General features: G+C 42.9%; 2 protein-coding genes across 2 annotated transcripts; one reads left to right on the top strand and one right to left on the bottom strand.

Annotated features, from left to right (window-relative positions):
• Positions 1-10,126: 10,126 nt before the first annotated feature.
• Positions 10,127-24,695, bottom strand: LOC108702914 (transmembrane protein 198-B). Its single transcript, XM_018238695.2, has 5 exons — positions 24,105-24,695; positions 20,430-20,689; positions 17,949-18,524; positions 13,733-13,929; positions 10,127-11,989 (listed from the first exon to the last, which is right to left on the bottom strand). The coding sequence occupies exons 2-5, from the start codon at positions 20,590-20,592 to the stop codon at positions 11,846-11,848; spliced, it is 1,080 nt and encodes a 359-aa protein (XP_018094184.1). The 5' UTR covers positions 20,593-20,689; positions 24,105-24,695; the 3' UTR covers positions 10,127-11,845.
• A 15,571-nt stretch (positions 24,696-40,266) lies between these two features.
• Positions 40,267-70,665, top strand: chpf.S (chondroitin polymerizing factor S homeolog). Its single transcript, XM_018238694.2, has 4 exons — positions 40,267-41,406; positions 57,840-58,404; positions 60,762-60,944; positions 67,316-70,665. Exons 1-4 carry the CDS (start codon positions 41,108-41,110, stop codon positions 68,573-68,575), a joined length of 2,307 nt encoding a protein of 768 aa, XP_018094183.1. The 5' UTR covers positions 40,267-41,107; the 3' UTR covers positions 68,576-70,665.
• Positions 70,666-72,089: the final 1,424 nt, after the last annotated feature.

The raw sequence follows: 72,089 nt of genomic DNA, 5'->3' as shown, positions 1-72,089 counted from the left end.
ACTAGACACCCATACTACCTACTCTGGTTTGCGGATCAACTGGAACAAATCCATTATATTCCCCATTGATGACTTCATGCTTGACAAAATTAGGTACAAGGCCCCCCTCCAATGGTCCTCTTCTTTTAAATACCTGGGCGCTTGGATCCACAAGGACCTGGGAAAATATGTAGAACTTAATTTACAGCCACTGTTGTTAACATTTGAAAATAAAATTAAAGCATGGTGTAGCCTTCCCTTGACACTCCTAGTCCGGATTAACCTGTTCAAAATGATACTATTGCCTAAATTTACGTTTATACTCCGTCAGGCCCCGGTGGCCGTACCCACAAGCTTTTTTCAGAAACTCAGGTCGCTGCTGATCACTTTCTATTGGGCTGCCTCCTCCCCTAGAACAGCCCTGACAACGCTACACCATCCAGCTGACATGGGGGGGGCTGGCTGCCCCCAACTTGTTCCTCTATTACCTTGCTTCTAAGTTAGTCAATGTCTGGTGGTGGTGTGCCCCAAACTCACACAATGCTGCTACTATATTGGAAGCTCAACTGGTGGGTTCTTATGAGGCCCTAAAAAATTTACTGTATCACGGTAAAAGAGGAATTAGCGCCACCACCCCACTTATGCTTAGTACGATACAAGTGTGGAAGATAGCCCTACAATACTTCCCCAGTAAGGTGAATGAATACTCTGGCTGCCTACCCCTATGGTTTAATCCTCATCTCCCCCAGCTGAGAACTATTCCAGATGTCCAACTCTGGGCTAACTGTCATATTAAGTATTTGGGCCAAATCACTGACTTGGGCGAGCTGCTTCCCTTTGACGATCTGAAAGTGAAGTTTCAGTTACCAAATACCATGTTTTTTCGCTATCTTCAACTTCGACACGCCTATAGGGCGCAATTTGGGGCCATGAAAATTGATACAACGCCCAGACGGCTGGAGGTTTTGGCTTTTGATTTGTCCCTTAGTAAACCAGTTTCACGGTTTTACTCCCTACTGAACACACCTCAGAAACCAGTGTTACCGAAATTATTCTCTAGATGGTCTCTTGATGCTCCTCACCTTACCCCTGATATGTGGGAAGATGTTCTAGACAGTCACATGGCTGTGTTGATAAGTGCAAAAGACAAAATGATTCAATTTAGGTATCTGCATAGAACCTACTTAACACCCCATAGACTGCATCTGATGAACCCCTCCATCCCGGATGTGTGCCCCAGGTGCAACTCCTCCCCAGCAGACTTTATTCATATGGTGTGGAGTTGCCCCTGTGTCGCCGTGTTCTGGAGGAGGGTGACAGAGGAAGTTAGCGGGCTCTTGGCTCTTATCATTCCTATGGACCCACTGGTCTTACACCTAAATCAAGTTGAAGAAACAGCCCCCACAGTAGCTGAGAGGGCTTTGTTAAATTTCCTGTTTATTCAAGCGAAACGCTTGATTGCTCTCAAATGGAAGTCCGAGCACCCACCTACAAAAAAGCAGTGGATCGAACTGGTGAATGACTCACTGCCCTTATATCAAATCACCTATATGCGTAGAGGTTGCCCCAAGAAGTTTGGAAAGATCTGGTCCCCGTGGCTATCCGATCATATGCCATCATTGCTGCCCCGCACAGAGGAAGTGTTGGATCTAGGGAACCCCCCGCCAACCCCTTGAGAACACCCCCTAGTTTCTCCTTTCCCCCCCTGATTCAGAAACGACAACATCCAGAACAAGTTGGGTAAATGTTTTGTGTTTAATGTTCCACTGATTTAATTGCAGGAGTGTTATTTGTTATTTTATTGCAATGCAGCCTCTGTACCTTGAATCTCGGCCAGGCTGTCTGGCTAGTGGATGTGACCACTCTTCACAATTCCTCCTACTGTCGGGCGAGTTGTTCCTGTATGTCCTTGATGCCGCATTATATTTTGACCTTGATTTATTGTTTCTCTCCTGCCCTTGTCTTTTTTTGCTTTATTGTATGTGCTGTATGTCTGTTTACAAAACTTTTCAATAAAAACAACTTTTCAAAAAAAAAAAATTAGTGGGGAGCACAACTTTCCCTTGCTTGACCAGGGTAGATCAGGGCTTCTTGGGGGTTTCATGCAGATGGGGTGATGGGGGGTCCACATCATGTCCACATCATCTATATTGATGTTACTTGCTTGTCATGGGGTTAATGAGTGTTTGAATACATTTGGCACCTTTATCTTACTGTCATGTCTGGGGTTAATGTAATGCTGTGAATCCATTTCCTGCAGTGATGTCTTAAGGTGGCCATAGACACGCCGATAATATTGTACAAAATGAATTGCCACACAATATTCTGTGCGTGTACTGTATGGTGGGAAACAAGCCAACCGATATTGGCAGAAGATTTGGATAACGTTCGGCTCATCGATTGGACTAGCAGGAAAATTTTGATCTGGCGCCTTTGAAGACACTTTAAAGGGATCCTGTCATCGGAAAACATGTTTTTTTCAAAACACATAAGTTAATAGTGCTACTCCAGCAGAATTCTGCACTGAAATCCATTTCTCAAAAGAACAAACAGATTTTTTTATATTCAATTTTGAAATCTGACATGGGGCTAGACATATTGTCAATTTCCCAGCTGCCCCCAGTCATGTGACTTGTGCCTGCACTTTAGGAGAGAAATGCTTTCTGGCAGGCTGCTGTTTTTCCTTGTCAATGTAACTGAATGTGTCTCAGTGGGACATGGGTTTTTACTATTGAGTGATGTTCTTAGATCTACCAGGCAGCTGTTATCTTGTGTTAGGGAGCTGCTATCTGGTTACCTTCCCATTGTTCTTTTGTTTGGCTGCTGGGGGGAAAAAGGGAGGGGGGTGATATCACTCTAACTTGCAGTACAGCAGTAAAGAGTGACTGAAGTTAATCAGAGCACAAGTCACATGACCAGGGGCAGCTGGGAAACTGTAGTTATCCAGACCAGTCCCAAATATACTACAGGCTTCTGTTTGCACACACTCGCTCACTATCCACGGGGTCCAGACATCAGACCACGGGAGTTACAGCTGTCAGAGTCTATATGACCGGACCGAATATTGCCTGAATGTTATACGTATGAAGCAATTCAATGCAGATTAAATGTAATTAGTGAAATTGGCAGAAATGTTGGTACAAATTAAGGTGCATCCTCATTTTTGTGCATTCCCTTAAGCCCACAGCCCGCAATACCTCTGTGAAGAATTATGGATTGGTCGGCGAGTGGTTGAAAGGTGGTGTCTGGTTGACCAACAATGATCAGTGCACAGTGCATCAGATCCAGTGGGCGCCAGCACTTTCTGCACCTTTTGGACCTCACCATCCCTGACTCTAGTGTCATTACATTCAGGGCCGCCATCAGAAATCGCAGGGCCCAATACGAAAAAATATCCTGGGCCCCCTGGGCTGCGCCCACCACAAGCCCCACCTACATGTCCGCCCTCCCCACCCCACAGGTCCACCCCCCACCACACACTAAAAAAAAAACATTGGTGGCTATGGTTCCCCCATGTTAATAAAAAAATATTGGTGGTCAGGGCCCCCTATTAAAAAATATTGGTGGCTAGGACCCCACATGGGTAAAAAAAATGGTGGCCAGGCTCCCCCCCCCATGTTATAAGAAAATTGGTGGCCAGGGCCCCCCTTAAACGTCTATGTAAAAAAAACTTGCCCCCCCCAGAAGAAAAAATTGGTGCCCAGGCCCCGCCACACAACAGGGACCACAAAAGGTTAACTTTAGGGGGCCCTGCCATGTTGCACTGACTTCATTAGTGTGGCCCAAATGCTGTCAGTGAGCTGCCAACTACAGAAGGGAGGAGGGGAGCACCGGTGGCTGCATCTTCTTCCAGTGACAGCATTTTCTTCCCTTATTGGTCACAGAATTTCAAGTCCAGGTAAAGCTGCATGGTGATTGGATGAGCTGGAGGAGAAGTTCAAACCTCAGCTATCCAATCCCTGAGCAGCTCACCCGGGACTTAAACTCAGTGACCAATAAGGGGAAGTAATGGTCAGAAGATACCTCCCCTTGTGCTCCCGCCCTGCCTTCCCGAAGTCAGCAGCTCTCAGAAAGCAACTCTCCCTCCTGTCCCCCTCTGATGGCTGCACTGATTACATTTATCACAGACACCCTGCACACCACAGCACAACTAACAGTGACTGAGCACCCACTGACTGTCACACAGCCGCCTCAGGACTTTGTAGTGAATGAAGGGGTGGCAGCAACATTTCAGTGCGAGGTGTCCAGACAAGATGCCACAGTGACCTGGGACAAGGTGGGTCAAATACCCTTTGCGCATTGATGGACAATGCCAGTAAAGACTCTTTACCAGAATCTATTTGCATTATTAGCTAATGGTTAATAAAAATAAAACTGGCTGCAATATTCACCATTATCCAGGCCTACTTCCTGCTTTATCTGCTGCATATACCATGTAATGGGCGAGCATTTGCCCATGGAATAATGGCAGAGTGAATTATTGGCAATGCAAACAGTGTAATTTAGAATTAAAAAGTAAACCATAAAAATCATAACAGAATCCCTTTAAATTTGGGGGTAGTGGTATTCTAGAATAAAGTGCTGGGGGTGTCAGTCATCTAACATTGTTATCATGACAGGATGGTCTTCAACTGGTCACAAGTGCAACGTGTCGCATGTAGGACATCGCAAAAATCTCAGCCAATGTCGGCCTTCGGATGCTGGGATCTACACTTTCCACATGGGAGATATACATGAATGTACAACATTGCATGTTGTTTATGTTAGTCCCTCCTATACTGATGGTGATCTCCTTTCCCTGAGCACCTCTAATATGTCACATATTTCCTTTTGTTGTCTGCAGAGCTGTCCTCAGATGCTGAAGGATCTCCAGGATGTGGATATTGTAGAGAAGGAGAATGCTGTGTTTACCTGTGAGGTGTTCTGTGTTCAGGCTAAAGGCTAATGGTTCAAAAATGGAGAGCCAATCAAAGTCAACAACACCATCAAGATCCGACAGGAAGGTAACCGTTTCCGAGAGAGGGTTTTTTACCTGCCCTTTATATGATACAGTATATTAATTTAAAATTATTATATTCCCCTTACATGCCTCTTCTTTAGCCTAATCGCTAAATCTGCCACTCCCATTATTAATTCAGTTGCTGTTCTCTGAACCCTACTCTGTATTCCCTAGGCCTTTTGTTATGTGCCAAAATCTGTTGCCTCTATGACAATTCAACAAGGTCAAACTTCAAGGATTTTTAAGGAAGATTCTACTACCGTATATACTCGAGTATAAGCCGAGCCGAGTATAAGCCGAGGTAACTAGTTTTACCTACAAAAACTGGGAAACCTGATTGACTCGAGTATAAGCCGACCAGAGAGACCGACCAGCTATCAATAATATACTGTGCCTGGTGCATGTCCCACGGACAGCAGTTTGGCAGTGCAACTCCCTGCACCCACAGTTGACAGCCAAAGATTTGCAGGTTCGTCAATCCAGAATAGTGTATTTAACCCATCCTCAGGCATCCTGCATTGCTAAGGGCACCTGTTACCCTATATCCAGTTCTGCAAAACAGGGAAGGGTGGGGGGTGCTGGGAGTTGCAGGTAACAGCAGAGGTAACTGCTGGTCCTGTTCTTGTCCCAATCCCGTCCCTGAGTATCACAGCTGAACCTGCCATTCCCTCGGCAGAACAATAATAACAACCACTTTTACCCCGTATGTCTCTCAGCGGCCCAGGCACGACTCGCCACACAACAATTTGCGATACTTCGGGTACCTTAACGCGGTCCAGCTGCTTTATTACATGGTCCCCACTTCGCTTCCCGTCCCGCTCGGATTTCGATCTCGGCGCCATCTCCTCACCCGGTGCCTTCACTTCCGGCAACAAACCACACACTCTTTTCCGGCCCAGGCGCGACTCGCCTCACAACAATTTGTGATACTTCGGGTACCTTACCCAGCTGCTTTATTACATGGTCCCGCGGGCCCCACTTCGGTTCTGCCACCCGCTAGGATTTCGAGCTCGGCGCCATCTCCTCAGCCGGTGCCTTCACTTCCGCGCAACAAACCACACGACTCCTCCCACATCACTCTCTGATTCGCCGATACAGCTGGATGTCAAACTGGCCGAAAAGGACAAACTAATAGCCAATAGGAATGCGCAGTATATTACCGTAACTGTGCAACGAACCCCACAAGTGCGTCGGAAGCAGGAACGAGGCAGCTGTGTGGGGCACAGGAGGATTTCTTCAGCGCAATTGATGCAGTTTGGGTGACTGACTCGAGTATAAGCTGAGGTAGACTTTTTCAGCACATTTTCGGTGCTGAAAAACTCGGCTTATACTCGAGTATATACGGTATTTAAAAATACACTCTGCAAATAATAAAATGCATAAATAGAAAATCGTGCAATCAAACATACTGTACCTGTGCTCTCTGCGATTTCAGTTATTTATTAGCACTTTGTTTCCTCACAGGACGCAGGCATTTCCTTTTAATGTGTGTGGGCACAGTGTGAGGACGCGGGCGAAATCACCTTCAAAGCCAGACTCTTACAGTCTACAGCCCGACTCCAAATTAAGGGAGATGCTCTTTTTGCTAATCCAGGGGTCCTATAGGGAACTCTAGAGGCTGTATATCATGTTAGACCTGTGTTCAGTATCCACGGCAGCAAGTGGTCATATATAGAGACTGTGAATTAATATGATGAGACATACCATACAGTGAGACTGACGCATGCCCATTGTTTCCCTATGCTACACCCCAGAGATCCCAGTCCGCATATTGAAAGCTCTAAGGGACAGGTCAGCTCTGGAAGGTCACCTGGTCATTACGGAATGCAAAGTCAACCCAGCCAGAGTTCAAGTCAAGTGGCTAAGGGGAGGGCAGGAAATCTTCCCATCTTCAAAGTACCACATATGCAATGAAGACGGCTTCAATAAGCTCATCATCAATGATGTGGCCCCTGAGGATGAAGATATATATATACAGTGATCACAACTGGGGTCACTGCTCAGCACAGCTGCTTGTGGAGGGTAAGGACAATAGAGGTGATGGGGTGCGGGCAGGGGACAGACATTGGGTTGAACATATCTGTTAACAGCTGTGAAACATGATCCTGAATGCTTTAAAGCATATCTAGCAAACTGGCCACTTCATTTGCAGACAAACAACTGGTCCCAACCCAAGAGGCTTCAGCCAGGGCCATGACAAGTGAATGCCACCTAATACTGGGATACCATTAGGACCAAGTGAGTCTGCACAGAATGGCTGAATAAATGTACAGCATTTACCACCAGAGAGGGCAGCATTGGGTCACGTTCTCCATTGCTCATTTGATTCCTCTTTGCACTCTTTACTTTACAGTTACCCATTCTGTATTTTGCCGCCTCCTCAGGTCTAGCCATCCAGGTATCCCGGGGCTGAGCGACGTGAGGGTAAAGGCTTCACATGCAATATGTCTCTTTCCCTCTCCCGACCCGCTCAGTGGAGTCTAAATGGTGAATCACTGCACAGTGGGGAAGATATCTCCATAGAAACCAGAGGAAATCGGCACAGACTGATCCTGAGGAACACATCCTGGAATGTCAGGGACAGCCAAACTCACCGTGCAAGGTACCAGGGGTCCGTATAACCAGTGAGAACCCTCAGTGCCAGTGCAGGACCAGGTCTGTCAGTTGCCCCAGGCAACCCAGCTGGCCACCGCAGCTATGGGCAATGGCGCGCAACTGAGGACTCGCGTGCATAACCGTGCGCAAAGCACTTCGACTTCACAGAGCGCACCCACTTTTCAATGTGGTAACACTTGCCGGACTAGGGGTAGGCTGCATATGAGGTAAGTGCCTGTCGCCCCCAAGCTTTGCGCCCTAGGCACGTGCCTCCTGTGCCCTACCCCTAACAAGATTTACTCATGTTTCTTTTTTTTTTACATTAATCTTCTACTTTGCCTTTTATTTCCTAGGATAAATGGAAAACCTCCTGATACATCGAAGAAGCACTGAATCCCCACCCACCTACCAGTCCTGGGTACACACAACTCAATGCACCATCTTCCTCGTGTAACCTCATGGTCCTTTAAGAATAAGTCCAGGTAAAGCTGTACAGGGATTTGATAAGGGGACCCAATCCCAAAGCAGATTTATTCTTAAAGGACCAATGAGGTTACAGGAAATCTTAATAGGAGAAAATCTTCCGAGCACAGAGCTGCTGTGCAGCACGCTGAAAGCAGGGGGGCCTGGCTAATCAAGTAAGTGAAGCATGGCTGGGCCCCCCATAGACACAAAATCCTGCGGGCCTGGGACAACTGTCCGCCCTGTGACCCCCTGATGGCGGCCATGAGCCCAAAAACACGATACATGTAAAGCAAATTTGCCAACCTCTGGCAGGAGCATTGTGATACTACCTAGTATCTAAGGATTCAGAAACCACACAGAAGGGTAAGAGCCTGGGGGCCATGGCCTTTAAGAAAATCCAAGGTTCATGCACAGCTGGGATTTTAGCAGGTTTTGAAGTACAACTTCCTATCCTAGTCCACCCTAAGAAGGTGTTGTAGGTCAGAAATGGATGATGGAGGCCCCTTGTAAGTGGCACTGAAAAGCAGGATAGGAAGGAAGAGCAATTGAATGGAATCAATAAAGGCAACAGGAGGTGAATTATGGGAGAGGACAGAGCTGTGTGACAATGCTCACAGGATTATGGGAGAGGGTGGAACTGTATTCTAATACACCAAGGATTATGGGAGAGGGTGGGGCTGTATTCTAATACACCTAGGATTATGGGAGAGGGTGGGGATGTATCCTGATGCACATAGGATTATGGGAGAGGGTGGTGCTGCATTCTAATACACCAAGGATTATGGGAGAGGGTGAGGCTGTATCCTGATGCACAAAGGATTATGGGAGAGGGTGGGGCTGTAACCTGATGCACAGAGGATTATGGGAGAGGGTGGAGCTACATTTGAATGCACAGTGGGTTATTGGATAGTGTGGATAATTATAGGAGAGATTGGAGCTGTGTATTGATGCACAGAGGATTATGTAAGGAAATGGAATAATGTGTTAGATGGATATAAGTCTGGGTGTTTAGTGGTCATATAAAGGCACCTGCTGCTTTAGGGGGTAAAGGGGATACTCATACTGTCCCCAGGTGGGGGTTATGGGCTCACTTTAAAGGAACCACAGGGTGATAAAAAAAAATGCACAACCCATTCATCCTATTATTTATATTGTTTTCCTACTGAATCTTTCCCTCTTGAAAGTTCTTAACCTTCCCTGCTGTGCTCACCTTGTACTTTTGCCATTTGCTTTGCTGTTAAATATCATTTGTATTTTACATCTTTTCAGCCTAAAGTTCAGATAGCCGATTGCTCCTTAGTGGGGCATGCAGGGGGTGTCTAAAGCTGGCCATACCGGCAGATTGTCGTGTTGGCTGCAAGATATAACATATTACCAATGGCTAGCGGTTCCTTTGTTTGCGCAGTGAATGATGTTTAGTGATGAATTATCTGACTGCCCCATCCACTGACACACCAAAAATGTGTAAGTCATGTCATGTTGGGAATATTTTGTAGGAATGATACCCCATATGTAATAAGTAGACACTTTTATCAGATTGTGCTAAATCTGTTGTTTCACATGTTAAAATCTGCCCCCATATGACCACTTTTAGAGTCAGTAGCGTATTGTGGTCAAGAGCTGCTCTAGGCACCAGATCGGTTATCACCCATCGCAATTACATTAGTGGATGTGATGTCATAGCGTGATTTCACCTAAGGAACCCCTACCCGACCTCTGCTGCTGGATTTGAGAGGAAAGTGTCCAGTACAGGGAAAGAGCCTTTTTTCTTTTTTTTTTGCAAAAGTTTTATTTATTATATAGGAATCTGAGGGCTGCTCCCCTAAAGCTGCCGCCCTAGGAACTGGCTCTCGAGTGCCTATATGGTAAATATGCCTCTTTACATTAGAAATGGCAAGTCTGCTCATAGGTTTTACAGATTCCATCTGTATTCTCCTATATTAAGCACAATTCAGCAGGAACAGCCCTGCTCATAGCCTTTACAGAGAGAAATATCATCAAGCTATATACACAGGTTCAGTATATACAATGTAGTGTACTAAGCTCAATTCTTCTTGATCCTGGGTTGGAAAGAAACAGACACAGAGGTGGGACTTGTATTTTATAGAATGGAAATAAATTAACAATCATCAAGGATTAGTGGATATTTACAGGAAATATTCTTGAGTTTTTGGCACAGATAGAAAATATTTTAAAGAAGGTAAAGTTCCCCTCCCACCAGCAAACACATCCTGAGGGGTTGCCCTTTACACTTACAGACTGAAAACTCATGCTGCTCTGCCTGGGACAGCTAAGGGTTAAAACATCTATCAAACAAGACAGGCACTATACACTCATACCAGGAATTTACCCAATTGCCTCCAAATGTCCCAACAGGCAAAAATCAGCTGTGGCAGTCCTGCAACTCCCAAGACTCACTGTGGAGGGTGATGGGAGTTGTAGTCCTGCAGCAGCAGCAAGATGAAAAAAACAATATCCAAAAGGGACACCACCTGCAGAGAATGACCCCCATCCTCCATCTTCTAGGAGAAGAAACTGCCTACAAGGTTCCTGTGGAACAAGACAAATTGAAGGATTACTGGTCACATGGACAAAAAAAGAAATATCTCTCACTAGCTGCAGCTTATGGGTGGATACAAAAGTACAACAACCAAAAAAAGGCTGAAAGCTGAGTGACCCTCTGTTGGAGACAATTTCAAGGACATCATGGAGGGGAATAAAAAGGGCAGTTGCAAGCCGTCATTCTCTCACAGCCTGTATAAATACACACACACCATCTCACACACCGTCTCTTCCCAACAACAAGAATTTAAAAAACATCCATTGAAAAGTCCTCAGAAGTTTTTTTTACCCCCATACCCTACATACGAAATGGGTCTTGTGGCTTTTGTTTCCTAAAAATGTATAGATTCAACCAATGAACCAAAATGTCCTGAAATTCAGAAGTTTCTCCTCCGTATCATAGGTTCCCGATCTCTCCATCCATTTTCATGAAGGACTACTCCTGTAGGTGGCCACTAGATGACACTGGTGCTCAGTGTAAGTTCAGGCACAAAGGGTTACTGCCTGCTTTAGTAACTTGACTTCCCCTTTGACAGATTCAGGATGCAAGGGCAGAGGCAAAGAGATATGGATTGATGGCAGGTGCAATAAAGATGGAGGAATTTAGCAACTTAATTATCACAGAGCTACATTTCCCATCGCCCACTGCAAGCACTATATCCCCCCCCCTTCCATGAGAAGCCAAATAGTCATGGCTTTTTGGGACATTTATAATGGCTCTTAAACAAATATGGCCCACACAATAACTTTACTGATCTCCATCTCCCATGAGCCCCAGTTGGCCTGTAGAATGCAGCCTAATAAAGATCAGTAAAGAACGGTTCCATGGGATCTGTAATTTGACATTATCTAAAGGCAATGTGTCCCAATTCTGTGTTAATCTATGAAGCAACAGACACTAACCAAGGGGGCATTCAATGTAATAGGAATGGATTGATGGTAGTTAACCCTAAGGGGTGCAGCTTATGGAGAGGTAGGTGAGCTACAGGTTGTATAGTGTGTCAGAGTGGTGTTTGTGGGCCTTTGCCAGGGGTAAGGTGCTGATATTCACATTGACACTGTGTCTAGTCCCACAGAGGACTGTGGGTAATTTGTGGGGAAAATGTGGGGAACTGATTTTGAGTGTCCACGGCCTGTGTAACATGTCAGTACCCCAGCGTGCCACAATGATTGCTTAATACAGCGCAATGACATGGTATGGAGTATGCACGTGTTGCCCTCATTCTGTGTGCCTCTCAACCACTGTTATACCCGCACAGCACAGGTGGTCCCTACAGTCAGTGGCACCCGAGAGCCACAGTCATAATCCAGATCCACCACAGTGTGGGCCCCAGTCGTGTGGCCTCTCGATGATCCTGACTGGTGGTCCCGGAAACTCTGAATGTAACTCTGTGAAAAGAAAGTGAGTGAGAAGTCAATAGGAACTGGTACCCGCAATGTTCCTTCATATCTGTAACCTTGTTATGAGCTAAGGGGTCCAGCCTGAAGGCCAGTTAGGGAGAGATTTGGGGTGAGTGCTTATTTGAGCATGGGTACCCCTGGAGCTATAGCAGGGTGACTGATACCCCAATGTTTCTGCACAAGAAGATACACTCTCTGCACTGTCAAATAGATTTGGCTCTTAAGGTTACCAGGAGCTGGTAACTTCTGGGGCACTGCCGCCTGAAGAGAGTTTCTCAACTCACCTCATTGGTGTAGCGCCTCTGACTGTTACCCTAATGTTTCTATACTGTAACCTTGTTATGAGCTAAGGAGGCCCAGTCTGAAGGCCAGTTAGGGTGAGATTTGGGGTGGTATAATGGTATAAGATGGGCACTGGCCAAATGTTAGGTTGCGCCCTCTGGGACCCTGTATAGCTGCTTAGACTTAACAGGGGTACAAGTCGGACAATAGACTCCAGAGCTCTCACTGCCAACAGCCAAATGCATGTAGGAACAGGCATGATTCATGGTGATTACACGTGATAGGAAAAATGTAAAATTAACCTTTACTCTGCTCGGCCAATCATGCAAGACGGAAGAATTTAAACACTGCCTAAGGGGGAAGTTTCATAGTGTCTCCTAACAGCTTTTTGCAGATAACGAGCCACACACTGGGGGTCATTTATAAAGTTCGCGCAGCGCATATTTTTCGCAAATGGTTGTATTGCGCATGTTTTTTTGCTGAGCGCCAATATATTGCACTGCTCTGCCCGTCTTTCCGGTTTTTGCGAATTCGCAGTGTGAATAGATTTTCGCAAATGGCGCGCAAATGAGACAGGAGTTTGCGCGAGCGCACCCAATGTGCGAGGTTGTTGTGCGCGAAAATAGCGTTGACAGTAACTTAAATTCGCAGTTTGCAAAACTGTTTTGCGAATATTTTTTCCGCCACCAAAGTTGTGGCGTAATTGAGTCGCAGAGTGTGCGCATAAAGATTCGCAATTTGCGAATTGTGACATATTTATAAAGCCCCTTTAGACATTCGCATTGTGAACAAAAAATTCGCAATTCTGTATGCACCCTCTTATTCAGCTTTATAAATATAACCATGCGCAGGGCAAATATATTCACTTTGCGAACCAATCTGCCCTGTGCGAACTTTATAAATGACCCCTCTTGTGTCTGCCCATGTGCTGGCTAATTAAGGCCTCATTAAAACTATATTGCAATAGAGCAGGCACTCAAAAAGCAGTCTTACAGGCAGACGTGTAAAAAGATTGTAGATTATTTGGTACACTAAGGCACAGTCTTACATAAGTGTCTGCTCTACTGCAATATGGTTAATATTTTAAGATCTCACTGACCATGTTCAGTGCCACTGAAGCACACAAAAAATGACCAGGGCTGGCATTGCCCCCCTCCACCGTGGCTGCATACATGAGCATACAAACAAGTGCACAGGTGCACAGAGCAGGACTTGTCTGGCCTGTACTGGGGTAGGCAGCAGGGAAGGTTCGTGCCTGGTGCCCCCCAAGTTTTGAAGCCTAGGCATGTGCCTCTTCTGCCTACCCCTAGTTGTGGCCCTGAAAATCTTGCAAAATAAGAAGTTGCTTTAATGGTCATTACTGCTACATTGCTGCTTAACCTCTGTGCTCTATTTGCTTCTGATTCGCAGTCATGTATCTGCTGTTGCACACAGGCTTTGGCTACTTACGGGAGAAATCACGTCCCCATCAAAGCGTCGTATGGGGGTGGGTTTCCGGCGGAAGGCAGGATCTGGAGGGTGCGGGGCTTTGTGCTGCGGGTGAGGATGATGATGGTGTGGCCTTTTCTTCTTCTTTTTTTCTGTCCTGTCCTCCCTCTGTTTTATCTTCATGAGTTGGACACGGCGCTGTTGCCGACTGATGATGACTAAAAGGGGAAGGGTCAGATTAGTAATGGATATTATTTCATGATATCGCTACACTTTTGAATTTTCACAAAGCTAAAGGGGAGGACAATTATTGCTACTCAGTTACTTCTGATCAATGAATATGACTGTGCAGGTAAATAAGGCTGCTACAGGGATGCTAGTAGTTGTATTATAACAACAGCTTGAGAGTCACATTATATATACAGTAAAGGCCTACTTCACCTTTGTATAACGCAGACGGTTATATTAATAAAATTGTAGCTTCATAGATTTATTTGGTTGACAGGGTCAGAGACCACCATTTGAACATTCAAGAGGAGGGCAAACAAATTAAAAGCTTTATAAATGAAAACCAGCTGAATAGTTGCTAAGAACAGGCCATACTATGACATACTAAAAGCTAACTTAAAGGTGAACTTCCCCTTTAAACTTGACAATAAAGTGACCCAAGGAGCAGAAAGCAAACAATGGAGTGGCAGAGAAAGCAGAGTGTGACTCTTGTAGGCCAGTGCAATTGATTTGCTTCTCATTTGAGATGTCATGATAAATATCCAGTAGCTGGGGCACAATGCATTTATCTACCACTCCTGCACAGTGCCAGATATAATATATACAGAGAAATGAAATCCCATTAAAACAGGAATACGGACACATGGCTGAGATGAAAGGATTTAATCTGTGAGATTCAGGGGGAGAGGAAAGCGCTGGGGAAACACAATGGCAACTGCCACATGCATCACAGAATGGAACAGATTTCCCACTAAAAGAAGAATAACAGGCTATGTCGCTGAGGAGCGGAGAGACGCCATGCTGGGTACATACATAGGTCTGAATTAGTAACTCCCCCCCAGCTATTCACAATATGTTATGCATGAGAAATAAAAGACCACTAGAGTCTTACAGCTTCCTGCTTCAGTATATTGAGAAGAAGTAGCTATTCTGGCATAGAGAAATGGGATCTCTCTATATAGGCTATGAGCTTAACGGAGGTGCAGGGGCAATCCTAGCCCCTTTGCCGCCTGAGGTGGCTTGTGGCTGCCGCACAGGGTCAGACTGGGCTGGCGGGGCACAGGGAAAAACCCGATGGGCCCCTAGCTCTTGTGGGCCCTGCCGGCCCAGATCCACTCCCTGCCGAATCTCCCTGCCCAGACCTCCCTTTATCGGGCAGGTTGTGGCATATACAAAGTGTGGGCATGCGCACACACGCGGTGCGGTGGGGCCCAGCTCAGCAGTGGACCCGTAGGGGGGGCCAGTTCGACCCTGCTGCCGCCCCCTCTACCCACACCTTTTTTTTGCTCCGGAGGGGATCCATGAAGGTCCGGCCTGACCAGGGTGCTAGCAATTGCGCTTCTCTGCCCTAGTAGAGTGAATTTCCTGTTTGAAATTCACAAATTCAGCCAGTGGGAAGCTGCCTCCTCTGGAAAGTTTCCCAACTTGCCTCATTGGTGCACCATCCCTGCTGAGGGGGCTGTTCCTGTTTAATTGTACTTAGCACAGGGGAAAACATATGCTGCCATAGTTTTATGGTATCTCTCTGTACAAGCTAGAGGTCTGTTCCTGCAAGCGTCAGACTGGGGTGTCCGGGGCCCGCCGGGGTTGCCAGCCCAGGGACCCCCACCCCAGTCATAAGGTCCTCCTAAATATCTGAAACAACAACATACCTCTCCCTCCACCCCTACACTAACCTTCATTTCCTACTACTGTTTAAGAGGGAGGAAGGAATTGCCCATAGATTGGGTCAGCGAGGCCCACCAAATGTCCCTACTTCCCAGCCTGACCCTGATTTCTGCTGAATTGTGCTTACTACAGGGAAGTACCTATGCTGCATACCTACCAACATTTTGGAAACAGAAAGAGGGACAAAAAGTTTTGGTGAGCGTAGCCCAGCGAAATTCTTTTTGACTACGCCCATTTTGTGGCCACACCCCCTAATTACCATGTCCATTTTTCCAAATTTGGCAGGTTATAAAAGTTTTAATGGTTAAGGGAGGACAAGGTGCTCCAGAATTAAATGTAAAGTAACTCACCAAACAGTGAAAGTGGTCCGGGTGCACCAGCCCCAGACCCCCAGCTTTAGGGAGCGGTACATCAGAGAATAAGGAAGCAGAGCTGACCGGCACCCGAACGGATCCACAGGACCAGAGATATTTAGTTAAAAAATATGGGAGATGCAGCTATATTTTTAACTTTTCTACCAATAAATGTATTTTTTAACTGAATATCTCTGGTCCTGTGGATCCGTTCGAGTGCCGGTCAGCTATGCTTCCTTTTTAACTTTTCTACCAATGAATTAATTTTTTAACTGAATATCTCTGGTCCTGTGGATCCGTTCGAGTGCCGGTCAGCTCTGATTCCTTATTCTCTATGAAAGTTTGAACAAATTTCTATGGTTTTTATGTGTTATTACAGTTTTGCTAATGAAGGTAAATTGCCCTTTAAGCTGTGAGTCAGTTCTTATCTTATCTAAAACTGCTAAAAAAGTATCTTAGGTATGTATTCTGGGCTCTCTGGCAAGCCCAAATAAGTTAGAAACTTTGTATCTTTTTCTGGCTGTTCAGTGCAGCAGTTCAAAGAGAAACTCAAGACATTTCAGTACAAATCAGAGACTGCAGGTTGAGCTGTCAAAAGAGGGACTGTCCCTCTCAAAACGGGACAGTTGGGAGGTATGAGCTGCTATAGTTTTTTGGTAACTTTGTGTACAGGCTATTTACAAACTTAGGGGCTGTTCTTTTCTTTTGCAGCTTTAGACGCAGAGAACAGAAATGGACAGGCAGACAGTTATAGACAATAACAATCACATTTACAAAAAAAAAAAAAACGGGTTTGGAGTGAACTGTCTCAAGTCACTAGCCAGGCAAAATAGAGGAGGTCCAACTGTTTTACATCCCCTTTAATATCTGCAAATAGTTTCTTCCATTCTCAGCCTTTACCATTTATAGAATCTCCAGAAAGGAATGAGCAGACTGCTGTCATATTGTCCCTTTAACAGACAGCCTGGAAGAGATGAATCTTATTGGTCAGAACTTAATCCCTGAAACAAACTCTGACTCATGGGTAAAGATAGCCAATAAGCCTCACATTATGATAATCCAAGGTCACAGATCCTTTTCCATTGCCAGAAACTCAGTGTCTCAGTACAATTGCAGTACGGGGGGCGGGCTGATGGGCTGTACCAGTATTTACTGGCCATGGGGAAGTGCAAGGTTCTAAACAATGATAGGTAAATATACCACCATTTACTGTACATTAGTATATGTCCAATAGGAGTGAGTGTAACATTACTTCATTTTATTTTGGTTTTTCCCAGCCCTTATGAAAGTGTTACTAACTCAATTTGCTTTTCTCAGTGATCCATGAAATTCTATTTTTCTATTCATTATTCTATGGTTTGATTATCAACATCCCCTTCCTTAACTCCTTACTGTATATTGCCCATACAACTGTGCATGTCTGGTGTTAGGGGGGTGTACCATTATTGGACACCTGAAAACTGAATCCCATAGGATGAATCTATTCCATAGGATGAATACATTTAGCATGGCCAAGCCCCTACATATTTTTTAATCTGTAAGGAGATACATAATACCAGGTATTCCCCTGTATTACGCATAATTCAGCAGTATTCTGTTCACAGCTTGTACAGCGGGATATAGCATTGGAGAATGTACTCAGGAAAATAGGAGAAAATCTGTGGACACCGTCACCTCAGACCTGCTTCCTACCCTGCAGGGAAATTACACTGTGGCAGGGAGGCAATAAGCATTCGCAATGAGGCTGGGAGCCTTTGTGACTAGGCTGTTGGGCCCTGATTTGTCACAGACACCCCAGGCTGGCACTGGATATATACCATAAAACCATGCCAGTATAGGGATTTCCCTAAACTAAGCACGGTTCAGCAGGAACAGCCTCCCATGTTTGCACATGACATATGCAGAAAAAGTGTATAGTTGCCATTTAACAGCCAAAGAAGGGAAAATTGTTATAAATGTGCTTCAGCAGGTTGAAGCTGGAGACTCACCTTCTGTGTGAGAGTAGCCCTCTCCTGTGACTTTCCACTGAACGAGAACTCCCAGCAGGCTAAGTACAGGCCAGATACCCAGGATGACCCAGCTGTACCAACAGACAGCTTGAGGCGGTGCCACCTTCAAACGCTGGTATATATACTGCACCAGCAGGAACAGCTCAATGAAGTAATCCACAGTCACTGTCATTATAGCGCTGCCAAAGACCGCTGTGGAAAGTGTGGTGAAGAATCTCTGCCACTGCAAGGTCAGTACAGCAAAGAGCATGCCAATGCCAAGCAAGAGTGCCACAGGAACCCAGACTGTTCGTGGGTGATAAAACTGTTCCATGACTATCAGAGTGGCTATGGCTAGCAGCAGCCCCAACAGTAGTCCCACCATGAAGAGTCCAACGCTCCGGACCAGCATAGTCACCAGCCCACACAGAATCCCGATGCCTAGCCCGATGCCAACGCTGGCTTCCACACTCAGCTGGGTGTCCAATACCCGCTCCTTGTAGCACAGCATGAAGATCACCACCGAACCAAACATGAGACCCGTTAGAAACATCACAGCCTTAAAGCAGCGGTAACCTGACATAGAGAGAGTGGAAATAGGGAAGTATTAAAGGGGAATTGCAACCAAGAAAAAATGTCATTCTTTTCCTCATGATTCCAGCTTCATTGCAGCTACAGTTGTGCCCAGTGCATTACAATGGATGCAACTGCACTTGCATTTGGATGCAAATAGAGTGCTAGTAGCATCTAGTATTTTCAGAAAGGGGGTTGTGTCTTTTTGAGACTGTGGGGGTCATTTATCAACACTGGGCAAATTTGCCCATGGTCAGTACCCTATGGCAACCAATCAGATTGCTGCATTCATTGTTCTACTTGCAGCTGACTTCAAAAAGGTAATCACTGATTGGTTGCTATAGGTAACTGTCCATGGGCAAATTTGCCCAGTGTTGATAAATAAGCCCTGATGTGTTTAAAATTGCATTTGCCTCTGATTCACTAGATGCATGTCTAGTGCTCCTATTGGTGCAACCTGCTGCAGGAACCCTGGAGCTATTGTCTGGTCCACAATGATGGTAACTCCAGGCTTCCCAAGTGTCAGTAGACACAGTTTTACACTATTCATCAGAGGCACAATGAATGCAAGCACCTAAATTAATTGTCCAACTGCAAGCATGCCATTCTTTATTTATATGTACAGATGCTACAAATGTACAGCTCTGTAGGATATGATGGCACGTTATAAAGTGTTACAACTACTAATGATCTTTACATAAACTCAGCTTTCCTTTAATGTGGTGAATACACTTAAAAGCAGAGAGTTGTTATACCAGTAGCCCATAGCCAATCAGCAGATCTCCATCATTTGCACCTTCTATTTTTAGAGAAGTCAGAGATGAAATGGAAAAGATGAAATAGCTGCCACTGCTGGGATCTGATTGGTGCCTGACCTCAAGAGTAAAGCAGAAGGAGTCAGCATGGCTGTGTTTGCTATCACGTGCAAGTGGCATAAAGTTGCAGATAAAGGCATGAAGAGAGAGAAGGAAGCAGGGAAAGAGTTACAACACTGCACTCCAGTAGAACTGTAACTCCCGCCCCCTGCCAGCTCTGCTCATGAAGGCTGCCTGGGCTTTGTGCAAAAACTGCAGCACATATGGTTTCTTATTACTGTGCTACATGCACATTCAGTATACACCATTATGCACCTGTGCTACTACATAGGACCTGTTCTGAAATTAATTCTGCCCGCAACCCAGCTCTCCCCCTAAAATCAGTCATTTGTCTCAAAATGAGATAACGAGCTCTATATAAACAAACCCAAGATGCAGTTTTTATAAGGCTAAGGGCACACTAGGCGATAGCGCAACGATTTGACTCGCGGCGACTTTTCGCCGCGACTTTTAATCCGCAATCGCTGGGGAAACTTTGGCGCTGGCGTCTATGGGGAATCGCGACAAATCGCCAGCGTAAAAACACACGCGGCGATCTTTTTTCTATTGTCGCTCGAAATCGCCTAGTGAGGCGATTTCGAGCGACAATAGAAAAAAGATCGCCGCGTGTGTTTTTACGCTCGCGATTCCCCATAGACGCCAGCGCAAAAGTTTCCACAGCGATTGCGGATTAAAAGTCGCGGCGAAAAGTCGCCGCGAGTCAAATCGCCGCGCTATCGCCTAGTGTGCCCTTAGCCTAAAGCTATAATGAGCTATAAGCTCATTGCAAAGAGGGTATTTCTTTGGACTGGCCATTTGAGTCTGACCTCCTCCTCATTTTGCATGCCCCCTGGCACAAGCGATTAACATGAGTCACATCATAAGTAAGTTATTTGTAGCAGGAAAATAAATTGTTTGTTGAAGGGGCCAATCTAATCATCCATAAATTACCTTACATTATATAATCTTCTCTATAATATAATTTACTCTGGCAAAATGTCTGTTTATAAATCTGCGTCTGTGTTATGTATTTCCATCATTTCTGACTACTCACCAAAAAAGCAATAGATGATCCCAAAGAGGCAGCACATGGCACAGACCACGGAAGGGACCACTTGGTATCTCCTCTCAATTTCCTGCTCACAAGGAGGAGGCCAATCCTGTCCTGGTTCAGGGGGCAGCAGCTTGAAGTGTAGGGTTTGCATAGTGTCTGTCATATTGCCTCACTGGCAACCTTGGACCTTTCTTCTATAAGCACTTGTGTGATTGGACGACTTCCATGCAGAGACACCTCTATAAATGATTTTGCTTCACCTTCAAGGAAGAGAAATTCACTGTTATAAGTGAGGCATTTACTTGTTTATGTGACCCACAAAGGCTCCACTAACATAATCTACCAATTTCCATTAATGGCTTACATCCCACACAATGCTGCATGACCATCACTCCATTAGGGAAGGGCTTAGTATAGCAACAGACTAAATGAACACAGCAAGCTAAACTTAAATTAATCTCTTAATCTATGCCATGTTGAGACTGAGAGTATAGAGCAGTGAACCCCAACCAGTGGCTTGTGAACAATGTTGCTCGACAACCTCTTGGATGTTGCTCCCACTGGCCTCAAAGCAGGTGTTATTTTTGAATTCCTGGCTTGGAGGCAAGTTTTGGTAAATACCAGATATACTGTCAAATAGAGTCTCCTGTAGGTTAACAGTTCACATAGGGGCTACACCAGGGGTGTCCAAACTTTTGTAATAAAGGCCAGATTTGGTGAGGTGAAAATGTGTGGGGACCGACGATTCAGTCTGGCTTTCTTTGAACCATTAACATCATTTAACTCATTTAAACAAGGAAACTCGTAGCCGTAGCAATAATATTTTGGGCACATTGGTCTATACTGCTGCCTGTGTGCTTAAGTTGTTGGCAATAGACATGTACTGGCACGTAGTGATGCGCTGCTCTTGCATACTTCTTTAATTTACTGTACTGGCACGTCAGTACATCTATTGCACCTTCAGCCCTAAAGAAGTATGCGAGAGCGGTGCGTCACTACGTGCCAGTACGTGACTATTGCTAACACCTTCAGCACACAGGCAGCAGTATAGACCAAGTGGCAGATCATTTCACTAATGTGCCCAAATATTACTTCATACGGCTACGTGATTCCTGATTGCACTGTGCTGGAGGGCCACATTATTATAAATTGCATGATGGAGGCTGAGGGCTGGTGTAAATTTGAAGATGGGCCACAATTGGCCCCCAGGCCTGACTTTGGCCTGAGCTACACAATAGTCAATCACAGCACTTATTTTACAACACCCAGGAACGTTTTTCATGCTTGCGTTACTCCCCAACTCTTTTTACATCTGAATGTTGCTTACAGTTGCAAAAGGTTGGGGACCCCTTGCTGCCAATAGAGTGAGTAAAACCAGTGTGCAAACACTCCAACACCAGTATCTGAGCTAGTTTGTTTGTGTATAAAAGCCATAGGTACACATGGTAATCAGGCTAATGCAAGCTAACCGGGTCTATGCAAGCTTCTCAGGCATATGCTAACCTAAGAAGTGTATGGATGCTTATTATGTGTATGCATGCTAATCAGTTGTATGCAAACTAATCAGGTGTATGCAATCTTAATAAGCCTGTGCATTTTAGTCACATGCATGCAAACCAATTAGATGGATGAATGCTCAGATGTATACAAGCATTCAGTCAAGTAATGCAATCATAACTGGCATTCTTGCCAGGTTTATACATGCTATTCAGGTGAATGCATGGATGCTTATAATTTGTATACAAGCATATCAGGTTTATGTATACTAATAAGGTGAATGCCAGTTTATCCCTTGTATGTAACTAATTAGGTGTATGCCTGCCTAGTAATGAGACAGTTAACTTCATGTATTCTAAATTAAATGAATGAACCATAGACAGCAACATACCCAAATAGCCATACAATCTCTAGCAGTCAGGGAACCTACCAAGCCCTATAATAAGATACCATTTAAGCCAAGGATGCACCTGTAGACCTTCACCTGTTTCTGAATAAACAACTGATGCCCAGCAGAGGATTTAGAGAGAGGTTCTTTATAAAGTAAAGCAGGATCAGAAGGAAATAAGATGGACTTTCATGTCATTGATAAGTGTTTCTGTTATTGAGTAGGGAGGCTCAGTATGGACTGATAAAATGGAAATACAACCAGATGAACACAAATAGAATCAGATGAGACTCCATAAGCAACCCCTCCTCTTCTGTAAACCTTGTATCTCAACAGCAGCACCATGGAGAGTCCCACTCTGATGATGGGGGAGGTACAATTAACCCCTTGACTCTCTTACTGAAGGCCCATCTGGCCTGAAACAAAAGAACCTATACTGTTGCTTAAATTATATATCATAATATTAAATATTATTCCCTTCTATACCATGACAGGTATGAGGAAGCATAGATGTAAGAATGGGGTAAGTAGTATGTAGGCATGGGAGAGGCACTAATACAGTGAACAGGAAGATATAATGTAGGCATGAGGGTGGCACTGAAGTCCTAAGGGTAGGTGGAATGTGGGCATGACAGTGTTTTATACAAAAGAGCCAGGTGGTTGTGTGGGTGGTAGATATGTATCGGTGATAGATGGTCATGAGGGTGGCACAGATGTATTAGACACAGGAAACTGTGTACATTAGGGCAGAACAAATACAATACCACCAGGTGGGCGTGATGATGAAAGAGATATGAATAAGATACAGATGCGATGTGGGTAAGAAGGTGGCACATGTGCAGTTGAGGCAGAAGGGTGTAAAAGAGTCAGGTTATTGGACAAAATGGTAGAAAAGGTGTAATAGTGGAAAGCATTAGGTGGGCACGAGAGAATCACAGATCTAGAAGTGACAGATGGAGTAGGTGGAACTTGGCAATTAATGCTGAAGGTAGGTATAAGAGTGCGCAGATTTGGCTGGTGGAAGGTGGGTATTACAGTCATGCACATGTAATAGAGTCAGATGGCACATGGAGATGAGTATGGCAAAGATAGTGTGTAACTATGTGGAACTTGGGCATAAGGGCTAAAGGTGGGAATAAGGTGTGCATGAGAGTGATTCAGAAGTAGTAAATGCAAGTGGACATGAGATTGGCATAGATGAAATGGAGACATATTGCACTGATATTGTAGAGGCAGTCGGAAACTGGGCATGAGTGTGGCAGAGATGTAGCTGATACAGAGGTGGGCATAAGGATAGAAGGTTGGTATGAGAGTGGTGAAGATATAGCAGAGGCAGGTGGGCATGACAGTGGCAATATGTTGTTATAGAGGCATTTGTCAGTGATAGGTACACAGAGGTAGTCAAGGCAGGTTTAAGGTTGGCATAAGAATGGCAGAAATGGAAACAAGTCAGGTGGGATATGGGCATCAGAACTGCACAGATGGCATAGAAGTAGGTAAAACTTGGGCATGAGGGTGGTAGAGGATTATAAGTGTTTCACAAATGTGGAGTGGAAGATTGGAATTAAAGCGGTGCATATATAGAGATAGGTGGAAGGTGTGCATACATTGGCTCATGGCATGTGTTATATGGGAGACTAGTATCAGGTGGGCTGTGGCCATGGAAGTGGTACATGTGTTATGGTGGCAGGTGAATGTGGGAGTGGCAGATATACACAAGGTAGGTATAATATAGCAATCTGGAGGGAACAATGAGAGAGACGTGACTTTAGTAGTGGTAGGGTCTGTACCTTAGGCCCCAGTGTGGGACGAATCATATTGTTTGGAGGTGCTCTGGACATCCAGGCCATGGTAGGCAACAGGGTACATTGAGCATTCAGGCTGCCATCCTGTGTGTCTGTTAATCCCAAGCCGTCCCTGCAGCTGTGCCTCTGCTGTGCAATAGGAATCCGTGATGTCTATCCGCGCTGTCTCTCATCCTACCACGGTGCTTTTGTTTGTAGCTCTTTGCGCCGCTTGAGTACATAGGGACGGACCTGCACCCTGAGTCTGTCACGTGGGCCGGAGAGCAGCTCGGGATTTGCCGGGTTTGTGGCCCTGTCTATAGCCGGCAATGTGCGCGGCCCCCACCCTCCCTGTTTGTCCCCCTCTCCCTGTGCAGCTGAAGGGGCTTTGTGCAAAGAGACGCCCTCACCCCTCCATTCGCCCCCTAATGTTTCATCTTTGGGGGACTTTTTATTCAGTCTCCCTGCCCCCAGAACAAGCGCCTAGTTGCCCCTCACATCAGCTCCTTCCCCGCAGCACCCTTTAACCCTTTCCCCTGTCTCTGGCTCAGTGCTCCCTACCAATCCATTATCTCTCTGTTGTTTTCATATTATCCCCCTACCCCCCCTCCCCTCTGTTCTCCCCTAGAGCAGCCCCCACCCCAGCACTCCCTGCTCCCTCCTGATGCTGCTGGACAGCTCCTAGACTCACAGCAGCAAGCGGGAACAACCAAGCGGCGACAGGCAAGGGGAGAGAGAACAAACATCAGCGGACTGTACCATTCGCAGGCTCATTGTGCGTGAGAGGCGAGGCAGTGATTGGCCGGCGCTGCTCCCTGTTTCACCCCCATCAATAAACTGTATTTCCCCCCACAGCTCCTGCTGGGGGCACAGACACTCCCGGGAATTTACTGAGACTCTTTTGATGGGGGTGGTTCTGCTCACAAGATGGGCCCAATTCACTGACTCTGAGTAATCAGCACAGTACACCCACATATGTGTATTTATATAATCCCCCCCCCCATCTGAATACATTATACACATTCACAGCCTACTCTGATTATTTCTGCATGAAGCCTGGAGATTCTATTGCACATTCAGTGCTGCCTAAATGGGAAATACTCCTAGAGAGGAGCGTATTTTATCCAAAAACATTCCTTCTCTGTTTTAGTGCAGGGCCAAGTCAGCCAGGGGCGGCACCCTAGACAACCTGGCCAGCAAGTGAGCACGTGTGCACGCGTGTGCCAGGTGCGTGTGCCAGGTGCCTGTAAGAATACTGGCCTTCCTATATTTTTCTGTTTTTTTTCCTATTAACAACATTGGCATTAAGCAACTTTTTTTTACAGGCCAGGCCAGTAAAATACCAGCCAGGTGCAACCCTAAATTGCACATGCACAGAAGAGCTTACACATTGTCTATTACTGCCACAGGTGGGGGACACAAGGGTCAGAACTAGGGGAAGGAAGCAGAAGCTTTAAATGCTTGGCACCCCTCTACCATTGTGCCCTAAGCACATATATCTTCTGCCAATCCCTAGCTCCGGTATGCTCTGTATATTTGTATTCTTATATATGGGTGGGAGGTGACAGACATTACAGTATAAAGGCATGACTTATTGTGTGCCCAGAACCTCCCTAATAGCACCAAGAAATGGGAATGGAAATTAAATGGAAATGGGTAATTCACCGTAAAATGTAATATTACTATGACAGACATTGACATTATGAGACCATTTACTGTTGGTATTTTTGTAATTTGTGGTTTTTTTTATTTAGCTTTTTGTGCAGCCATTTCTAGCTTGGAATTTGAGCAGCTATCAGGTTGCTAAGGTCCAGTTTATCCCATCAACCAGGCAGTGGTTTTAATGAGAGACTAGCATATACTGTATATAGAAGAAGGTCTGAGTAGAATAATACGTAATAACTATAAAGCTGTAGCCTCACTGAGCAAATTTTTTTGTGACTGGCAGGGTCAGTGACCCCTATTTAAAAGCTGGATGAAGAAGATGCAGAAAAGGAAGGCAAAAAAATAAAAACTATAATAAATAAATGTTGAAGACCATTGCAATATTGCAATTACATTGTGTTTGGCATTCTTTCTTGGCTCAAAGGTGGCACCCAGGGCAGTAAAGCACTCATCCCAAATCTCACCCTAACTGTCAGGCTTGGCCCCCTTAGCTCATTACAAGGTTACAGATATATAGGAACATTGGGGTAACAGTCATCCTGCTATAGTTCTAGAGGTACCCACGACACAAATAAGTACTCACCCCAAATCTCACACTAACTGGCCTTCAGGCTGGCCCCCTTTAGTTCATAACAAGGCTGCAGATATATATACAGTATATAGAAACATTGGGGTAACAATAACAATCATCCCACCATAGTTCCAGGAATTCCCTCAGCGTACCGCAAATCTCTCCCCAATTATCTTAACTGGCCCCAATTAGTTTAACTGGCCCCCTTAGCTTATAACAAGGTTAAAGATATAACCATTTGAGCACCTAATGTGGCAGCCCCAGTCTGACACTGGCTATAGTTCCAGGGGTACCAAGGACACACACCAACTGGCCTAACTGGGCCCCCTTAGCTAATAAGTTTACAGATACTGTATATAAAAATTAGCTAATAAGTTTACAGATACTGTATATAAAAATATTGGGTTAACAGTCACCCTGCTATAGTTCCAGACATAAGCACTCAACCCAAATCTCATCCTAGGGCCCCCTAGCTCCTAACAAGGTTACAGATATAGAGAAACATCGGGGTATCACCCTGCCATAGTTTCAGGGGTACCCAGGGCACAAATAAGCACATACCCCAAATTTCAACCTAACTGGCCTTCAGGCTTGGACCCGCAGCCACTGCTTCCACGGTGGCCAGCCCCTCAATTTGAGAACCTATGCAATAAAGGCAGGCAGCTGATATAGGTTTAGACCTTAGGCATATGGAAATTATGATTACATTTCCCATTATGCACTTGCCACAATTTATATCACACATACACTGCTGTAGTACCTACCAACCCAAAATATTGCCTGACTCAGAGCACCCACCCGTAGATCACACGGGTGTGCAATACCCATAGGGCTGGCGTTAAAAAGACCATAATGCCCAAGGCCCTAGAACCACCATAGGTGTGGCCTAGGTACCTGCTGACTCCTATACCTGGCCTTGCCAAATTAATCCAGCACTGTATTCCTGGGGCAAGGGTAGCTCTTTGAGCTACATTTGAAGAGACCTGTAGCAGTGGATGGGTGGGAGATTCAAATAGCTGTCAAAATTCCCAATCTCCAGTGCAGATGCACCCAGTGGGTGCCCCCAGATGTTTGCCACCCTGGGCTCTGCAATTTGTGACCTGCCTGGGCCCGGGGTGTATGCCATCTGTTGCCTTGTTTACATTCATTTTTATTAACACTTTATGAACCATATCCTGACTATATTGACTATATACTGAGCCAACAGTGTGGCTATGAAGTGAGCATGGGAACTCCTCTATGACTCCACCCATGACTCCTCTATTGTATACACTGAAGAAAAGAACTGATTTAGCACATTTTGTGAGGAATTGTGCCTGCGTTCTGTCCGGCGCAGGCGCGGGCGCGACAATGAGCGGTTGCTGGCGCAAAGACGCGGGCGAAAACGCCTAAGACGGACGTGCTGGCGTCAGTACTGCGACGCCAGCGGAAAGACGCCAGTTTGGCGCCAAAGTAACAATATTTAAACCTGATTCAGACTGAGATGCATTGCCTGGTTATTAGGTTGTTTAAACTGAAATCCTAGCGTCTCTGCACTTCTTGAATTCCTGTTATCGACCCTTGCCTGTACCCGGACTGTGATTCCTGCTGCCTGTCTCGACTTATCGGCCTGTCTCATCGTTTACGAATCTCACTGCCTGCCTTCTGACCTCGGACCTCCTGACCACGACTCTGCCTAATCCCTTGTACTTCGCTTATCGTCTCACTGGCTACTCTCCACAACCCTGCTCCCTGTTCCACTCCAGGTGGGTAGCGGTTGTGTGAGGCGCTTGTGGGTTCACTATCTACTGCTCCAGCTCCTTCTATGACTGGATTATACTGGTGAGTCTGACAGTATAACCAGGCCAAAAGGATGGATCCAGCTGAAGGGGCGTCTCCATTTGCTGTTTTAACTCAACAGCTGTCTTCACTCACGCAAGCTGTTCGAGAGCTGCAAAGTGGCTATTCGCAGCTACAGGAGCATATTAGAACCCATCCGCCTGCTGTACTCCCTTCCACGGCTGCTGCAACTCCTCCTGCTCCAACAGAGGTCCAGGTGATTACCTCAGAAATCTCTGAACCCAAAGTGGCCTTTCCAGAGAAATTTGCTGGTGACCGAAAGGTGTTCCGGAACTTCAGGAGCAACTGTAAGCTGCTGTTCTCTCTCAAACCCCACACATATCCCACTGAGCAAACCCGGGTTGGGGTTATTATTTCTTTTCTCACGGGAGAACCACAGACTTGGGCCTTCCGTCTCATGGATCGTCACAGTCCTGTATTGGCCACAGTGGATTCTTTCTTTGACGCAATGGCGGTTATTTTTGATGATCCACACAGAGCCACTACTGCCGAGGCCGCCCTGCGTGCTCTGAAGCAAGGGATCCGTCCAGCGGAAGATTACACGCTGGAATTCCGGCAATGGGCGGATGATACCGAATGGAACCCAGCAGCACTAAAGAACCAGTATCGTTTTGGACTTTCACCCGAATTAAAGAATGAGTTGGCTCGTACTGGCATCCCTGATAGTTTGGAGGATCTCGTCCTCCTTTCTATCCAATTGGACCAGAGGCTCAGGGAACGCAGAGAGGAAGAAAAGGCTGAGAAAGCAGGCCTTCCACCTCAGACTTGGATGTTACCATCCGCTCCTCCTCCTATCCGAATGCCTTCTACATTTTCTCCAGCTGTTCCTCCACCCGTCTTCAGTGCAGCTCCAGAGCCTATGCAGATTGGAGCCATTAGGTCTGCATTAACCCCAGAGGAGCGTATTAGACGTCGCAGACTTAACCTCTGCCTCTATTGTGGACAAGCAGGTCATTTGCTTCGGGGTTGTCCGACCCGCCCAACGGGTAAGAGGATGTTTGAAAAAGACTTTACCGGTTGCAATGTTCGTGTCCCTCTCCTGACAGTATCTTTATCTTTGCAGTGGGGAGACAAGCGGGTAGAACTTCAAGCAATTCTTGACTCTGGGGCCAGCTGGTGTTTCCTGGACAATAAAGTGGCACTACAGTTCCAGATACTGCTCCAGTCCAAAAAGAATCCCATAGCTCTTCGTGTGGCAGATGGTTCTCTGATTACTTCAGGCCCTGTGGTGCAAGAGACTATCTCACTTTTTGTTTTGTTAAATAAAGGGCATGCTGAAGTCATGAACTTTGATGTGGTTTCTTCTCCTTTATTCCCTGTCATCCTGGGATTACCCTGGTTGCAGAAACACAACCCGTCCATCAACTGGGCTACTGGTGAAGTAAACTTTCTTTCAAATTTTTGTTTTTCTCAATGTATTTTCTCTTCAAATAGAGTCTGTTCTTTATCCCCTGCCTCTGAAATCCATGACCTTCTTCCTCAAGCTTATTGGGAATTTACGGACGTTTTCAATAAAAGAGGGGCTGACAAGTTACCTCCTCATCGTATTTACGATTGCCCTATTAATCTTCTTCCAGGGGCTCAGATTGCTTTTGGACGAGTTTATCCTTTATCTGAGTCTGAACTTTTGGAGCTTCGTTCTTATTTAGATGAGAATCTGGCTAAAGGATTCATTAGACAGTCTTCTTCTCCAGCAGGAGCTGGGATTTTCTTTGTTGAGAAGAAGGATCGTTCGTTAAGGCCGTGCATTGACTACCGGGATTTGAACAAAATTACAGTTAAAAATCGTTACCCACTTCCTCTCATTCCAGAACTATTTCAACGTTTGGCGGAGGCTAAGATTTTTTCTAAGCTGGATCTTCGAGGCCCATACAATCTAGTCAGAATAAGAGAAGACGATGAATGGGAGACGGCCTTTCATACTCGTTACGGGCATTTTGAATACCTGGTCATGCCTTTTGGTCTCTGCAACGCCCCTGCAACGTTTCAAAATTTTGTTAATGATGTATTCAGAGACTTCCTTGATCTATTCGTCATCATATATTTAGATGATATCCTTGTTTTTTCTAATTCATTGGAAGAACATAGAATTCACTTAAAGAGGGTCCTAGCACATCTGCACACTCATCAGCTGTATGCTAAGATCGAGAAATGTGTGTTTAAACAAACATCATTTAAACAAACATCTGTGGACTTTTTGGGTTTCTTCATTTCTCCCCAGGGAATCCAGATGGACTCCAGGAAGATCTCTGCAATTCTTGACTTGCCAATTCCGTCATCTAAAAAAGCTGTTCAACGTTTTATTGGTTTTGCAAACTTTTACAGAAAATTTATAAAGAATTTTTCTCAAGTCATTCTTCCAATTACTGAGCTGACTCGCAATAATCAAAAGTTTTGTTGGTCACCACAGGCTCAGGGGGCTTTTGAGAAACTGAAGACACTCTTCACTTCGGGTCCAATTCTTCACCATCCAGACGTTTCCCTTCCTTTCAACTTAGAAGTTGACGCTTCGGAACTTGCAGTGGGTGCTGTGTTGTCGCAGAGAACTGGGATTCAAGAGGATCTTCATCCTGTTGCTTTTTTTTCCCGTAAGTTGGCCAAAAGCGAATGTAATTATGATGTAGCTGACCGTGAATTACTTGCTATCAAGCTAGCACTTGAGGAGTGGAGGTATCTCCTTGAAGGGTCTAAACATCCGATTCTCATCTTTACGGATCATAGGAATTTGGAGTATCTACGTTCGGCCAAGAGGCTGAGACCTAGACAAGCAAGGTGGGCTTTATTTTTTATGCGATTTAATTTTCATCTCACATACCAACCTGGGTCAAAGAATGTTAAGGCGGATGCTTTATCACGAATGTTCTCTCCTGAAGACGAGGTTAATCTGGCTCCTGAGACAATTTTAAACTCTAATAATTTCCTCCTGTTACAGTCTACTCTTGTAGATGGAATTAAAGATGCATCCTTAAACATTTGTGAACCATCATTAGTTCCCAAGGAGGGTTTTCTTCTTCATCGAGGCAAGATTTTTGTTCTGGAACAAATGCGTTTAGAGGTCCTTAAGAATATTCATGATTCCAAACTGGCGGGTCATCCAGGTATCAAAAAGACCATTATTTCGGCTAAGAGATTATTTTGGTGGCCTGGGATGGCTAAAGACTGTTTTAGGTTTGTCTCATCATGTGAAGTTTGCACCAGATCCAAGGACTCTCATTCTAGGCCTATTGGTCTTCTTCAACCACTGCCAGTGCCTTCTCGTCCATGGGGATCAGTTTCTTTGGACTTTATTTCTGATTTACCATTGTCCTGTGATTGTTTCACCATTGTTGTTTTTGTTGACCATTTAACTAAGATGGCTCATTTTAAGTCTTTACCAAAACTTCCTTCTGCCTCTGAGACTGCTGATACCTTCATTAAGGAAGTAGTAAGACTTCATGGTCTTCTAGATGAGGTGGTGTCGGATCGGGGACCGCAATTCACGTCACAGTTTTGGAAATCCTTGTGTGGAGCACTTAAGATTTCGGTGTCCCTTTCCTCTGCTTTTCATCCTCAGTCCAATGGCCAGACCGAGCGAACTAACCAGACTCTCGAGCAATATTTGAGATGTTACTCTTCGTACCTCCAAGACGACTGGGTGAATCTTCTTCCTCTTGCAGAGTTTGCTTATAATAATGCTCACCATTCCTCCATCAGTCAGTCCCCTTTCTTCGCAAACTATGGTCTTCATCCAGTAACTTTTCCCTCTGCCATTGTTGCTGATATTTTAGTTCCCGCAGTCAAGGACCGATTAACTTTTCTGTCCAATAACTTTCAGAAACTCCAAGAAAACATGAAGAAGGCTCAACAAAACTTTAAGACTTATGCTGATCGGAGACGGAGAGGTGACCCTGAGTTCAAGGTGGGTGACTGTGTATGGTTGTCAACTGTTAACCTCAAGCTTTCTTGTCCCAGTAGGAAGTTGGGTCAACGTTTCCTGGGTCCTTTTCCCATTGTCCGTCAGATTAATCCTGTGGCTTTCCAGCTTAAACTTCCAGCATCCTGGCACATTCATCCAGTGTTTCATGCTGCACTTTTGAAACCGGCCTCAACGTTTCGATTTCCTGGGCGTACGGCTCCTCCTCCGCTTCCTGTTGTGGTTGATGGTCAAGAAGAATTTGAGGTTGAGGAGATCTTGGATTCTTAGAATTAAAACTACATCTGCTTAATAGAGTCAATACCAACCTGAGGTGCAACTCTAAAGGAGACTTCCGGAAGAGCAGAGTTGTTAGGGCGCCTGCCCTTGGTTGGGAAGATTCAGAAGGTTGTGGGCTTGATTGCCACCTGTGCCAAAGCTGCTCTGGTTGGTTGTGTTTCAACTGATTCTGGAGAGTGCTGGAAAGATAAGATAAGGGGCAGGGAAACAGGCAATTTGCGACATGCTCCAAAGAAAAGCCAACTTCCACCAAAATGTACCCCCTGGGGCCCGCACGCCGGGACCTTTGGGGGAAGAAACCAGGCCATTTGCTGCATGCGCCATATAAAAAGCCACGTGGGTGTGCTGGTTTTGCCGACTCCAAAGTAGCAGTCGCTCTTGATTGCAGCTTTAAGAAAATGCCACCGGCAAGTCTGCATAGAATAGAGGGTTCTGTACAGGCATAAAGATCCCAGAAATGTCTGAAAAATCACCCACACAGGATTTGAACTCAAGACTCCTCGGGTGAAAGCCTGCTGGGTGCTGTTCCGGACGACTGTAACAACCGATAGTCCCCCTGTGCCTCAGCAATGACTGGCAGTGCTTGGCAGCTTGTGACTTCCCTCATGTGTTTAATAGAGCTGTACTGTGGAGGGGAAGGGGGCAACTACTGCCAAAGGGTAGAGAGTTATAACCTCGATTCTTCATGCTACATTTAACTTAATACAGGTTAAGGTAGTTCTATGGTATCTCTCTGTACAGACTATGAGCAAATTTAGGGCTTAGGTCAGTGGCTTAGTGTCTCTGTAGAATATTGTACCCAGTCACCTCTGCTTTATGGTTGTTTGGTATAATTTGCTCTTCCGCCAACATATTCAGGGATAATATTTTCTAAACATTAAGTTCCCAATAGGCCCATAAAAACATTTGGGGCAAATCCACTAAGCGCCGAAGCACCGAACGCTAGCGTTAATTCGCTAGCGTTTGGCATTTTCGTTACTGCGCAAATTCACTAACGAACGCTGGCGTAGTTTCGCTAGTGTTACTTCGCACCCTTACGCCAGGCGAATTTTCGCTAGCGACGTAACTACGCAAATTCACTAACTTGCGCAGTGTACGCTACCTTTTACGCTAGACTTCCTTCGCCACCTCAGACCTGGCGAAGCGCAATAGAGTAGATAGGGATTGTTTCCAAAAAAGTCAAAATTTTTTCTAAGTCCCAAAAAACGCTGGCGTGTTTTCTACATGATAGGTGATAGGCTGAAAAAGATCGAAAAAAATTTTGGGGCTCCCCTCCTTCCCCCCTACATTTCCTGACTCATGGCAACTTACCTAGACAGTGGGCACATGTGTAGGGCAAAATAAAAATTTTATTTGATGATTTGAAGGTTTTCTTGGCATTTGTAGTGCTGATACGTATTCCTCCATTGAAATTTGAATTTAGCGCCGTATGCACATTAGCCTTCGCTAGCGTAACTTCGCTTTACATAGCGAAACAACGCTAGCGCAACTTCGCAACCTTACACTACCCCTGAGCGCAACTTCGGATTTTAGTGAATTTGCGGAGCACTGGTGAAACTACGCCTGGCAAAGTGCGGCGAAGTTGCGCCTGGTGCAACTTCGCATCTTAGTGAATTTGCCCCAGTGTGAGGGAAGGTGCATATAAATACTGTATTGGATACTACTGGTATACAGGAAGCTATAGCTGTGATAATATTATGAGAACAAGAACCATGAATACCCTGTGAATATCATTATAAATGGTATTGATGTTGTGATGTTATAGGTTATAACTAGTGCTTTTAATAATATCTGTCACAACACTTGTGTATTATATAATAATGTATCCCCATGTTGTAAAATATGAAGTTACTAGACATTAAGCCCGTTAAATTAACGGGCGCTAGAACATATGTAGTCAAACATTTATAAAAACAGAATTGTTCTAGTCTAAAAAAAATTCGCCAGAGACGGTCCGTGGGGCACATGCGCAGTAGCGCAATCCCACGGACACAGGGACTGGACGCAGAGACACTTCAACTTTATTATATAGGATTAGAAGTCATCTCTAAGTTCTATGACCTCTAGAAAATCACTCTGTTCTTTATGCCTTTATGTGGTTGTGGAACTCCTTGGTGACTTCTAATATCCTTATATTTTACAATAGGAGGTACATTATTAACTATAAAATAAAATATAATGATCATGAGAAGGAACAATATGGTTGTCAGTATCCTTTTGTAGATGTTATTGAGCTTGAATGGGGGGTGCAGTGGCGTAACTACCGGGGGAGCTGGGGGTGCAATTGGGTCAGGGCCCGCACCCCCTCAGGGTCCCCCGTGGTGCGCCATGAATTCTGGGTGGTTCCGGGCTGATTCCGGGTGTACAGAGGGGGGCGGGGCACGGCTGCGCGTCCCGCGACAGGGCCCGCCATCCTCTAGTTACGTTGCTGGGGGGGTGTATTTCCTAGCACTCGTCTCACTGTCTCTATATCCTTTCTGGCAGAAAACAGCTCTAGCTTGCTTTATAGACAGAATTGTAGATATGTGCACAGGATGAGCAACAGTCTTAAAAGACACATAGCAGGTTCAATAATCCTTTAATTCTGCAAAAACCATTTTAGGTGAAGTTCCCCTATAAACTGATTTTTCTTTTCAGAAGCAGTGATCCACAGTGAATTCCTGCAGGCTATTGCTTAATCCTGGGTATTTCACTGTATATCTGGTTGAAGGATTTCATTGGCAAACATTAACAGGGGGTGCTGTAAGATGTCATAGGAAGTCAGTGTTTATTGGGCCGCTGTGTACCTGAAATGCCAGGGCCAGTTTTGAATCCTTTGGACATTTTTTTTCGTGGGCCATAGAACAAGCAGATGTTTGCTATCTATGTGCTGTGCCATATGTTGCTGAGTTCAGACATACAGCCCCAAACATGTTTCCATAATTATGGTTGTTCCATGAATATGGAGCTCATACATGCTTTAAATGCAATTTAAGGGGAACTATTGCGAAAATTATAACCTTCAGCATACTGAAATAAGAACTTTAAAAATTCTGTACCGTTTCTGAAATAATCAAATTTATCTTCACTATCCCTCGCTCAGCAGCTGTTTCTCTTCATGCAGAAGTTGGGTGTCAGATATTTATTGGCAGTTAGATCCAATGTATCTTATAGGGGGGCTCCTTTTGCCTCACGCTATTAAAATCACCAGACAACATGTCATTCTACATGCAGGATTTATGCAAAAAGGCAGTTACTTTGTTAGATTTTGTTGGTATAGGTATGGGATCTGTTATCTGGAAACCCATTATCCAGAAAGCTCCAAATTATAGAAAGTCCGTCTGCCATAGACTCCGTTATAATCAAATATACCAAATATTAAAAGATGATTTCCTTTTTCTCTGTAATAATAAAACAGTACCTTGTACTTGATCCGAACTAAAATATAATTAGTCCTTATTGGAAGCAGAATCAGTATATCTGGTTTATTAAAAGTTTACATGATTTTCTGGTAGACTTAAGGTATGAAGATTCAAAATACTGAAAGATCTGCTATGCGGAAAACCCCAGGTCCCGAGCATTCTGGATAACAGGTCCCATACCTGTACTGGAATTAGTTATTTGAGTGAGCTCTAATTCATCTGCTAGAACAGATAGCCTCCCCTATAAGATATATTGGATCTAACTGTCAATGACACCCAGCTGCTGCAAGAAGACAGAATGAAGAGAAATAGATGCTGTGAGAGGAATAGTGAATATTAACTGGATTACAGAATGCAGAATATTTAATTGATTGTATTTAGAAATTTTATTTCAGTATGATGAAGCTTATATTACATTTTCATTTTCGCTTAGTTACCCTTTAAGGTGCCTCTTGTTTTTAGTTTCAGATTATCTACATGCATAACACCTTAACTTGCTAGTTACAGGTATCCAGTGGGCTGCTCCCTCCATATGTATAAATACAAATATACAGCATAGGAATGCTTTGGGCACACAGATATATAGAATGACAGGAATAGGTGGAGTTTAGCTGGTTTTGGGCATGTTAAAGGGGAGGTTCACCTACATTAACTTTTAGTATGTTATAAAATGGCCAATTCTAGGCAACTTTTCAATTGGTCTTTTTTATAGTTCTTAAATTATTTGCTTTCTTCTTCTTCTGACTCTTTCCAACTTTCAAACTGACCCCCATCTAAAAAAAATGATCTGTAAAGCTACACATTTATTGTTATTGCTACTTTTTATTCCTCATCTTTCTATTCAGGCCTCTCTTGGCTGAAGGTGACATCATAAATCTCTACCGACAAGTGGAATGCCGGAAACATAGTTTACTCGGTAATGTAAAGTTCTGTGATGTTGTCTTTAATGTTGTAATTCTGAGCAGAGTTCAATACTCATCTGTTATTGAATAAAACTCAGCCCAAGTCCTTAAAGATACACTGCCATGGGTAATAATGTGGGGCATTTGGTAAAAATTTATTTAGGAAATATTTATTTTTGATACTTACTCATTGTTGCCTGACGGTGGCGCTGGCATATACCGCAAATTCCCTTGTTTTTACTAAACCAGACCGTGACGCTAGTGAGGAGGTGACCGTAGCCTTAACCCTAATATAGATTTGCTTATTTATTATAGGAGCTGGTTCCAACGCAACTTTGTTAGGAATAAATCTGTAACAGTAGATGCTTCAGGCATACGGTTAACAAACACAAAACATTACAACGTGGCAAATGCAGGGGTAGAATTAAGGTTCAACATAGAAACACAGATCACAGGCATGTACACATTCATATATCCAAGAAAATCTCCTATATGGAGAGTCAGTGACATATCAGTGAAACCTCATGTTAATAATTAAAAGAAACCAGCATAGCCGACATGAGATTGCTAAGGCTTTTGCACTTTGCACCTTCTATTAGTAGATTATGGCTAATTTACAAATGTGTAGAGTTTCCACCTTTTCCAGTGGCCTAACCCGAAGAAAGGGGTGTGGCAGTGATGATGTTGGGGGTGCATGATGATGTCAGAGGCGGGCACAATGATGTCGGTGGGGTTATGATGCCAGGGTTATTGCATCACTTAAACCAGACAGAAAGCTTTGAAAAAAGTTGATGTCTTTTTTAAAACTGGACAGGTGTTAACCCTAAATACTGCCAGAGCTGTGATTTCTATATAGACACCCATGGCAATTAATTAGGGCAGCAACTTCAGGGGGAGGCCCTCTGGTGCATATACAAAGCAAAAATTTGCATTGCTTGGCAGATTTCCATTACCAACTAAAATTGACTTAAAAGTCCTGATTTCCAAAATGGCCACGCTGATATTACATGTGAAAAACTGGTAGGTTGCAAATAGCTTTTCATTTTGATGAGCCTAATACCAGTATACCTAATATCAATACATTACTTAGTAAAGCAGCCCTAAAGCTAGAAAGATCTGATTGCTCATTGCTGCAATTGTTAAACATACACCTACCTTTCCATTTGTGATTGTATCATAGGGATAGTTTATGTGCTACCAGACCTGTTCCTAATGCATTCATGCAGCAGAACATACTGTACCTGCTGAGCAGCATTCCACAGCTTGTCAGTGACATTTAAAGGGGACCTAAACCCAAGCAGAAAAGGAATGTAAAGGTGCTAAGAATTTTCCACAATTTACATGAAGTTGCTTTTTTAGTGGTTGTAAGATATTAGTAGTTTTTTACTGCTATACTAATTTTGTGACTCATTTTTCATGACCAAAGTGCTAACTAGCTGTTCAGGTACCACTGGTATAGTCAGTGTAAAACTAACCCTCGATTTAGCACCCTACCACCTTGCGCTGTCCTGATTCCTCTTCTTTCCTTAGGTCAATTTGTAAATCAGGACTTTAAGTAATTTCAGTTGGGAATAGAAATCTGCCAAGAAATGCAATTTTCTGCTTTGTATGTGCACCAGAGGTTGCTGAAGTTGTTGCCCTAATCACTTGCCTTAGGTGTCTATATAGAAGTCTATATAGAAATACCAGCTCTGGCAGTATTCAGCTGGCCATACATGCTGAGGTTAATTAGGGTGCAAAACTTCAATTTGGTTAACAATTGGTTAACATTGGTACAAACTGGGCTGATCCCTCCCTGACCCAAGGGGCCAGTGCAGGTCCAGACTGAGATTCGAACTGCCCTTGCATTGAAGTACACAGAGACCGAAACAACTTCAATAGTGACTGCATATGGCCTGGATCTAGGGCCTGGTTGCTGTGTCAATCATAGGGAATCCTGCCCGGTTGGGAAAACCAGCAGGCAGTTTTGACCCTGGCAGCACTTCAAAAAACTGGGCTATCCGTTCAAAACCAGACAGGTGGCAACCCTACCTGGATCAGTGATTGGACCTAGGGTTGCCATCTTTGGCAGAGGCTAAACTCATACCTCCCAACATTTAGGAAACAGAAAGAGGGACAAAAAGATTTGGTGTGTGTAGCCACCACAATTTTTGTGGCCACCCCCCTAATTACCATATTCATTTTACATAATTTGGCAGGTTATGAAAGTTTTTTATATGTTATTACTGTTTTGCAAATGAAGGTGAATTGCCCTTTAAGCTGTGAGTGTTCGTTCTTATCTTATCAAACTGTTACAAAAGTATGTGAAGTATCTACTCTGGGCTGTCTGCCAAGACCCAATTAAGTTAGAAACTTTGTATCTGTTTCTGGTTGTTCAGTGCAGCAGATCCAAGAGAAACTCGTGATTTATCAGTATTAATCCGTGACAGCTCGTTGAGCTGTCAAAAGCGGGACTGTCCCGCTCAAAACGGGACAGTTGGGAGGTATGGCTAAACCCGATCAAAGGGGGCGGGGAAGATAGCATTGGGGGTGGGGCAGTGATATTGAGGTGGGCATGATGACATCAGAGGCAGGCACAATGACGTCGGTGGAGTTATGATGCAGGGGTGAGGTGATTGCACCCCTAAGACTCAACTGGCCAGATTTCTGCCCTGTTTTCGCAATGGTTTGAACTGGACAGAAGGTGTTGAACAGACAGCCCTTTTAAAAACCGAGATGTCCAGTTCAAGCCTATCTCTATCTATAGCCTGCCCGATGAGTAATTAATGTATGAGAAATCAAGACCAGAACAGGCCTTAGAAAACAGAACTGTTGGGGTCAATGTTATTAAAATGGAAAAAATATACATATATAGGAAGGCCGGTTTTTTTTTCCGAAAAGGTGGCAATACCTCCCAACTGCCCCTTTTTCGGAGGGACAGCCCCTCTTTTGACATCTCAACCCGCAGTCCCTCATTTGTACTGGAAAGTCCCTCTTTTCTCTGCACTGACAGCCAGAAAAAGAAACAAAGTTTTCTTACTTAATACTTTGTAACAATTTTGAGACACAAAAACACAGTTTAGATAAGGAGAAATATTTTCAAACTTTCATAACCTGCCAAATTTTGTAAAACAAACATGGTAATTAGGGGGTGTGGCCACAGAAAGGGGTGTGGTGCGTGTGCTGCGCTACGTGCGGAAAAAACATTTTTGTCCCTCTTTTTACTTCCAAAATGTTGGGAGGTATGCAACCCTAACATCTCAGATAGGTATTTGGCCTAGAGAGGCAATGGTGAGGCGGCCACATGCACATACCAAAAAGTTGCCAGTTTGAAGAGAACAGTTTTTATCAGCCAATGTGTGACCAGCTTTACACTCTAAGTCTAAGTGCAATAGTAAAGTCTGAGACCATTCACCTTAAGATTCACCTGTGCGGGAACAGATTTATGTTTAAACTTTACTTTTTTATTTAAAACGCGATATTAATAATTATATTCAGGCGCTTCTTCGACACATTACTACGTATACTATTGGCCAAGCCGCCAATTGGTCTTTTCTGTACCACCATTTAAACCTTCGTGCAGAACGCTCGTTTCCGGTTCTTGCGTTCCACGTCTCGCTCTGGTTTCTCCTCTAGCCTTCAGAGCTCGGCTGAAAATGTATGTGTAGGAGGCGGGGCGGTGAGTTGACACGTCAGACGGTTGCTGGGAGCTACAGTGTGAGGAGGAGGAAGGAGAAGAAGGAGAGTGAATGGAATGGTTCGGAGACCGAGTGTGCGGGAAGAAGAGGTGTAACACACAGACCGTCCCGTGAGGTTGGAAGGAGAGGCGAAAGCCGCTGAGGAGAACTCATGTAGTGCTTGGAGTCGGGGTACCTGAGGAACCTGGGAATTGCAAGGCTGAACCAGAGTGATGTAGAGTATATCCTGGCACATAGAGGACCGAGGGAAGTGCAGCTCAATGGAGAGTGGACTGAGTGGAGACGATTTTTTGTTAGAGAGGAATTTAAAAGTATTCCAATTTACGGGATACCTGGGAAAAGGGCAGTTGTTGGGGGGTGCAGAGTGAAGGTGTGGGGGAAGTAGATGTGATTTGCAGGGAGAACTGAGCAGAGTACAGTTTGTGGGTGAAACTAGTTTGAAGGGGAGGACAGGGACACTGGGCACAGAAAAAGGACAAGGGGAACCTGATATTGGGGGAGAAATTATGAAAAGAGTGTAGATTAAAATAGTAAATTAAAAGGGTGGCTTTAGGGCACAGGGTACTAAGAAGAGGGCAGCTCATAGGGAGACAAAGCCTGGTATTTAAAGCAACCCCCAGCTCCAGTTTAGAATTTAGGAGACCTGGGCACACACTGTGTTGAAATGACTATCCCAAACTGACAACAGAAGACCATTCTTCTACCTGCGACTTGGAGCCTGAGGCGAGTGTCCTCAGACAGTGCATTTGGACTTTGGTTGCAATGAGACTATCTATGTTTCTGTCTCTGTTGCGGCCCGCCGGGCCCGTGGTGGTGGGCATCTCATTAGGCTTCACTCTGAGCCTGCTAAGTGTAACATGGGTGGAAGAGCCATGCGGCGGAAGCCTGAGGTCTGGTGGGTCAGGAGCAATATCAGACGCAGTTAATGACAGGAGTAATGTCAACGCAGCAAGGAAGCCCAATTCAGTCCCTGCTGGCATGGAAAATGCTGAGAACTTTGAACCAAGGATAATTCCCTATACTCCGCCAGACCCCCAGAAAGTTCAGAAGAAACCAGTCCGGTAAGGTTTAGCCATTTATCTTGTACTCACTCAGAGGATGGCATGGTGTGTGCAACTAGGCTGCTCATATTTTGGCAATGTCGACGAGATATTGTTTTTAAAGGGGACATATTGTGTAAAAAAACAAGAATGTACCAGTGCATTTTACTCTTTTAGATATAGAAGGAATGTGCTTTAAAAAGTTGTGTTTCTGGTTACTTTATTGTAAATGTCTGCAAAAACCCTAATAATCCCTCCCTTCCACTTCCTGCTCCCTGAATTCCCAGGCTGTGCAGGGGAGCCGGCGGCTCTCAGCTCACTGCACTGAAGGAAAGGAACCAATCAGCAGCTAGCAGGACCTGATAGGGAACTGAAGCCTGTCTGTACTTGTGTGACTGCAGGGCTGTGATTGGCTGTCCCCCTCCTAATGTGCTTCTGGCAAGGGGCTATTTTTAAAGAAAATATAAATTTTTAGCACCACGTAAAAGCAACACCATATATATTACTTATACTTGCCTACAAAATTTGCGTTTTTTCATTTATCCTATATGTCTCTTTTAATCTCTACTGCTGATTTTACACAGTGCTTTATGTAAAATGTGTGAGACTTCACTGCTTTCCCTGCCTCAGTGAACTTTATAATGTTGGGGAATTCTCATTCACCCTTTCATTGCTAGGACTGGAGGCAATGTGGTGGCACTTCACTAGACCAGTACCCAGAGCTGGTGCATTTTCAGTAAATAGGAGGTCTGAGGTTAGGCTAATGTCACACTAGGCTGTTTCTTGGTCTGCATTAAAGGGGTTGTTCACCTTTAAATTATCTTTTAGTATGATGTAGAGCAGGGGTCCCCAACCTTTTTTACCCATGAGCCATATTCAAATGCAAAAGGAGTTGGGAAGCAACACAGTCGTGAAGAACGTTCCTGAGGTTTCCAAATAAGGACGGTGAATGGCTATTCAGTAGCCCCTATATAGACTGCTAGCCTACAGGAGGCTCGGTTTGGTACTACACCTGGTTTTTATGCAAAGAAAACTTGCCTCCAAGCCTGGAATTCAAGAATAAGCACCTGTTTTAAGGCCACTGGGAGTAACATCCAAGGGGTTGGTGAGCAACATGTTGCTCACAAGCCACTGTTTGGGGATCACTGATGTAGAGAGTGATATTCTGAGACAATTGGTTTTCTTTTTTTATCATTTGTGTTTTTTGTTATTTAGCTTTTTATTCAGCAGCTCTCCAGTTTGCAATTTCAGCAATCTGGTTGCTAGGGTCCAATTTACCCTAGCAACCACGCATCGATTTGAATAAGAGACTGGAATATGAATAGAAGAGGGCCTGAATAGAAAGATGAGTAATACAAAGTAGCAATAACAATACATTTGTAGCCTTACAGAGCATTTATTTTTTAGTTGGGGCCAGTGACCCCCATTTGAATGTTGGAAAGAGTCAGAATAAGAAGGCAAAAAAATTCAAAAACTATAAAAAAAAGAAAAAATGAAGACCAATTGAAAAGTTACTTAGAATTCTAACATACTAAAAGTTAATGTAAAGGTCAACCACCCCTTTAAGCACGGGCCTAGAAAAAGTCCTGTGCTCATTATTCTTACAGGCCAAGAAACAGCCCAATGTGGCGTTAGCTTTAACAATTATAATCACAGGTCTAATAAATTGTGCTCCCAGTTATTAACCTCTTTTATGTCCTGTAAACTCAACGATATAGCAGATACCATTCTGAGCAGAAGAAAAAGGAATTCATTCAGTGAGGTCTAACAAGCAGGGCCCTCTCTTTCTTCAGTAATGTGTGTTTGATTTATATATGCTTCTATTCTACTGCACTGATTTCAGACCACAACTAAAACTTGTAATTAGAGAACAGAGAGCAAATGCTGCTGCTTTCATGTTTTATGCTCTCACAAAGACCACAAAAAGCAATTGTTATCGGATGTTTTACTTTAAGCCTTTTCATTTTAACTTTAAAAAACTTAAAAGGAAGATGTTTGTGGCCAGTTTTCTGGGCATATTTCACTGTCACTCCAGGTCTCCCACTGTATACAGACAGTTAATTTGCTCCTGATAAAACTGTCCCTTGTGTGTGTTTGACTGTGATAGGGGCATACTATTGTAAGCTCCACTGGGGCCAGGACTAATGGAGATAATGTATAATCTCTGTACAGTTAGGCAGAATATTTTGGCTTTATAGAAATAACAGAAAAAAAATCCCTAATCTGAGCCTAAATAGTGATGTGACTCTAGACAACTGAAAAGAACAGAAACAGTAAAAAATGTGTTTTTTTTAAAAGAAATAGATAATATACTTTTACCCTGCACTGGTAAAACTGGGATGTTTGCTTCAGAAACACTACTATAGTTTATATAAACAAACTGCTGTGTAGCCATGGGGGCAGCCATCAAGCACATGAGGCATGGTAGATAACAGATAAGCTATGTAGAATCCCATTGTATACTACAAGGCTTATCTGTTATCTGCTGTGTATCCTGTGCCTTTTCTTCTTTGTTAGCTTTGAATTGCTGCCCACACAGCTACCCAGCAGCTTGTTTATATAAATCATAGTATAGTTTCTGAATCAAACACACCAGCTTTAAAAGACTTCCATTTTTTTGTTGGTGTTACTGTAAGTGACAATGTTCGGTTCAAAATTAATGGAACCAGTCAGTGTGCCAGTCACAGGGGCCCTTCATTCTTACGTTGCAGTGCAATATCCTCACAGATCCAAAAACATGTTGCCTTGCAACCAAATGGCTGACTTATGGTGGAATTTGGTTGTTTCACCAGAAATATCGCTCATGATTTTCTCATGATAAACAACCATATACTTTAATGCTAGTGAAGAAATTTTACTCATGCTCTTAGACATCGACATACAGACAGTCACAATGTGCGCTTTATAAAGACATTTCCCGGATGAGGAGCACAGTAGCAGAATTAAATATCTCCGGACAGTATAAATAAACACTGTATAATGTATCAGAGATTGTTCAGCATTTATATTGATCCCTTCTAAAGGGAATCTTACAATATATGGTCCCTGCCATGCACAGGTATTAAAAAATTGGAGCTCAGTGAATAAAACCATGCAAGTATAAGGAGAACTCACTGAAAATAGCATTAAAGTTGAACCCATCAACTGTTTTAGTACCAAACACTGTATTGACCAGCAGAAAGTGAAGGTGTACCAAGTTTTAGAAGTATACAAGGTTATTTAAGGGGCAAAAATTTCACATTGACACTCTCCTAAGCCATCTTTTTTTAATTTAAAGTCACTTGACATCGAGGTACAGATTTATCTAGTATTGTACTGGGCAATCCAGAATGATTCCCATGAGTTTTAAATTTAATTTTTTTTTCCTGTTTATTATTTTTATTTATCACTCTCGGGAACCAATTGTTCCAGCACAGAAAACAAATTGTTAGATATATAAAATATATTTTTTACAGAGTAGTAACCATCATTGCCACTCAGATAAAAAAAACAGCACTGATATATCAGTCTGGAGGGGTCTGAATTTGGTGTGCCAGGCTCGGCTTTTGGCAAAATGCTCTCTCCATCGAATCCTTAGTGGAATTAAGAGACAGCAGCCAAAGTGAAAGAGAGGCCACATGTATGGGATATGAATAAGCAGATTAAAAGTTAAAGGGTAGAACATGATATTATAACAATAAAGAGAAAAGCAATGTATAAATTGTTTAATGAAAAAGTGGGTGACATGTCAGTGGTTGCTGTTCTGCATCTGCATCATTAGTTAAGAGATGATCTGGTGTGTGGTTTTTCTAGCTGGCACAGAGTCTCAGTCTAACTGAGTTGTAATTCCAGGCAGTTCTGACCCTCATACTGAATGCTTATACAGTTTTGAGTGTACGTGTCCTTTCCCTTACTGTGCCCCTTGCAGATGTATTTATTAGACTTGTAGCCCCCCTCACGCTCGCTCAGTTTCACTTCAGGAAGTCATTTCAGAGTAATTTACTTGTGATGTTCCTTTAAGGGGGTCCAATTGTGTTGACTCCTTCTGTAGATATAAGTGCTTTTTGAAGGAGCTGAGTTACACGTTGCCTTACCAGACCCCCTCGCTGGCAGTTTGTGAGCAGCTGGGATGCGGCAGCATGTTCTCACATTATCAAGGGACTTTCTTGGAATTTAAGAGCTAACCTCTGTACCTCATCAAGCAAGAAGTTAATTATAAGTCAATGAGGAGGATTTATATTGCAGTCTGTGTGATTCAGCTGAAGCTATTGGCCTCTGAGAGCCTCACCCTACATGGCTTTGCAAGTCCTGGCAGAAACTGAATATTGTTCCACTTTATTTCTCATGTTTTTCATTCATTTCACCACACTAAACTCTGAAATTTGTGGATGTTGAATTGAACATCTTGCAGCTTTTGGACCTCTGTCAGCCAACCGACTCTTTTTAAGATATTCTTTAATGTAGATTTTTTTTTTTCAGGTAAACTGAATGAATACCTGCAAACCTTTTAGTCCACCTTACCATGATTGTTTTCTTGGCCTTTATTAGCATTGAACTTTAATAAACAACCTGCCCCAATCCTCTCTGGTGTGTGTTGTCTACTGCAGAGCACAGAAAGTTAAAAATAAATACTGTCTTAAGACAAACATCTGTCTTGTTGCATTTAATAAGTAAATGTATATGTTCCAACCCCGAACTTTCTCCGTGTGTCTTCCCATCCGCTATAATGAAAAGTCGCCTGCGCTAAAGCACACGCGGCACTTCGTTTTCTGAATTTGCCTCACGAGGAAACTTCGGACGACTTCGGAAAACAAAGCACCGCATGTGCTTTAGCGCAGACACGAGGAGGCAGTTTGGGAAGATTATCGCCCAGAAGAAGAGGCGATTAGTCACCAGGTGACAAAATCTCCCTGAATCCTCATGTAAACTATACCTAATAAGGCAAAACAAGTTCTGTGGAGCCATTAGAAAAGTTGCAACTGACAAAATGGGCCAATTCCAATTGATCCTGGTGCACACAGTGAGCCGCTGCTGTCCATGATAATGAGTCAAAACAGCACCATGGGCAACGCCCTCAGTGCTCTGTGTTTCATGGGAACATAGTACAAGGCACACAGTGATAGTAATAACATAATGCTTTGTTGTTTTGGCAGGTACATACCTATCATGCCCATGTACAACCGTTTTAGAATTTGCTGTTACTCTAGAAAATCAGGACAGTTCACTTAATACTTGCACAGACTTTCTGTAGCTGTTAGTTAATACCAGCAATTTCCATGACTGCAAGTTACTTTACTTTTTATCCATTGACCTCTTCTCATTGCAGTATAATTTTTTTCCTGCTAATTAGACCATGCTTTGTATCCTGCTAATACCCTCACATGCAGAGCCCCCGGCACATCATATTAAGATATTGACAAACTAACTCGCTTATGTTACTCTACATCAGGGATCCCCAACCTTTTAAACCTGTGAGCAATATTCAGAAAAAAAAGCAGTTGGGGAGCAACACAAGCATGAGAAAATTTCCTGGGGGTGCCAAATAAGTGCTGTGATTGGCCATTTGGTAGCCCCTATGTGGATTGTCAGCGTACATTGAGGCTCTGTTTGGCAGTGCACCTGATTTTTATACAACTTTTATAAGAGCTTTTATACTTTTATAAACTTGCCTCCAAACCTGGAATTCAAAAATAAGGCCCTGCTTTGAGGCCACTAGAAGCAACATCCAAGGGGTTGGACATGTTGCTCATGAGCTACTGATTGGGGATCACTGCTCTACATAGATACAATGTTGTCCTTGTTCAAGGGCCATCAGAACAGAGGAGGTCCAGAGGAGATCCAGTTAACCGTATGTTTTTTGGATTGTGGGAGGAAACCTGCACAGATATGAAACAAACATAACTTTTCTCTGGGATAAATATAGTTTAAGTGCTTTACTTTGTCTCTTTTGAATGGATGGATTATCTTATAGTACTGAGACTGCTTACTGCCACTTAACCAATGCACCCATTGTGCATATCTTGTCTTTGTGGGAAATACCTCACTATTGCATTCCCAAATTAGTGTCAAAGAGTAGGAGGATTGTATATTACATAGCCATTTGAACTTTATGTTGGTATTTTTAGCACATTTTGGGTGGTGGATGTTTTTCTTATAATATCTGAAATCTGTGATCAATCCGTTGTTTAACCACAAACCACTAATTCACAATGTGAGTCCCTTGGCTGTTAGCACAAGTTTATTGTAACAACTAAAAATTGTTTGGTTGAGAGAACAGGTTACACTGATTTCCGTGGTGAAACAAACTGCAGAACAATCCAACAACAGTTGTTTGCAGCATCATATCATTTTAGGGCAGGTAATTCCTTAATATCCCTATAATAAAATATTTTTTTCCACAAGGTTCAAGTCTTTTTACAGCATATTAATTTTACCCTTTTAAAGTCATTGAAAAAACAAAATCTACCAATCTGCAAGTTCTCCACCAGTCACCAAGTACTCAGTGCACATAGATCCAAGGCATTTTTGGGTTTGTTGTACTTTAAAGCTGTCCTACTGTCCACGTATCTTTCAATAGTCACCACAAAACTATAAATCCCAGGGCAATAATCGCACAGATATGAGTATAATCATTAGCAAGGATATTGAATCATTAGAATTTTTTATGTGCCTTGTGTGTTTATTGACATTCTTTGCTTCATGGGTACAGTTTTACTCATGTGTTTACTCATGTGCTTTGTTTAAAAAAAGTCTTGTACCTACCAAAAACCTATGGCAGTGAAGGGAAACACAATAATTCTATTGTCCTCTGTTAGGCAAGGGGTGGGCTTGTAGGAGGCATTCCTTCCATTGAACATATTTTATCTCTGTTTGTGATCTAGTGTACTTGCTACAAAGTTTTTTTTATAGCAGTCCAGGGCCTGGGAGTGCCATCTTCTCCATTATAACTAACTCCTTTCAACACACAGGAATATGAAGAGGAAAATGCTATATAGTCTATCAGTTTGAGTTGTCCTGAATGATTTGGAACGGCTCCTGCTTTTGACGCCAGTAAGAAAATTTTGCTATTTGACTAAAGGCACACTCATTCTTCTGAAGCACTGCTGTAGGACATACATTTGTATGGGGTGTACTTAGAACTGTGTGTGAGTGTATCTTATCCTTGAAAACACACATAATGTCTTAGCAGAGACAATTATGCCTATTGTCTATTTTGTAGCTGTGAAGTAGCTGCTACTAGTAGCTCCGTGTGTCATTGCCCTTAGGCTGTCCGAGTTCTGTTTATTTTGCCAAGACAGATCAGTGCTATTCAGTTATGCGTGCATGTGCCCGAATCAACCCCCCAATCGCCCACAATTATTTGAGCTACTTCTGGCAACAAACAAAACAATGCCTCTCCAACTTCGGGCGACTTCAGAATATTTTGGTCACCAACGATTTACAGAATAAATAAACTTTTTTTTCTATCTTTTATAGAAAACCTTTTTTACCCGTGAGTCACATTCAAATGTAAAAAAGAGTTGGGGAGCAACACAAGCATGAACAAGTCAATTGGGGTGCCAAATAAGTGCTGCGATTGGCTATTTGGTAGCCTCTATGTTAATTAGCAGCCTTTACTTCGCACTATACTTAGTTTTTATGCAATTAAAACTTGCTGCAAAGTCTGGAATTCAAAAATAAGCACCTGCTTTGAGGACACCGAGAGCAACATCAAAGTGGTTAGAGAGCAACATGGATCACTGCTCTTAATTGTCCCCTAGAATAACCTACCATAGCCCAGCATTCATCCTTCTGTGGTTTCTGCATAATCAGTTGAAATCTCCAACTCATTTCATTTACTTCCTGGTCTAGTGTGAAGCCCCACCTCTTCCCTTCTGAGATGAATCTTTTTTGTACATTTTAAAGAATAACTTAGTAAGCAGTAGCTTGTACAAGACCTATCAACTAATAGATGAATCATCCCAACTACCAACCGCAGTTACCGAGTTCTGACTCTAGTGTACTTGCGTGCATCTGTGCACGGTGGTTAGATTGCAAGCTTTATTGTGGCAGGGAGAAACTAATTGACCTGTTATGCAATGCATTGATAAACAAGAGTATAACACTGCAAATGGCAATGAAACCACCCTGTAAAAAATAAATAAATGAAAATACATAATTAACAGAAGGAACGCTTGCTTTAACCTACTCATTAATCAAAAATTCCATAAATGTAAAATGTCCCAAATATAAATTCCCTTTTAGGATTCCAGTATGATAATATGGCAAGACTTGGGACCAAAGAAATCAAGGCTCAGGACTGGAAACCCTGTTCACTACACAAGTGAGTCTCCTTAACAGAGACAATTCTAAGTCTCTCTATGGCAGGGTAATTTCTGGCTATTAGCAGCATCAACAAGTAGCGGCTACAAGCAGCACCATGTATCATAGCCCTAAGTGATTGGAACAGCAGGAGAAGTTTCAATCCATTAACAGATAATATTTTCCAACATGTCTGATCCCTGACCGATAAACATAGAATTGGTGGAATCGGTGGGCTGCTATGATTGGTATATGTGTGGCCAGTTTCACTGAAAGTAGGGATTTACCAAATCCAGTATTTTGGGATTCATCCAAATCTGGAGTGCTCCATAAAGGATTCAGATGTAACCCTATATTTAATGTGCGATAAAGGGCTAAACAGAACCATGCTCACAGCATGCTGAAAAAATTAGCGATTTTGTTTTTGTTTGTGTGGCAAAAGTCGTGTATTTTTAAAGATTTGGATTCGGTTTAGCCAGGCACTTGTATTTTGCTGAATCCAAAAATGAATCCTGGATTCAATGCATCTCTTATTGAAAGTGAGAGGCCCTTGTCACTCTAGTTCTGCAGATGCTTCCCTATACTCTGTTGTGTTGGTCAACTGAACTGTGACCAGTGCAGTTATAGCACATTGTTCAAAGTTTGCAATTCAGTAGATTCCAATTTGGACAGATGAACAGAAGATCAGACAACACTTCCTAAGGACATGAAGCAGATATGGGACAGTGATTTGTGAGTACTGAAAAAAACAGTACTGAGATGGAAATATCTGGGGTGAGTGCTAGGGATTTGCTTATTAAAACTAATTTGCCTGGTCGCCTCTTGGCAGAAATCTTGTGGTGGTGGTGGTTCATGTAGATGACTGTGTTATTGTTCTATAATTAATTGCTCTTGAACCCCAGAGCTACTGTTCTGAAACATGACTTGCAGGTCTGGCTTGGAAACAGAGCTTTATGTGCAGCTGGACCCCCAGATTGTTTCATTATTGCTATCATTGATAGAGAAAACTTAAAAGGAGGCCTTGAATGCCCCCAAATGTATGTTCAGATCTTTGCTCTCCATTAGCAAGCATAAAACTTTCACAACCATTCAAACCTGACATTAGAGTGTCCGCATATGGGAAGTAACTTGTTCCACATGTTCTCTGAATGTTCTGTCTGTGTGTAGGGGTTTAACCATGCTTATCCCTGGCAGTGAACATATATGTTTTTCACACTAGCGAGGTGCACTACTGATCAGCATTATTGGGGTCAGTCTAACACTAATCACCATGAAAGGCAGGCTCATTCAGTCTTGCATCAAAGAAGAACAACTAATATAAAAACTTAAATATTTGACTTGGCAGAACCACCCTCAACCTTGCCAGGCAGGGTAACATGATTATAACAGTCTTTCTCCCTAAATTCTGGAATTTGTTCCGCAATTCCTCCATTGTACCTTTTCCTGGTTTGGATTCCATTATGGTGGGCTGCACCTGGGCAGCGGAAGACCTAGGTTCAGATTTACTAATGTTTGTGTGATATAAAAGGAGGGGAGAAAGGCTGCCTGCCTCATCCTACAACTAGAAGTAACATCTTCTGAGGGTGGGTGTAAGTTGGAAAAGGAAACCAAGAAGATTATTCTCACGACTAATTTATCTACCGGTTACTCGCCCAAGACCTACATTTTCTGCAAGGTACCCAACCCCTTGAAGAACTCGAGTCTGAGAGTTTTATAGTTTGGTTGCCCTCCCCTTTTCATACTAAGTATAATGTTTACAAGGCTCACCCATACGCTGCAGTATCATGTATCTGTTCAGTATCAGTTCCAAGGTGGTTTGAGGGCAGAACCCAATACTGAGAAACTGAGAAAACTGGGTCAGATAGGAGCCATTTCCTTCTCCCTCAATGTCCACTCTGCCTTAAAATGCTGGGTGTACCTGAGCAAATTTATATCCTTATTGTGGAAGGCACCTGAATATCAGACTACTCCTTCCCCCAATAACCAGTAACCCTCCTGAAGAAATGCTGTGCTATTATCACAATTTAAAAAATAGCACTTGAAATTACTCTGGTTCTGGTGGACACACTATAGTTCTTTTAATTGTTAATATAGTAAAACTGGGCATATATTCCAATATGGCAGCCAGCTGTGTTGCATCTTGTCCAATATCTCTGCATGACCAGGGTACCAAATAGCCTGGGAGTTGCACTGAAATATATTGATCTTTCTTTAGTCTGTCCTCAGTTTAACCCCTTCTCTGATTCTAGAGTTGTCTTGTCCCATCCTTGTGTTGCTCTTCAGATTTACACAGGCCTAAAGCTCCCCATAGACGCAATGATTCTTCTTCGAACGACCGATTTTAGCGACCAATCCTTCAAAATTATTGTGGGATTTGAACGATCCTACATCTTACGATTTTTCGGCCGACATCTGTCAGGAAATTGATTGGCCAGGTTAAAAAAATCTTTGTCGGTCCCAGTGCAATCTATCTATGTGTCCAGGGCCAAGCAGACAGCTCCCCTTTGTTTTCCTGACAAATTGGTCTTTTTAGTTGATGGTCAATTCGTACGATCATATGATCGTTCCGAGAAAATCGTGGTCTCATGATGAGGATCGGATCTTTTAAAAATCTCGACATCTATAGCCAGCTTTATAGATCTTTCTCTGAAGCACTGTATCTTTTTTATTTGCTTTTCAGGAGACGACGTACTTTGGAAATATTGGGGACGCATATCATTAGAATTCCAGCCAAGCATGAACCGAGGCTCTTCTTGTGAGTTTTATACACAAGATGCCTGCAGCTAGAGAGTTGTACTCTGGGGAGCTGAACTATTGATCATGGGCAAGTGTTTAAAGGGGAACTCCGGCTTCCAAACCATGATTTGATAAAGAGGCCCACATAACACAGAAAACCCTAATATACCCACCACAGTTACCTTTTTCTTCAAAAAGTATGAATAAATTTAATTTTCTGTGCTGCATCCGGTTAACAGTTCTCTTTTTGAATCATTTGAAATCCTGGCAGGGAAGGAGGGACTAAACACACTGATGTTAAAAATTGTAATAACTTCTCCACAGCTTACAGACAGCATGCAGGAGCTACATAACCCACAATGCATTGCACTGTGATGTTCCATTCCTTATTGAAATCATGTGTTTAGGAAATAGTGTGGTTTGGAGGATGCAGGCTGAGGACAGCTGGCTGCTGATACAAAGTAACAGTAGTCAGCCAGCTCAGCAAAGTAGTCAGACAGATCAGCAGAAGAGCAGGGGGCTAGGCTAAAGAACTGTCAGAAACCATTAAAAATCATAAAAAGTCTGCATATTTTTTAATTGATGTATATTGCAAAGTTGCTTGAAACCTGTTTACTTTTCAAAAAGCTTATGTTTTTGTGGAGTTCCCCTTTAATTAAACAGGCAGAACCCTCAGGCCTCAGGCTTTATTGCAAAAATTATCCGGTTTTATGATTCTTATCTGGTTTTGGCCATGTGTTTTGAGATTTATCCTTAAAGGAGAACTGAACCCTGAAAATGAATATGGCTAGAAATGCCATATTATATGTACCAACCTAAATGTTCAGCATCTTTATAATCGTAACAATCCAGGCCATTAAAGTTATCGCAAGTTTCTTCTCTTCAATTAGAAGTGTCTGCGACACACACATGCTCAGTGCACTTTGAGCAGCTGTTGGGAAGCTAAGCTTAGGAGTTTTAGCAAATTATTGCAAGTAGAAAATTCAGGTTGTCTGTCCTATAAGCTGATGCTACAGGACTGATTATTAAATTCTGATGCTGATTGAGCTGGTTTCGGAGCTGCTATGTACCTATAATTATTTGCTAGTCTGCCTCAGCCGTATATTGTGACATTTATATGATCTATCTTCAGTATATTTTGTGTTGGTTGGTCCCTAAGATCAGTCAAGTGACAGCAGCACAGAGCATGTGCAGTGAATCAGCAGAAAAGAAGATGGGGAGCTACTGGGGAAATATTTGGAGGCCCAGGTCTGCACTGTTAAAGGGCTGTGATTGCCTTGGGCTGATATAAATGCCCAAAACATACTTTGCAACACTTCTGCCCTACTTTCTTGGCTAAGCTTTAGTTCTCCCTAAAAGGAGAACTAACCCCTACACTAAGAAATTCCCCTACCTACTACCCTAGGTAGTCCCTGCTCCCTCCCTCATAGTTAGTTACCCCTGAAATTGCCCCTTTAAGATATTTTCATTATTGTCTGCAATGAATGACTTCAGATGAATGTAGGAGTCTGGGTTTCCCACATCTTTTTATTTACATTTCTGGCAGACTTTCCAGTGTTTGGTAGACTCAACAAGGCTTGTTTAACTAACACTGTGCATATGTGCGCTTGTGTAATAACTGGTACCAGTTAGATTTCTCAGTCAGCACCTGTAACCTCCCAATTCTTAAGACCTGATGCACGTCCAACGGTTTCCACCATGTATCCGTTCACTTGCTTAAAATGCCTTTATTGAGACATGGGTTTCAGACCCCAATACATGGGGTCTGAAACCCATGTCTCAATAAAGGCATTTTAAACAAAGGAATCCATGGCTGGTGCTGTCAATATCTGTAAATAATAACTGGTACCAACCAATCCAAGACTAACTTTTAGGACTCTACCGGCAGTAGACTGATTTGTGATTGGTTGCTATGTGCTACTTCATTCAGGCAGATTTGCCCAGTGTTATTGGCTGCTTCTGGTCTGATTATCTTTCTGTTAGGAGGGTTAACTGGCCATGTTTTGGGGTAACTTTTCAGGAATCGCCCAAAACATACTGCTCCATAAATAATTACCTAGTGCGGATGTATTCTGCTGGGTAAAATCCATCCACGCAGCACAGACATAGAAGTATCTTGGCATCAATATGGCAGTGTATGCTGTCAGCATCTATATATAATGTGTGAATTTGTGGGGCTACGGTGTACTCCAGGTGCTGCTGTGTGCCACAAGCAGGTGATTGTTCCATTTGGGGGAGGGAGATAGAGTGTGCCGTAGTATCCTGCACTTATAAATCTGCTTCTGTCTTCTACCTCCAACTAATCCTCTTCCTCCCCCTCTCTGGGGTACGTGTGGCCCAACTGGCCGAGCCCTGAACAGAAAGACTTTATATTTACAACAAAAACAAGACCGAAACCAGATGCAAGGAAGGCTGATAAAGAAATAGAAACTGGCTAAATTGGGAAATCTCAATAAAAACTTGAATACGCAGCTCATGTGATTTTCCCTTTGACCACCGCAGATTGGAAGAAAATGGAATTGATTCAGCAATGACGCCACGCAGATTGTTTCTGATTGTTTGTAGCCCATGTTTTAGGGTCACATTATGTATATAGCAAGCTAGAGGCCAGAAAATGCCTTAGAGGTCCATCTCCAGCCTTACATTTTCTACTTGTTCTCCTGCTGCGTGATGGATTTATGCTGACTCTTGAAACTTACAGTCTGGGGATGCCCAATAATGCCCACAGATATGTATCTGGTTTACTGACCCCTATTGTGATGGTCAGTGCCATCTACCAATATGATTATACTGGAAAAAGAACAGAATAATCACTTGGCTGCGCTTATCCAGCCTTAGACAAGCACGAGTCTGCCTGCAATATCTGGGGCCCGTCCAGGGATTCCATTATAGCAAGGCAGAAGTTTAATGTAATTTTAGGGTTTGTAAACAGAACAGTCGACTGCTTCCTAATAAGCATTTTAGAAGTGCTCAAGGAACAGTCTTGATTTCTGGCCACTTGGCAGAGGGTAGTAATTCCCTTAGAGGTGTATCGTTGGTGTGGTTTATATGGCCTGCTTGTACCAATTTAGAGCATGCACTACTTCTCCCTGTTTTGGTACAGTGCAACCCAACTAAATCCACAGTGTGCTTGTAATGTTTTTAAAGGAATTCTTCAGTGGAAAAATAAAAACAGAGTAAATAGCCTGTGAAAATAATAACTAATATAGGTAGTTAGCCAAAAATGTAATGTATAAAGGCTAGAGTGACTGGATGTCTAACATATTAGCCAGAACACTACTTCCTGCTTTGAAGCTCCCTTGGTTTCCACTGATTGGTTACCTGGGGTTGGGCACATGGGTCATAACTATTTCTTTTGAATCTGAGCTGCATGCTAAAGATCAATTGCAAACTCACTGAACAGTTATGTCCCATGTGGCCCCCCCCTTATAGTCGCTGACTAACTGAGTAGAGAGCTGAAAAGCAGGAAAAAGTGTTCTCGCTATTATGTTAGACAACCATTCACTCCAGCCTTTATACATTACATTTTTGGCTAACTAACTATATTAGAAACATTTTTTTATTTTGCACCCAGTTTTTATTTTTACACTGAACTGTTCCGTTAATATGTAATGCATTAAGCTTCAAAAAACATGATGGTCCTTAGGTTAAAAACTAAACCTTGTTGGTCCTATTGGTCGGGGAGGCTCATCAGAGGGCCCTATACACGGACAGATAAGGTGCTGATTCGGTCTAGAGGTGGCCATTCATGGACAGATACGCTCGTTTGGAGAGGTTGTCAAAATTACTCTTACCCAGATATGCCAACCTTGAGAGGGTGATATCAAGCTGATACGATCATGGGCCCTAAGGCCCAATGATTGGATCACAATGCTGGGAATGCATGTGGTTGCTGTAAGGACCACAGCAATGAACCTAAGCAGTCTTCAATAAGGCTGGATTCTCAAACCTGCCTGATTGACAGACCAGAAATCTGTCATGGAAGCCTGTTGCAGGGCCTCATACACTGGGCAATAAGCTGCTGTTGTGGATCTATAACAGGAGACGAGTTCACCGATATCTACAAAAGACTCGGTCGGCTCGTCGAACGGGACCATTGTTTGGTCACAGGAAAGATCGTAATTATAACGTCTATTGCCACCTAGTCTGTCGGCAACTTTTATTGGCCCGTTTATGACATCCTTAAAGAAAATGAAATGGCAGCTTCAATCTGCCCGTGTATGGCCACTAGCTGCCCATACATTTTACAAACTGGAATCTATGGCGGATATGGCCACCTATGTCCTATGTGCAGGGTTAAATTAGGCTAATCAGATCATTTTGCCCCTATGTTGGAACACTTGTTAGAGGACCACATCAACAGGCCCATTCAGCCCTTGACTGAGATTTACAAACCTGTTCAGTAGATACATGGATAGTTTTTTTCCAGATATCTATCTGGGAGTCTGTCTGGAAAGGCCCATACATGGGCAGAGAAGCAGTCAGTTTGATCTGACGGGGCCAAATTGGCAGCTTAAATCTGTCTGTGTATGGCCAGTGTTTTACATGTTCAACAGAACTGATCTGTATAATAAAATGGAATTTTTAAAGCAAACTTCTCATTTAGTCAATGCTGACTATCCCTTTGGAAATGTGAAAAGTACTTCTATGTCCAGTAAATACAGGAGGGGGGCTCGACCCAGCTAGGCTTTTTCCATAGTTTCTTCAGGCTGATATGTTGTTTTAAATTTGTGTAATTAAAGCAAACCGAGATGATACTGATGGTTGGGAATTTAATGCACGGTAATCCATCTGTGGCATTCACAGGGAAGCTAAGGGTCACCTTAATTGCCCCAATCATTTGTACAATTTGCATATACCGTATATACTTGAGTATAAGCCGAGTTTTTCAGCCCCCAAAATATGCTGAAAAACTCTACCTCAGCTTATATTCAGGTCAAGCGCAAAAGCCGCCGCCTAAGAATAGTTGCCCTTGCCTAAGAATAGTTGCCCTTGCCTAAGAATAGTTGCCCTTGCCTAAGAATAGTTGCCCTTGCCTAAGAATAGTCGCCCGCGCCTAAGAATAGTCGCCCGCGCCTAAGAATGGTCGCCCGCGCCTAAGAATGGTCGCCCGCGCCTAAGAATGGTCGCCCGCGCCTAAGAATGGTCGCCCGCGCCTAAGAATGGTCGTCGGCGCCTAAGAATGGTCGCCGGCATCTCCAATGGGTGCAGAAACCCTCAATTTTTTGAGCTGCATTTCTCACCCTAGGCTTATAGTCGAGTCAATAAGCTTTCCCAGTTTTTGGAGGTAAAATTAGGTAACTCGGCTTATACTCGGGACGGCTTATACCCGAGTATACACGGTAAATCAACTTAACATCCCATAATACTTATACTGTATATGTGGACAAGCCTTCATGTTTATAATCCACTTTTTTCTTTCCATTTTTTCATTCCAGGTCTCGGTACATAAGTACAGAACTTGGCATCAGAGAGCGCCTGTTTGTGGGGGTCCTGACATCAAAAAACACTCTGAATACTTTGGCAGTTGCAGTGAACCGGACACTTGGACACAGACTGGAAAAACTGGTGTACTTCACTGGCATGCGTGGGCGTAAACTGCCCCATGGGATGTCAGTGGTTACCCATGGAGATGATCGACCCATTTGGAACATGTATCAGACCATGAAACACCTACTGGATAATTATATCCATGAGTACGACTGGTTTTACCTGGTGCAGGATGACACGTACACAGAGGCTCACCGTATTGCTCGCCTGGCTTCTCACCTGAGCATAGACGCAGACCTGTACCTGGGGCGGCCAGAGGAGTTCATTGGGGGTGACACTGAGGGGAGGTATTGCTATGGAGGATTTGGTTACTTACTGTCACGTAGCCTTCTCAGAAAACTGCAGCCCCACCTGGAGAACTGCCGAAATGACATCCTGAGCGCCAGGCCTGATGAGTGGCTGGGGAGATGCATCATTGATTACACCCACGTGAACTGTATGGAGGAGCACGAGGTAAGCGTTTTTGTCCTAAGTTAGTTAGGCTGCACCCACCATCTGAGACTGCAGCCATCTGAGACTGCTGTACCCCCCCCATCCTTTCCAACAATGAATAGGATTTGTGCTAAGCATTTGTTTACCTATTTGTTTTATCAAAAACAAATTCTTATATTTTGCACTAAACAATAATATGAAAGTTTCCCTTTGCAACTTACTATTATACTTAATCACTGGTTGCAGAGGAGAATGTGCTTCTCTCTTTAACCTCAAATGCTAAAGCTGGCCATACATGCTCAGATCTGGCTGGGCAATTTGACCAATTTCAACTATAATGCCCAACCATTTGGGCATGTATGGCCAGTTACCCGGCCTTTCTGAATGGTAATCATGGGATCCTGGTGGAACGAGGATTATCTAAAATGATGGAAAATTTGTTGGTTGGCTTTTTGCATCTTGCTGTTAAAGGGGTTGTTCACCTTTAAATTAATTGTTGGTATGATGTAGAAAGTCATGTTCTGAGACAATTTGCAAATGGTTTTAATTTTTTATTATTTGTGGTTTTTGTGTTATTTAGCTTTTTATTTATCAGCTCTCCAGTTTGCAAATTCAGCTATTTGGTTGCTAGGATCCAAAAAATCCTAGCAACCATGCATTGATTTAAGTTAGAGACTTGAATATGAATAGGAGAAGCCTGAATAGAAAGATGAGTATTAAAAAGTAGCAGTAAGAATATATTTGTAGCCTTTCAGAGCATTTGCCTTATGCATAGAGGTGAGGCAGGTAGTTACTTTCACTTTCCATTCAACATTTCCTAGATGTCACTGTTCTCCCCACATTCCCCCGTTCTTTTCACCATTTAATTGTATGGCCAGGGCATGGGGATGGACATCGGGTCCCCAATTCTGGTGCACAAACAAGATTCTGAGATGATGCAAGGCTTGTCTTAAAGGAATAGTTCAGTGTGAAAATAAAAACTGGGTAAATAGATAGGCTGTGCAAAATAAAAAATGTTTCTAATATAGTTAGTTAGCCAAAAATGTAATGTATAAAGGCTGGAGTGAACAGATGTCTAATAAAACAGCCAGAATCCAACTTCCTGCTTTTCAGCTCTATAACTCTGAGCTAGTCAGCGACTTGAAGGGGGGCCACATGGTACATTTCTGTTCAGTGAGTTTGTAATTGATCCTCAGCATTCAGCTCAGATTCAAAAGCAACAGATATGACCCATGTGGCCCCCTCAAGTCTCTGATTGGTTACTGCCTGGTAGCCAGGGTAACCAGTCAGTGTAAACCAAGAGAGCTGAAAAGCAGGAAGTGGTGTCCTGACTGACTTGTTATATATCAAATCACTCCAGCCTTTATACATTACATTTTTGGCTAACTAACTATATTAGAAACATGTTTTATTTTGCACAGCCTATCTATTTACTCAGTTTTTATTTTTACACTGAACAGTTCCTTTAATAACAGTGTCCACAAAATGGCTCCTGCCTGCTTGTTATAATTATGAATTCCCAGACTGAAGAAAACAAGATTCAAATAGTTTATATTGTGTTATAAAAGTTCATTTTGCTTGACTAATGTGATAAAATAGATTTTATCAAATTTTTTTGGGTGACAGGTCCCCTTTAAAATGGGGTTAATGGCCCCCATTTTAAAGATGGAGAGAGTCAGAAGAATAACGCAAATAATTCCAACGACTATAAAAAAATAAATAATGATGACTAATTAAAAAGTTGCTCAGAATTGGCCATTCTATAACATACTAAAAATGAACTTGAACTTGAATTTGAAGGTGAACCACCCCTTTAACACTGTTCTGAAGTGAAAGAGTTAAGGGTGGACATGCATGTGAACGGCCGCCCTTTGTAGGATATCTGTCTGTTCTCCCTGCCTGATTGGTTGCATACCATACATTGACCTGTGCATGGCCACCTTAACAAAGGCTTTGCGGTATGTTTATACAGAGCTCATCTACCTACAAATATCTGTTTATAGGGGGTGACTGCAGGAAAAACACATCGATTTTTCCATTCTTTATAATGGCATAATAAATGGCATATAATACCACTTATTATGCCCATGTTTAGCAAAGCTGTATATCCGCGAATACTGCCCCTTTGACCCAGTGTAAGCCAGTAAATTTATATAAATGGAAGCCACGTGATAGAATTGCTGTCCCCAAAACTGTATTTAAAGGAAATTACAATTTGATTGTTAAGGTCTCAAAAGAACAGTTCAGTGTAAAAATAAAAACTGGATAAATAGATGGAGATTGTAGGTGTGTAGAGATGATGTGGGACCTTGCAGCTTGTGGCAGTATATGTGGTATGTGTATAACTATAAGCGCCTTTATTCTCTTTTCTTGCGCAGGGTATACGCTACCGTTACTTTGAGCTGAGTAAGAACGCTGACCTTGAGAAAGAAAATGACCCACAATTTACAAATGCTTTCACTGCCCATCCTGTGCTGGATCCTGTGCAAATGTACCGCCTACATAAACGCTTTGCCCATCTAGAGCTGGACAGAACATATCAGGAGATTGAGCAGCTGCAGGTAAAGATCAAGTTGGCAGATCAACCAGCAAAAACAAATCTGGGGCCTGAATGCCCATTGGAGTGACTCCACCATTTGAAAGCTAGAAATAGGTAGAAAAAGGTTGCTAACAATTAGGGATGCACCGAATCCACTATTTTGGATTTGGCCTAACCCCAGAATCCTTTGCGAAATGTTCAACCGAAAACCGAACTGAATCCGAAACCTAATTTGCATATGCAAATTAGGGGTGGGAAGGGGAAACTTTTTTACTTCCTTGTTTTGTGACAAAAAGTCATGCGATTTCCCTCCCCGAACCCAAATTTTCATACACAAATTCAGATTCGGTTCGGCCAGGCAGAAGTATTCGGCTGAATCCTGCTGAAAAAGCCTGAATCCCGAACCAAATCCTGGATTCAGTGCATCCCTACTAACAATAGTACAGCATATTTTTACTGTACGGTTAAGGGTGACCTGTACCCCAGCCCAAAGGACAAATATTCCCAGGTTTGTAAATAGTAGACTGTGGTCTAAGAGGAGGTGCTCTAACTGGCATACAACCAGAACAGGTGGCACAGAAGCCTTGTGCTCTTAGCATTGAGGGCTTTCTTTGCCTTTTAATTGTGCCTTGTTGCCTAGAAAGTTTCTTATTGTTTAACTTTGACATTTAAAGCGCCTCGCATGTCATATGCTAAATGGTATGTAAAGGGAAAAAAGCAAAATCACATATTTTCTTTCTTTAATGAAGAAGAACACTATCTCCAATATACTTTAATTAAAAAATGTCTGCTGTTTTTATAAGAAACCTGACTGTATGCAGTGAGATTCCCCCTTCATTTACTTGCTCTGACTGCTGCCGATAGGAAACTTCAGTTCTGCAGGAAAATGATCATACTTTCAAATGGCAGGGGGGACCCCCCCTTACTTCCATGACCTCGAGCAGCTCTGTTGTGTTCCTTTAAAGCAGCCGCGATTGTTTATCCGTGGACCCAGTGCATATTTTGATTATTAATCAGTCTTGCTGTATCGGCTTCTGCCAGATATTATTTGACTTGTGCTCTTTTGAGAATTTATGACGATCCCTAAGCTTAACCTCCCAACTGAAGTCCGGACCACACTGGGCATGTGCATGGTCTTGGTCTTGCAAAGATGTATAACAAAGTTACAAGATGATGACCCACTGTGGCCAACTTTTAAAACATAAATCATTTGTTAAATTAAGTATGTTTGTTTATTATACAAAATACAGCATTTCTAACATTATTCAATTTTACACTTCAGTTTCCCTTTAAGATATGTGCCCTTTTTTCCACTTATTGTATATTCATCAGTTCCCAGGTACATTGCAGTTATCAGACATTTCTAGAGCATGAACTAAGTTACACTAAGTTACATCTTTTGTTTGGAGTAATACACTGCATTCAAGTTATACAGCTTGTGGCATATTCTCTGGTAAAACCTGATTATTGTCTCCTTACAATCTATTCATCATACAAGTGGATAGTTGCTCAAATAAGGCAGTTTTGTGGCCCTCAGCCAACGCTCTGATTAAATGATCTGTGCAGTCTGGTTAGCCATGGACCACTTGCCCAGCTGATCTAAACAGCCTTGAAAGTCACTCATGTGCCATACAGGACCCAAAGGGCTGCCAGTTCTATCAAGAAAGGACATACCTGCAGCTACTATCACTGTATGCTCAATAGAATAGGAATGTTTTTATCTAAAACCCGCTTACAGGAGTGTCATGCAGAGGCAGCAGTGGGTAACAAGGGAAGAGTAATTACATCGCAAGAGCATAGATTAAAGGATACAGAACTGCAGGGGCACTACACTCTAAATGATCTGAATTCAGCATCATGACCAGAAGGGATTGTGCTCAATATATTCCTGGAAACTAGGACACACCGTATTGGCTTTCTTTATGAAATAAAAAGATCAAATGCATTACTTGAGACGGTTATATTCTCCGGAGGGAATCCAAATATGCACCAATTATAGTTATATACTACAGAGAATCAAATGTGAATACTTCTCTTTCAAGGAGTATATGAACACACCCAGAGATTTGCCAAGGCCGGTTGTAACCATGGGATGTCAGCAGGGAATGTATAGGTCAGCCAAATTTCATCAAACATTTCTTTGTGTGCCAAAAGCAATGCATGGAGCTTCTGCACACAGTCCTGAGTACACAAAATGAGAACACATCTGTGTTATTTACTCATAGTTTCAATAACTTTTAGAAGAGCAAATACACATTCACCCCAAATCATACCTTAACTGACCTTCGGGCTGAGCATACCCAGTCACTGTTTCAAGCCCCCAGGGGTACCAACCCCTCCATTTGGCAGCTATTGAGAAAAGCCGTTCATTTACACATACTTGAGGAGGAAGGGACAGAACATTGCACTACATTATCCATTTACTCTGTCAAAATATAAGCAGCAATATTGAACAAGGTTGCTGTACTTCAGCTATATACAGACTCTTATGCTCCCACATCCCTCCCAACATGTTCATTCTGGGTTACTATGTCCTTGTCCCATCAACTGTGTTCATCGTTTTTGTGGCTGTATTAAAGGACATGTAAAGCCTACAATTTCCTACCATGTATATAAGTTAGTCATATCTTCCCCACCCAAGCACATCATTTGTACTGCATATACCCCTTCCATTTGCCAGCGCCATCACATAGTTACATAGTTACATAGTTAAATTGGGTTGAAAAAAGACAAAGTCCATCAAGTTCAACCCCTCCAAATGAAAACCCAGCATCCATACACACACCCCTCCCTACTTTTAATTAAATTCTATATACCCGTACCTATACTAACTATAAAGCTTAGTATCACAATAGCCTTTGATATTATGTCTGTCCAAAAAATCACCAAGCCATTCTTAAAGGCATTAACTGAATCAGCCATCACAACATCACCCGGCAGTGCATTCCACAACCTCACTGTCCTGACTGTGAAGAACCCCCTACGTTGCTTAAATGAAAGTTCTTTTCTTCTAGTCTAAAAGGGGTGGCCTCTGGTACGGTGATCCACTTTATGGGTAAAAAGGTCCCCTGCCATTTGTCTATAATGTCCTCTAATGTACTTGTAAAGTGTAATCATGTCCCCTCGCAAGCGCCTTTTTTCCAGAGAAAACATCCACAACCTTGACAGTCTACCCTCATAATTTAAGTCTTCAATCCCTCTAACTAATTCAGTTGCATGTCTCTGCACTCTCTCCAGTTCATTTATATCCCTCTTAAGGACTGGAGTCCAAAACTGCACTGCATACTCCAGATGAGGCCTTACCAGGGACCTATAAAGAGGCATAATTATGTTTTCATCCCCTGAGTTAATGCCCTTTTTTATGCAAGACAGAACTTTATTTGCTTTAGTAGCCACAGAATGACACTGCCCAGAATTGGACAACTTGTTATCTACAAAAACCCCTAGATCCTTCTCATTTAAGAAAACTCCCAACACACTGCTATTTAGTGTATAACTTGCATTTATATTATTTTTGGCAAAGTGCATAACCTTGCATTTATCAACATTGAACCTCATTTTCCAGTTTGCTGCCCAGTTTTCCAACTTAGACAAATCACTCTGCAAAGTGGCAGCATCCTGCATGGAACCTATAGTTCTGCACAATTTAGTATCATCTGCAAAAATAGAAACAGTACTTTCAATGCCCACCTCCAGGTCATTAATAAACAAGTTGAAAAAGCAAGGGACCTAGTACAGAGCCCTGCGGTACTCCACTAACAACACTGGTCCAATTAGAAAATGTTCCATTTACCACCACTCTTTGTAGTCTATCTTTTAGCCAGTTCTCTATCCAGGTACAAATACTATGTTCCAGGCCAACATTCCTTAATTTAACCAGTAACCTTTTGTGTGGCACTGTATCAAATGCTTTAGCAAAGTCTAAGCAAATCACATCCACTGCCATCCCAGAATCGAGGTCTCTACTTACATTCTCATAAAAAGAAATTAAGTTAGTCTGGCAAGATCTATTACGCATAAAACCATGCTGGCACAAACTCGTAGTATTATGATTTGCTATGAAGTCCAGTATCTTATCCTTTATTAACCCTTGTAAAAGCTTTCCTACCACTGACGTCAGACTAACTGGCCTATAGTTTTGAGGCTGAGAACGGGATCCTTTTTTGAATAGAGGCACCACATTAGCAATTCACCAGTCTTTCGGCACTATGCCAGATCTCAATTAATCCTGAAAAGTAGTTAAGTAAAGAGGTTTGGCAATCACAGAGCTAAGCTCGCTAAGTACCCTGGGATGAATACCATCTGGCCCCGGACCTTTGTTAATCTTAACATGTTCTAATCTCTTTTGAATTTCCTCATGTGTGAACCATGCATCATTAGTTGTATCACTAGAATTGGGACTATTAAGAAGGAAACCTTCACTTACTGGTTCCTCATTTGTGTAGACAGATGAAAAATAAGAGTTCAGAATCTGCACTTTTATTTTGTTTTCATCAACCAGCTGACCCCCCTCTGATAGTAAGGGTCCCACCCCTTCCTGCTTCATTTTTTTACTATTAACATATTTAAAAAATAATTTTGTTTTTTTTTACTGCTTGCTACAATATCCTTTTCTATATCAATTTTAACTTGCCTTATAGCTTCTTTGCATGATTTATTGGCCTCCTTGAACCTTATAAATGATCACATTTTCCTAAAACAAATAGCTTTCATCCAGAGGCCATTTTCCCTTAACACATCATCGGTAACATTGAGACATATATGCTGTAAAGTTCATGCAATGCAGAATGCAGGTTTACACAGGCACAATATACTTTGATAAAAAAATCTGCTGGGGTTGAGCACTGTAATGGTTAAGCTGAGCTCAGGAGAGCCGGTTAGGAGAAAACAAATAGGATCAGGCAGCTAGAGTTTCCATGGGAAAAAGCAATGCTGTCTCTTCATTGGCTGATAGACTGGAGGGTGTGTTTAGTTATCTGAGCTGAGAAGAACTGAGCATGCTCATGAGCCAACATCCAAAGTAAATTCCTGAGGGAGGGGGCAGAGTGGGTTAGAGCAGTAGACGGAATTCTAAGTGATTAAGGGAATACTGCAGCCTTACTGTTAACCTCTAAACAATCAGAGTGGCAGTTATCTAAAGATTTCAAAGAGGCTGTTCACTGATTAAATTTTTGTGGAGGGTGTTTACATGTCCTTTAACACACATATAGACAAATACAAGAGGTCCTCTGCACTCAACCCATTTTCAATATATTTAGGGCACTGAGACATTTTGTGCCTTAGGCTACTAAAAATGCCTTACCCCTTAAACAAGACAGGGATTGTTTGTCCATATATTGCAATATATTTAAGCTGGCCAACTATGTTAAAGTCATCCCATATCTGGCCAGTTCTACACTCAAATTGCATTTTATTCATTAAGAATTCTATTGCTTCATTATACATTTTACAAAGGGACTAAGATTTGCCTGCAACTTACTTGCTGCTTTCAAGGTTAAAACTTTTTATTTTTATTGGCCACCACTGGGATCACCTGACTATCGCTGGTAAGGGTGGGAGATACAACATGGAGCTGGTCACTGCTCCTGTATAACAAACAAGGGAAAGTTGTGCTCACCACTAATTTTTAAACCCATTAAGCGCACCACACATATGCTGGGAATCTTCAGGCTGAAGCAATGTTCCGCAGAAGCATTTTTACTATAGCCGAAAGGCTACTCACGGACAGATTGCAATGAAAATCAGATTTTAGCATTAAACTTTAAAGGAGTTGTTCACCTTCAAACAACTAGTTGGTTTCAGATAGATCACCAGAAATAACTTTTTCCAATGACTTTCTATTTTCTATGTGTGACGGTTTTCTAATGTTGAAGTGTAAATTGTCATTTCTCTCCTTCTGAAGCAGCTCTGGGAGTTGATACATTTCTTATCTTTGTCTCTGCTGAGCAGAATCTCTGGGTTTCATTACAGGCAGCTGTTACAATTGATACAATAGTTGCTAATACTCTAGAGATGCTGCTGAGAAATGTATCAACTAAATGTTGCAAAATTGTAACAGTTTAGAGACTGCACCTTAATTACTGAGCTGCCAGACTCAAACACCAGAGACACGAACATTCACTTTTAAACTTAGATTTTGGAAAAAACGTAAAAAATAAATAATGCAAAGTATTTGAAAAAAGTCCTTATTTCTGGGGAACAATCTAAAAACAACTGAATTGAAAAAAGTGTTTGGAAGGTGAACAACCCCTTTAAAGCTTATCTTGCTATTTAGTTTCCCGTTAAAGTAAAGGGCAAAAAATAATTTCTAGATTTCTTGTGTTTTTTTACAATCTGATTCACAAAATACTTGACCAGCTTTTCTAACATCCTTTATTCATATTTGTTTTCCAGAGGGAGATAAAGAATACCAGTAGCCTGTCTGTGGAAGGGGAGCATTCTGCCACCTGGCCTCTAGGAATCAATTCTCCCTTCCAGCCACGGACACGGTTTGAAGTCCTTCGCTGGGATTACTTCACGGAGGATCAAACCTACTCATGCGCCGACGGTTCTCCAAAGTGCGAGCTGATTGGAGCTGACCTTGCAGATGTCACTGATGTTATAAGCACAGCAGTGGATGAACTGAACCGCAAGTACCAGCCAGTGTTACATGTACGCAAGCAGCAGCTGCTGAATGGTTACCGGCGATTTGACCCTACACGGGGCATGGAGTACACGTTGGATCTTCAGCTGGAGTTGGTGACTCAGAAGGGACATAGTCGATCTATCACAAAGCGTGTACACCTTGTACGTCCGCTCAGCGAGATGGAGATTATCCCAATGCCATATGTGACCGAAGCCAGCCGCATCAACATCATCCTTCCTTTGACCGCACAAGATCGAGAACATGCTGCTCGTTTCCTCCAGGCCTTCACAGACATCCAAGGCAACGAAAACTCCCTTCTGACGTTGCTTTTTATTTATGACCCGTTCCAAGCCCAGCAGGTCAGCCAGAATGACATATTTGGCCAAGTCAAAAGTCTCATTGCTGAATACGAGAGAAAATACCATGACCTCAAAATCCCATGGATCAGTGTAAAGACAGATGCACCCTCCCAAATGCAATTAATGGACATCATCTCCAAAAAGCACCCGGTAGACACGCTATTCTTCCTCGCTGGTGTTGGCAGCCATTTGAACACAGAGTTTCTCAACCGCTGCCGCATGAACACCATCAACAACTGGCAGGTCTTCTTCCCCATCCACTTCCAAGGCTACAACCCTGAAGTATCAGAGCATGGTCAGCAGTCTCATTCTGCAACACTGGAGCTTTTGAGAGACGCTGGGCGGTTTGACAGAGATGTGTTTGAGGAGGCTTGCTTCTACAATGCCGACTACATGTCTGCCCGTTCCAAAATGAGTGCCGACGCACAAGAAAATGAAGAGATCTTGGAGATGCTGGACATTTATGAGATGTTTATTCGGTACTCTGTGCTCCATGTCTTTCGGGCTGTGGAACCAGCGCTGCTTCAGAATTACAGATCAAGGTCCTGTAACCCGCGGCTTAGCGAGGAGATTTATCACCGATGCGTGCAAAGCAATGTGGAGGGTCTGGGATCTCGATCTCAGCTTGCCATGCTGCTGTTTGAGCAAGAGCAAGGTAACAGCACTTGACCTAAGCTTTAGGTATGACTGCCTCAGATATTGCATCATGGTCATGAAGCGATTTTAGGCTGCCTGTGTGTTATCTCCCTTCAGCCATGCAGGACGCTGATGTTGACATTAGGGGCAGACCCCAACATTCCCTTCTTTTAGCACAATCTTTGTGTGGTCTTGCTATCCATGACACTTTGAAAACCAAGACATTGAGTCAGACGCACAGGGCCATTCCCTTCAGCAATGACTGCCAGCAGCTCCACATTCCATTGGCTGTGTGTGTGCTTGTTAGGAGTGATACCCCATTGCAACAGGACCTAAAAGAACAGAATCCACTCTGATACTTACTTGAGGGGGCAATTAATCAAGGAGATACTGGTTTTGCGTGCCCTCTTCTTCACGATTCACGGATCTGTGATCCTGGGAAAGCCGCAGGCTTGGCGCTTAACCTGGAACAGCCACAATGTTCAGTAGATTCAATTTAGTCTCTTCTGTAGCATTGTCTGTTTTCATTTCCAACATATATATCTCTGTAGTGCAGGGCTGACCATCTCAGTCTGTGGTATATCACAAGTGGTACTCTCCCAACTCTATGGCATCTCTTCCCTTTGCAGCCGCTGTGGAATTGTGACATGAGTAAAGGCAATAACAGTTTCTGGGGGTGTGACACCTGATAAATGATGTGAAAGCATATACTCATTTAATTCCTCATGCTTTATCTTGGTTGCACATTCAAGATCATTGCTGGGAATAACCATCGTAGGTTATATTTTGTGCCAGCCAGTTGACACTATTAATTTAATGACTCCATGACAAAATGAGAGAGCCACTTTAGGGATATGCTCCAACCCTATATCAAAACTTGGGGTCATATTTCAGCCATGGGATATTCATTTTGTACGTATATGGTATGTGTGTGGGGAGCTGCCGAATAGTGCTCACTGCTCCTCATAAAATGACTCTCTTGACTAAAATGACAGCTCCTACATGCAGATTTAGAGAATGATTCTGTACTTAATATAGCCAATGCCTTTAAGTGCATAGAATATATCAATTACTTGATGATGATTGTTGTTTTTTTCCATTTAAATGTCAACTTTAGCCCCAGATTAATACTTGTTTAATATGTGCCCAAGTTCCAAGCCTTATGCAGGTTCATTTACACCCTCCCTTATTCCTATTGACTTACCTTCTCAGAGCCACCACTCATGCAAATCATGCACATAGTGGCACTGTTTGAGCACTTTACCTGAGATTTAAAGAGATGCTGACACCAGAAAATAGCCTTTTTTTATGTCTATCAAAACATTGTTTTTGAATGATATTTATAATTTTGCCATAAAAGTATTTTCCTAATGCTTTTACATTACCTTTCTTACTGAGCAGTAGCCGGTTAGCATTAAAAAAGAGTCGGGTTTAGGAACTTCAAGTAACAATTACTTCCAAAAGCAGAACTATTGGCGAAAAACGATCAACATGACCTATAGGTAACTTTTAAAATAGATTAATATTTTGAAATTTTTTTTTTAAGTGTCAGTATCACTTTAAGGAAGAAAGGAAACCCAGGAAGTGGTCTTGGGAAATCAGGAGACTGATTCTGCACAGAGGGCTAGCAACTGGTACAGCACCTCTGAGGATTACTGGCAACAACCTAACATGAAGTATAGTTCCTATTCTGATATCCTAAAGACCCTACTGTTAAAACACTACAATGCGTGTGTGTGTGTGTGTGTGTGTCATGGCTAAACAATTGTTTTGTCAAAATGGTTTTTTGTTTTTTTTAACTAACGCTTTCTATTTGTTGCTCCCTCCATTGCGTAGCGTTTGGCAGTGAAGAGGTTAATCAGAATATTTTAGAATAGGCATTGGGGGGTGCATGTGAGAATCACAATTCTATGATTGGGGAGAAAACTGAATAATCCGCAGAGACTCTTTTTGTATGGTAAATGAGACCCCACAGGCGCCTCTCAGAAGCAAATGGTTTTTATATTATAAATATATTTAATGTTTTCCTTTTATATGTTTTTTTTTTGTCATTGATTTAAATATTCTACTTTAATAAAAATGCAGGAAAGTTACAGCTTGGGTGTAACTGTGATTGTACTTTATATACATTGTGGACATCTTGTACATCTTATTGCTATCACTCCCAGCAGGCTCATCTCCCAAGCACAGGTCTATTAGCTTGGCCAACGCTGCGTAACTGGCCAGAATTATTTTACCCTGGGTATAGAAACTTGACCTCATTTGCCTAAAAACCCAGCAACCGTTATATGTTTACCGGGGTCAGTGACTCCTGATAACTAATAGCAAGTAGTTGTGTGTGTGTGTGATATATAAATACATACACACACACACACACATTCATACACGCATGTACAGGTATAGGATCCCTTATCCGGAAACCCGATATCCAGAAAGCTCCGAATTACGGAATGGCTGTCTCCCATAGACTCCATTTTATCCAAATAATCCAAATTTTTAAAAATGATTTCCTTTTTCTCTGTAATAATAAAACACCACGTTGTGCTTGATCCAAACTAAGATATAATTAATCCTTATTTGAAGCAAAACCAGCCTATTGGGTTTATTTAATGTTTTAATGAATTTCTAGTAGACTTAAGGCATGAAGACCCAAATTACGGAAAGATCCGTTATCTGGAAAACCCCAGGTCCTGAGCATTCTGGATACCAGGTCCCATACCTGTATTGTGATAGTACGTTCTATTCTAAATCAAAACAATTGCTCAAATTTGTGTTATTCCTTTACAGAAAGTGAAGAAATGGAATATGAGGCTGTTCCAAAATATAGCAGTGTCTGCATTCTTATTTACAAACTCAAACATTCACTGTCTAAATTGAAAAATGTTTCAAGATTTTGCTTTTCTTTGAATCACTGAACTAATATTCAGTTGTATAATCAGTGTTTCTGAGAACTGCTGCACCTCTGTGTTGTATGGAGTCCAACAACTTCTGGCACCTGTTACATTCCACAATTCTTCTGCATTTCTTGGTTTTGCCTCAGAAACAGCATTTTTGATGTCACCCAACACGTTTTCTATTGGATTAAGGTCTGGGGATTGGACTGGCCACTCCATAACATCAATCTTGTTGGTCTGGAACCGAGATGTTGCTCATTTACTTGTGTTTTTGGTGTCGTTGTCTTGTTGAAACAATCACTTCAAGGACATTTCCTCTTCGGCATAATGCAACATGACCTCTTCAAGTAATTTGATGTATTGAAACTGATCCATGATCGCTGGTATGTGATAAATAGGCCCAACACCTTAGTATGAGAAACATCCCCATGTCATTATGCTTGTGCCACCATGATTCACTGGGGCTCATTTATGGGCAAAGTTGCCCATGGGCAGTTACTTATAGCAACCAATTGGTGGTTAGCTTTTTGAAGCCAGCTGCAAGCAAACTATGACTGCAGCAATTTGATTGGTTGCCAATGGGCAAATTTGCCCAGTGTTGATAAATGACCCCCACTGCCTTACTACAGTACTCTGGCTTGAATTCATTGTTT

Source organism: Xenopus laevis, chromosome 9_10S, assembly GCF_017654675.1.
Source record: "Xenopus laevis strain J_2021 chromosome 9_10S, Xenopus_laevis_v10.1, whole genome shotgun sequence".
In the NCBI taxonomy this organism is placed as follows: domain Eukaryota; kingdom Metazoa; phylum Chordata; class Amphibia; order Anura; family Pipidae; genus Xenopus; species Xenopus laevis.
The sequence above is the reverse complement of the archived record's forward strand: the minus strand, read 5'-3'. Positions and strand labels throughout refer to the sequence as shown.

Excerpts from the sequence above, each read along its gene's own strand:
- chpf.S (XM_018238694.2), top strand. The coding sequence starts at position 41,108 with ATGAGACTATCTATGTTTCTGTCTCTGTTGCGGCCCGCCGGGCCCGTG. Across the intron at positions 58,405-60,761 it reads ACTGTATGGAGGAGCACGAG|GGTATACGCTACCGTTACTT; the intron begins GTAAGCGTTTTT and ends TTTCTTGCGCAG. Across the intron at positions 60,945-67,315 it reads AGGAGATTGAGCAGCTGCAG|AGGGAGATAAAGAATACCAG; the intron begins GTAAAGATCAAG and ends TTTGTTTTCCAG.
- LOC108702914 (XM_018238695.2), bottom strand. The coding sequence starts at position 20,592 with ATGACAGACACTATGCAAACCCTACACTTCAAGCTGCTGCCCCCTGAA. Across the intron at positions 18,525-20,429 it reads GATCATCTATTGCTTTTTTG|GTTACCGCTGCTTTAAGGCT; the intron begins GTGAGTAGTCAG and ends TCTCTATGTCAG. Across the intron at positions 13,930-17,948 it reads GGGCTACTCTCACACAGAAG|TCATCATCAGTCGGCAACAG; the intron begins GTGAGTCTCCAG and ends TTCCCCTTTTAG.